Source organism: Chenopodium album, chromosome 17 (genome assembly GCF_948465745.1).
Source record: "Chenopodium album chromosome 17, dcCheAlbu1.1, whole genome shotgun sequence".
NCBI classification, from domain to species: Eukaryota; Viridiplantae; Streptophyta; class Magnoliopsida; order Caryophyllales; family Amaranthaceae; genus Chenopodium; species Chenopodium album.
Genome location: NC_137850.1, coordinates 12,449,111 through 12,521,199, shown reverse-complemented (window position 1 = coordinate 12,521,199; position 72,089 = coordinate 12,449,111). Strand labels below are relative to the sequence as shown.

Below are 72,089 nucleotides of genomic sequence, written 5' to 3'. Positions count from 1 at the left end.
ATCTTCATACCTTGAGGATGAGAATCCTGTGGAAGCCTTGAGAAGGAGAGAAAAGGATAAAGAATTAGCAGAAGAGAATAAGGAAGAAGATGACGCTATTAAGCGCATGAAGGAGGTTAATGCAAATGTTTCTATCTAGAAGTTGTTGACCCATTCACAACCCCATCGGGCTGCCATTCTGAGACATCTCAATGAGGTTTCGATCGTCCCATCCATAACACCACATCAAATGGTGGGACTTATTCATGGGGTCGATCGTACTTTAATGTTCACCGACAATGATCTCTTAGAGTGTATCAACCATAATAACTCTTTGCACATAACCGTAAAATTCCATGGATGGACAATACCTCGGGTACTTATTGACAATGGTTCTGCCATCAATGTATGTCCATATCGAGTTATGACAAAGCTCGGTTATTAAAAAGGAAGACTTGACACCTTCAAGCCAGGTTGTTAAGGCTTACGATAATGCCAAAAGAGATGTTTTGGGGTCAATTGAATTACTTTTGGAATATGGACCAGTGGCTAGAAATGTTGAATTTGTTGTAATTGGCATTGAAACGTGCTTTAATCTTCTACTGGGTAGACCATGACTTCATGAGAACAAGGCGGTGGCCTCTACTTTACACCAAAAGGTGAAATTTCTCACGAATCACGATGCACTAACACTTGTGGGTAACCCAAAAGTTATGAGTGTCTCTAGTATTGGGAAATCTGTGCTCTACTTAGATGAAGAGGAGGGTAATCGAGTGGACAGGTTCATTGTCCATAAAATTGGATTTGATTCAATTGACTCGTGGAAAGAAGAAGAAGAAGTAACCGAAGAGGACTTGGAGGAGGATGAAGAAACTGATGAAGATCTGGAAGAGGAAGAAACTGAGGAAGATCCAGAAGAAAAGCTTCAAGAAGGTGACAATGACTCTGAGGTTAATTCCCAAGAAGCTAGGGGTGGAACAAACTGGTCTAATGAAGATAAGGCAGAAAAAGAGCCAAAAACTCCAAAAGACGACGACCCTTGTTTTAGAGGAGAATCTTGGAAAAGTAATTCTTTTAGACAAGGTCATGATGAGGGATCTCGGAAAAGATCTAGGGCCGAGAACTTTGATTTGGATTTCGATATTCTGTGATAGAAGGTCAGTGTACCCGGAGGAGTTGGTCCTTTTCCCTAACTACATGCATGAAGATTGTTACCATAATCTTCCCCAGCTTGAGAAGTTCAATGGTTTGGGAAATCCCATCCTCCATTTATACAACTTCGTGAACGCCTTATATCCCTTAAATGTTCCAGAAGAGCATTCCCATGTTATTCAACAGAAGTCTGGAGGGACCGGCGTTATCCTGGTATTATACTTCAGGGCCAACAAGTAGAAGTTCTTGGGGGAAATTGCTCAAGCATTCAGTGATTGGGCATTTGAATTTCGGCAGATCGACGATAAAAAACGGAAGGTAGTAAATATGGAGCAAATGACCGGGAATCATTTTCACATCTCTTTTCAAGGTGCTCTTACATTCGGGCTCAACTTCGCTTTCCTATTACTGATCGGGAGTTCATGTTGATATTACTGAGGAAGCTAAATGAATTTTATTATCGCCACATGGTCTCCATCAAATACACTGATCGCTCTCACTTGGAGAGACACGATTACGAAATTGATGCCTATCGGCTACAAGAAAGAAGGCCTAAAGTGCACCCTCAATGTGCAATGGCTAACAGGAGGATATTCACTCGAATCGACGAACCATTTAGTGTGGTGTTCGACGAACCATTGAGTGTGGTGTACGATCGTTTGAGCAAAAAGGGTATTCTTCGGGCAAAGAGCTATGTGTATTCATTACCACCACATGAAACCGATATGAGACAATATTGTAGTTATTGTCATCAGTATGGGCATAGAACAGATACTTGTTATGACCTTAAGTGTGCTATCCAGGATCTCATCGATCGTGGAATCATCACTCCAGCCCATCCCAAGTCTAACATACCTGAAACAAACTCGGCACAACCACAAGACTCTCAAGCTGATATGTTTCGTAAACTGCTCGAACAAAGTCGCATCAAACCACTACCTCGCCGAGCAGGAGCTGATCCTATTGGGATAAATCTCAAGAAATATTGTCACTATCATCAGTTACATGGTCACGATATTAATGTGTGTCACGCCCTCTGTTGGTGCATAAAGCGCACAATTGGAATTTCCTGCCCGAATCAGAAAGTGTCCATAAATGCCCTTTCCATTTCGACACGTGAAGACGATCCCACTCTTTTGATTGCTCGTCACTATTCGGAGAAGACATCCCAACAAGACTATGAGAAAGGATGTTGTAGGACTGTCGGAAACCCTAAAGCCTAAGAAATGTGTCTACCTGGAAAAGGAAGCATCAACAATCTATCACTACAACGGCACTGTGATCTCTACCTTACCCTCCATTAAGAAGGATAAATGAGAGGGGTAGTATGGACTTTGTAAACCAGGCATTTTTTTATGTTTTCCTTTTGGTACAAAGAACTACGTACAGCTTGATCCCCCAAAGCACTATTTCATAATCATACACAATTGTACTCGCACGCACATTGTTACAGAGGTACGTAGGCAACTCTGTTTGAGTGTAGTTGTTTCAAAAAAAAATAAAATCTTCTACTATTATGAACTACGACGGGTCTGATTCTCCAAAAAAAAAAGAAAAAGCGAATACAAAAATTTGTTTGGAGATACGTAGGCAGCCTTATGGCACGACCCATAATCAATTTTTTTTAAGGAATGAACACCCCGCTAACTTATTTAACTTAACAGGCGTCTTTTAAACGTTTATCGTGTTATAAAATCTTTTTCCCCGCATGAATTTTTTTTTCATTTATCATTTACTTTTTTTTTTGAAAAAAAGGAGAGGAAATCCTAATCTCAAGTATATAATGATAGGTATCCTTTTCCAACCAATGACCAACCAAACTTGAAAATCTACTCTACCCCCGGATTCCGTTCAAGAGATCCAAGATCCAATACCACAGACACTTAACAGAGGACTTTAATTGATGTTGAAAATGGGTTATGTGCCAGGAACTGGTTTAGGTCGGGATGGTGAAGGCATGAGGCACCCAATTTCGATAATTGACAAGCGAAATCATTATGGCTTGGGTTTTGATGATAAAATTAGTTCTAATGTGTTGAAGAGGAAATCTCACGTTGAACGGGAAATTTGTGTTACAAAACGACATTGAGCCATTTTACGAGTTTCCTGAACCTTGGTATGACTTGGACAAAGAACAAATCCTTCCTGGGTTAGAAATTTTCTTTACAGAGGCAAGGAATGAGGAATTTATTAAGAAAAGGTTCGATAGGAAACTGGTATTTGAGGAAGATGTTGACTGGGCTGACCATTTGAAGCAAAGAGTTCTAAGACGTTTGTTTTCACCGATTTCTGATTATAAAGTCCAATTTGATCCCTCTACTCTTATCACTCCAATAGAAACGATAGTTGAAAGCAATAGCAATATCTAACCTGAAACTCAAGAACAAATCCTTCCTTTCCCTAAACTATATCCTTTTCAATCCTCTACCTCGGACGGATATGAAACCGATAGCTCATCATCCAGCTAATCATCTATCCTTACACTTCCTGATATCTCATATCATGAAGATATCGAAAAAGTTATTTGTAAACATGTTAGTGTACATGACATTGATCTTGATCATGATGCATTTTCTAATAATGAATTTTTCAATGAACCTAAGTCATGCATGACACCCATGGAAGAGTCTACAACTGTAAACATAGGTATGGAAAATGATGTGAAAGAGGTCAAGATAGGATCTTCACTTTCTCTTGATGAACAAAATGCATTTGTTATTTTACTTAAAGAATATGTTGATGTATTTGCATGGTATTATGCTGATATGCCCGGTGTCGACCGTAATATTGCTGAACATCATATACCACTCTACCCCGATAGCAAGCCAAAACAACAAAAGCTTCGTAGAATGAAACCAGAAGTTAGTCTCAAAGTTAAAGAAGAAATTCAAAAGCAACTTGATGCCAACTTCATCAAACCAATCAAGCATCCGGAATGGTTGGCGAATGTGGTGGTAGTACCCAAAAAAGATGGAAGGGTCAGAGTGTGCATTGATTTTAGGGATTTAAATTTAGCATCACCAAAGGACTATTTTCCATTTCCCCACATTGATGTTGTGGTTGATAACATTGCCGGACACGCAATGTTCTCATTCATGGACGAATTTTCAAGATACAATCAGATACTCATGTCTGAGGAGGATATGTCGAAAACTTCTTTTATTACCCCATGGGGAACCTTTTGTTATAGAGCGATGCCCTTCAGATTAAAGAATGCGGGGGACACCTATCAACGGGCTGCAACGACAATTTTGCATGATCTCATCTATGATATTGTAGAGGTCTATGTTGATGACATGATTGTCAAAAGTCATGATCGTGAGACACACATTGATGCTCTAAAGTCATTCTTTGATAGAATTAGAAAGTACAATCTAAGGCTGAATCCTCAAAAATGCGTGTTTGGAGTAACTTAGGGAAAGCTTCTAGGCTTTGTTGTGAGTCAATATGGAATTAAAGTCGACTCCGACAAGGTCAAGGCCATACAAGAGCTTCCTCCGCCAAGAACAGAAAAGGAGATTCGGGGATTTCTTGGTATAATCCAATATATTAGTAGGTTCATATCTCAATTAACAACCTGGTGTGAACCTATATTCAAGCTATTTAAGAAAAAAGCTCCTACAAAATGGAATGAGAATGTCAGGCTTCATTCGATTCAATGAAAGAATACCTCTCCAACCCTCCAGTTTTAATGCCACTAAAACCGGGGCAACCCTTGATATTATATCTTACTATCACGGAAACAGCTATGGGAGCTCTTTTGGCACAACACCAAGAGGGTACAAGGAGGGAAATAGCTATCTACTAGCTCAGCAAAAAGTTCCTTGAGTATGAAACTAGATACACTCCTTTGGAAAGAGCTTGCATTGCCCTTATTTATGCCACGAAGAAGCTTCAACATTATCTGCAAGCACATACTACTTATCTAGTTTCGAGGTTAGATCCAATCAAGTACATTTTTGAGAAGCCAATCTTGAGTGAAAGAATATCAAGATGCGATATTGTCAAAATTTGACATTCAGTGTGTGAATCAAAAGTCTGTCAAAGGAAGGGCTATATCTGAGGCTTTGGCTGATGGGCCTATATCATGTGATGAATTTAATGATGATTTTCCAGCTGAACATATTTTCTGTGTTAATACGTCACAATGGAATATGTACTTTGACGGAGCCTCTAATAGGAGAGGCAATGGTGTAGGAGTATTATTAATTGATCCTTATGGAGTGCATATTCCATTTGTTGTGAAACTTAGTTTCCCAACAACGAATAACACGGCTGAATATGAAGCTTGCATCTATGGAATCAAGCAGTATTAGCAGCTGGTGCAAAAAATCTCACGGTATACGGTGATTCTTATCTTATAATTTCCCAGATTATTGGAGCCTGGAAAGTTCAGGATGAAAGGTAGCAAATGTACACGGAGTATCTTCAGCAATTTATTCCTTACTTTGAAGAAATAGATTTCAAGCATCTTCCCCGAGAATAAAATAGTTTCACCGATGCTTTGGCAAATCTTGCGGTAAATTTGACTTGGGATGATGATGTAAAGGTACAATCGGTAACGATTGTAGAAAAAGAAATTCCAGTGGTTAATTGTGAGCCAACGATTGCTTTATTAACCCAAGAAAATAATGAGGATGCTTGGTATACTGATGTTAAGAAGTATCTAATCGATGGTGAATATCCTGAAGGAAGTCACAAGAAGGACCAGTTAGCTATTCGAAGGCTAGCTTCTCATTTCACGATATTAAAAGGTTTGCTATATCATAAAAGTTTCGATGAAAACTTATAATTATGCATCGATGGGAAACAGACACAAAGGATCATGGAAGAAGTACATGGGGGAGAATGTGGGCCTCATATGAATGGATAGATGCTTGCTCGGAAGATTCTTTGAGTAGGGTATTACTGGACCACCTTGGAAAGTGATTGCAACCATTTCGTACGAACATGCAAAAAATGTCAGCTATTTGCAAATCTTAATCATATGACTCCTGTTAGCCTGAATAATTTTACTTCGCCATGGCCTTTTTCTATTTGGGGCATAGACATCATTGGACAAATACACCCCAAAGCTTTGAATGGACATCAATATATTTTGGTTGCTGTTGACTATTTTTCGAAATGGGTGGAGGCATCATCATATTGAAAACTAGGGGCAAAACAAGTTTCAAAATTTGTGATCAATAACATTATATGTCGGTATGGGGTGCCTTTTGAAATTATCTCCGACAATGGTTCACAATTTGAAGGTCATCTCAAAGAAACCCTTGAGAAGTACAAAATCAGGCATCACCAATCATCGCCATATCGTCCTCAAACCAACGGAGCTGTTGAAGCAGCTAACAAAACCATCAAGATGATAATCGCCAAGATGACAGATAAGGCTAGAGAATGGCCTGATAAACTTCCCTATGCACTTTGGGGGTATAGAATTTCCATTCGAACACCAACCAGGACTACTCCATATTCTTTGGTATATGGAATGGATCCACTTCTTCCAATCGAAACAGAGATTCAATCGCTTCGCGTGATGAATGAAAGTGAGATATCTGAAGAACAATGGTTTAAAGAACGATATGATGAAATTTCTTTAGCAAGTGAACGAAGGTTACAAGCCCTTCACAACATTCAACTTTATCAAAGACGCATCGCTCGGGCTTTTAATAAAAAGGTTAGGGAAAGGAATATTCAAGAAGGGGATTTGGTACTTAAAGAAAATCGAGCACCAATTCACGATCCACATGGAAAAGTTAAAGCCAAACTGGTCCGGTCCATTTCTGGTCAAACATCTTACACCTGCAGGAGCAGTGAAATTGATGAATCTCGATGGAAATGAGTTTGTTCATTTCACCAACCTTGATCAGTTAAAGAAGTATTATGCTTGGTTGATACAATGTTATAGTTGCGAAATTCGCAAAAAAAAAAAAAAAAAAAAAAACAAAGAGCGTGAATCTCCTACTAAGTATTGGATAAGCATATGTGTATCGTGATTAGAGTTCATTTGTGTTTGCATTGCAGGCCTTAGAGTCATGTAGAAATATTCATTATTATTAAAAGATCATGATCAAGTCGATATCTAACACAATATGATTACAACAAACGAACAAACTTTTCTTTTATTCAAACATAACACAAACTCCCTTGCTTTTTTTACGAGATTACAATTTTTGTTTTGTTTTGTTATTTTTTAAACCATGAAAGTAACAACCACATACACCACACAAAGACCAATGCCTTCCGATATGGTTTCTTCTTTGGAATTAAAACACACGCAAGAGAGATATGAGTACAAGAATTAAAATATAATAAGAGAACCCTTGTAAGGATTAATTCAAGCATCATCCTCGAGGTCCTCCAACAACCATGCTGTGTAAGACGCGGTTGGAACATCATCTTTAAGAACTGGAAATGCTAGGAGCATTCGTGCAAATTTCCATACACGAGATGATTCCTTAAGAGCTTCCACATTACCATTTTCATAGGTGGTACAAGGTACCACTGGGAGCTCATGGAGTTTAAGGAGTTGTTGAAGCTGGCTTGCTTGTCTCAAGCATCTCCAAGGAAGATAGAAAGTGACGCGACACAATCCTGGAAGCTGAACACCTCTGCGCCTGCTAGTGCTAATTGTTATGGAATCTATGTTGAGAAACGAAATGATCCATTCCACATCAGCTTCGGAAAAGAGGTCTGTCCATGCACCATGGGTACAACATTGACAAAATATTGGGAAAAAACCTCTCTCCTGAATATGTCGGGTTTGGTAAGGAATTCGAATAGGTGGTCTAGACAGCTTGAATTTCTCACATAACTAGAGTTGAAGCACAATTGGACACCCTTTGACAAAACCCCCTGGGTTTTGTTTCAGATGGTCAAGCCCCATCATAAGTTCCCCTAGGATAAGAGGCCCTAAATGGTTCCCTGACTCAATCTGTGACAACAAAGAAAGGCAGCGAAAATGACAGGAAAATAATGATTCCTTGAGTAAGACAAGGCCAAGAAATAAAAGGATGCAAGCTCTTTCTTGGCACTTTTGGAAATTTTCATTGCTGGGAAATCCCCAATGAGATAAAAAGAAAGTTTCAAGGAAGTTCTCTAATATTAAAATATCGAGCAGGCGATAATTACCTTCCATATTCAATGGTATACCTAATAAATCCCTTATGACTGCATCAGTTGCCCTCGGGTCAGCAGGAGTAATCACACGGCCTCGTTTATGAAGACCTAATAAACCCTCCACTTCTTCCAGAAAAGGAGTCATTTTTGCCTCTCCAAAGCGAAAAACATGGCGTTCTTCATCCCAAAATTCAACGGCAGCATGAATCATATCATACCGAGGTTGAATAGTTAGGAGAGGAGTGATGCTTCTGGTAAAGACACTGGTATAAGGGGAAAGGCGAGGTGGAGAAATACTTTCTACCACCCCTTTTAGTTGGAGCTTTCCACTAATCTCATTGATTTGTTGATGCATCGCATTCATTTTTTTTTTCTTTTTTTTTAGGGAAAGGTAAGGAAAAAAGAAGTAAGAATTCAAGGGAGAAGGAAGGAAATGGTGTGGAAATGAAGGAAAACTACCTCCCTTTATATAGGGGTGGTGGTGGTAATGGTGCCAAGAAGATAAGGCCGAAGGAATTTGTCTTTCCGCAAACTCAATATAAACACCTAATGTTTTTGCATCCGAAATTCATAAATTATGTGTTTCAAGAATAATCGTCTTTGTTCCTCAAATTCATGCAACATGGAATTTTGATCTTTGACCTAGAGGATCCAATAAACATCCGTCTAAATTTGATCGGTGCAAGGTTGAGCCGGTGTTTTTCAACTACACCCGAGCCAACATTAGTGTTGCAATTGAGAAAAAAATTCATTCTTTTTCAAGCCAGTTTTTCAACTGCACCCAAGCCAACATTAGTGTTGCAAGTGAATAAGAAGTTCATTCTTTTTTTGAGCCAGTTTTTCAACTGCACCCAAGCCAACATTAGTGTTGCAATTGAGAAAAGATTCATTTAAGCCAGTTTTTCAACTGCACCCAAACCAACATTAGTGTTGCAAGTGAATAAGAATTTCAGTTTCTTTTAAGCCAGTTTCTCAACTGCACCTAGGCCAACATTTGTGTTGCAAATGAGTTCGCTCTCTTTTTAAGTCAGTTTTTCAACTTCACCTAAACCAATGTTTAAGTGACCATTTAATTGAAAATCAATTAGGATTTTCTTTCATTGATCAAAATTTTGTGTCTTTTCTCAAACATTGATTATCGTTTTACTTAAACTCAATCAATGTTGGGCAATCTGTAGACACCAAATTTTGATCTTATTGTTGTGGTTTATTATTATTATTATTATTATTATTATTATTATTATTATTATTATTATTATTATTATTATTGTTAGTATTATTAGTATTATTATTTATAATACCATTAATATTATTCTTTATAATTTTTTTCGTTATAATTGTTATTTTTGCAACAATTATCATTATTTTTCTTCCTGATTACGTGGTAAGTATATGCTAAAATATTTTTTATAACTTAATAACATATTTTTTTTAAAAAAAAAGGAAAAAAAAAGAGTAATAATAATGATTTTATTTCATAATTTTCAAAATACATGTTACAATTTGTACTTCTAAACTACTAAATTGCAAAACTTTGAAGTACAGCTAACACCACGTGTATTTTTACCCTGCTACTCCGAAGTAATTTCGGGCTTCACTTGTGGATTAGCAAGTAAATTAATGCAGCCATTAGGAGGACCACTAACCCCACAATGTACATAAAGTACACCCGTATCATCCTCATGTCTTCCTCGAAGGAGAAGATCGGCTGATCTTCCTAGTTGTTTTGGAACATGGTGGCCGACATTAATGGTGGTTTTGTTTGGTTTTTTCGGGTAAGGAGGGAGATAGAAGAAGATAAGAAATAAGTGGTGAATTGAGATTTGGATAAGGGTAATCTTCTTTTTATAGTAAAAAGTGGGTATTTTTATACCATACTTTATTGTATACATACAACAATCGTATAGTATAAAAGTACGATATTTTTTGTCTTATCAAGGAAATATGTCATTTTTGTTATAAACAAGTATTATTTAACCCTTTTAAAGTATAATAATTATATTGGTATGCTCACTTAGAGTATTAGAGTATTTTTTTTTAAATCTAGTGATTTTTACGATTTGTTCAATACCCTATTATTTGGTCCACTTACCTATAAAAAGCCCACTAGTCCAAAGACTCGTGCCTAACCTAGGTAGGGAAAGGAAAAACATTCATTTTCCTACAATAAAGTTTGTCACACATAAAAAACTATTACTATCTTAGTATTAAAGAGAGCTCCTTTTATATACACTTGTTTTACCGCAAACTAAAATAACATTGTCTTTTTGTCCCACAGTTAATACTTGATCCGATAAGTACAAGTTCGGATCAAAAACATTGATATTTATTTAAGGATAGTTGAGTATTATATGGAAGAGGGTAAAAGAAAAATACTTGTGGGATGTATGAATACGACGCGTAGAAGAATAAGTAAATGGGAATAGTAAAATCAGCGTAAAAATTGGATCTTACCTACGCCTGATCCTCTACATTTCGGTAAAGAGAAATTATTGCTCTGACATGATTCTTTTGTGATTATTACGTTTTTTAGTGTGTTTGTTTTCATTTTACTTTACTTTTTTTTTCTTTTTTATTTATCTTATTTACTTTTTAGACTTGCTTATTTCGATCTAGTTTTTGTATCCTTTTGTCAATTTTGATGAATAATTGTCAATAGTGAAATAATGTTACCTTTTTTTTATCTCCCACGGTTAATATTGTATCCAATAAATTTCAAATTGGACCAATTGTATAAAAAAATTATCTGACGGTAATTGGGACAGCTGGATTTCTTACTATTTGACACTATTCAAACACTATTTGACACTATTCAAATGAGCATTTTCACTATTACGTTTGTTGCCGACGTGAATTTAGGCTACTGTTTTATTCGTTTTCCTGTTGTTTTGATCTAGTTTTGTATTTTTTTTTTACGACTGTGGTACATATAAATTTGTGTTTTAGTAGACTAAGACGAGATAAGAGTTCACTTTTTTTTTTTGGAAAGTTGTTCGGTTAAGGGAATAAATTTTACTCTTGACTACGTTAAATTTATGTCGTATGAATTAACATAATTTTTTTTTCTTTTTACTCTCAACCATGTCAACCTTTTTGTTGTATGATTTTACATGGTATATTTTCACTTTGACCCATCAATCTTATGACTTTATATGAGTTATCTTACTTCATACTTTGTAGTAAGGGGTCATTGTTTTTAATGTTCGTGCGTATAAGATTTTGCGTATGGTTAGATGTTATTTGGTAAATTTATATGTGTTGTCTAATAAGGGCAAGGGTTAATTTTTATTTTTATATATAAGCTCTGAAAATATTTTGTCTGACCCTACGAGTACTGTAACCTTATGTCTTTGAGTAACTTTCAGAGCTGATATTTTAGGGAGTTATTTATTTTATCAGTGTTGTTTTAGTACCTTGGTGAGTATAATAATCACTTAGTAGGTTTAGATACTCTGTCATACATATACCACGTGAGTATTTTTGAGTTTTGTCATTATATATATATATGTCATGACATTTTAGAACCTTTTTAATATCATTATAAGAGCCTGATTTAGTCACGATTTTCTTTATTTTATCAGTTTAAGTGTTATAAAACTGATTAATTAGTTTGTTACATAAAAAACAAAAGAATTTAATATCAAGATCTTCATTATTACCAAAATCTTGATATTTACCATTTAAATCCTTGAAGTACCTTTTATTTATCTACAAATTAACCCCTTTATTTTCCTATAAATACCTCTCCTAATTTTCTCATTTTAAGACACCAACAAATTTCCTACTAATTTCCTCTCTAAAAATTCTCTCTAAAAAAATTCTCCTCTAATATTTTGTTTTAGTTAAAATCTCTCTAATTTAGCTTTATTTTTAAGTTATTAGCTTATAAAAAGCATCATCTAGTTAAGTTGTTATTTTTACTAAGTATTGTTATTATCTCTAATTCCTATAAAAAAACAAAAAAAAATAAGTTCAAATACTGTTGTCATTTCTTATCTTTGTTAAAAAAAATTAGTTTAATTGCTTAAGTGTTCCTAGTCTATATTAAAACTAAAAAAAAAAAAAAGTTTATTCTTGAAGATCTAGTCTCATTTTATTAATTCAAGTTTATTTTCTTTAAACAAAAATAAAAAAGGGGTCCATTAGCTTCATTTTGCACTAATTTCTTTTAATATCTCAAAAATTCCAAAAAATATCACCTAGTCTCTCTTATTTCACTTTAATTTAGGAGTTATCATCTTTTAATCCTTGATAAGCAAAAGGGGTTATCCATAAAATAGCTACATCTAGCTCAAGGTATTATCCTTATTCCTTTCTTAATTTCCTTAGTTATTATTATTATGCTAACTAATGTGTTAGTTCCCATGTGATGTTATCAATAGGTGTAATGATGATATTAGGTGCTAAATTAGCCCTAAATCTTTAATTACTCCATATTAGAAAGCCAAGCCTACTGGTGAGGTGATAGGTTATAAAAAAGGGGGGAATTAATTGCATTTTGCATTTCATTTTTTTTTCTAATGCATTAAAAATATAAGGTATTAATGCATTCATATGTTTGTCTAAGATATATATTAAGAATAATTTTCTTTTTAAGTGAGTTTATAGACCTAAGGAAGTAAGAGTTTATGTAAAGGATGTTCAAGGATAAAGTGTAACTTACCACATCGTAAAGATGGTCTATGAAATAGTCCTTATGCGTAGAAACCGTTCCATTTCTTTAGCTCAAGTGATAGAATTTTTCAAGAGCTTTCCAACCATATCTCACAATAATTTTTTCGATTTTTCTATGATTTATAATGATTTTTTTCATTCAAGATATCTAAAATGAGGAAAATGCACGTTTTTTTCTTAATTACTTTCTTTTAAAAAAAATTGAATCAATTTGTTTTTTTAAGAAACTAATGGTATGAAACCTATATTAAACTATGGTATGTAATTTTAACTTATGAAACTTTTATTATTAGGATGTCTTTTAATTTTATCTAAATATGACTTGCGAAATAAAAGAGTTTTAAGGAACTTTAATCTAGAGATGACTTTAGAAATAAGAGTTTAATAAACTTTAATTTTTGTTCTTAAATGATTATTTTTGAGGAAACTTAATCTTATATTAAGATGACATTGGAAATAAATGATATTTTAAGAAACTTTAAATTTATTTTAAACGATTTTATAAATAATAACTTTTATAATTTTGTGAATTTTTTTTTATCTCAAACCCTTTTCATAACACAAGAATGAATCATAACTTTGCATGCTTGTTTTTAATAATTAATGATAGTGAATATAAGGTTATGGCCTCATTTCCAAACCTGAGGCTAAGATTAATTATTTAGTTGTATAAGGTTGTAACAATTATCCATCTCCATAAAAATAAGCTCATATCCCATTATAATTACCCGATGGATTAATTGACAATCGGATACGATTAAATATTTTATTGTTTCCTTTCATTTGGAAGTAAGGCCTTGACAGGTGTTGTGTTTTATTTGGCCAATTCCATTAAGCCTAAACACATAAACCTTAAAACCTTATAAATATTACCCTTGAGTGATTTTTAAATCTAAAGTGAGATTACATAGTGAACCCTTACAGTTTCATTCTAAAAAATACCTTGAGCCACTAAAAAGTCGTCAATTGGGACGCATTTGTTGAATTGTCTTGTTCAAAAGACATTTTTGGTGATCACTAATCGGGGTGATTTTCCTCAACCAAGGTGGTTCATTTTACTTTTATGAGTGAATATGTCAAAGAGCACTAAAATCGTACTGAAAAAAAATGATGTTTATGTCAACTGCCCAAATAAAGAACCCAATGGAATTGGTTATTTAAAACACGGCATTTGTCCGAACTACGAAGGTTTTGATTCGTGAGTGAATTCAAAATCCCACTATGATCGGTACGTAATGAAACTTTGGTGCTCGAACCTACCTTATATTAATTTTTATATCATTTTATGTGACTAACATGACTTAAAACTTGACCTTAAACAACACATTAGTAAGAACCCGTTCTTTAGAACGGAAGAGAAGACGAGTTCTAGACGTTCAATTCTCTTAACCTAAATCTCGAACCCAAGACTATGCCTTAAAATTTTCTTTTTATGGAGTTAGCAGTTAGTTTTTAGTATTATTTCTTAAAAATTGACTGTTTTATAATCCGTCCTTATTCGGGTAAAAATAAGGTGGCAACCCTACGCTTTTAATTAAAAGTCTTATCATACACTTAAGTGGAACCTCTTAAGACTAATTTGTCCACTAAAACCAGGTACCATAGTGGCACCTGCGTTTTTCAACCCGAATAGCATCATCGTGTAACAGTATGTGCCCCAAGGTGTTATAAAGGTAGGCTTTTCCATTTCTTTTTCAGCCATGAGAATCTGGTTATATCCTGCGTACCCATCCATAAACAAGAGAAGTGCTTGATTTGCTGTATTGTCTACTAGAATATTGATGTGTGGTAAAGGGAATTCGTCCTTTGGACTTGCCTTATTCAGATCTCTGTAGTCGACACACATTCTTACCCTACCATCCTTCTTAGGAACTGGTACCACATTTGCGACCCATTCGGGGTATTTGGATACCTTGATAAAACTTGTAGTTATTTATTTTTGCACTTCTTCTTTTATCTTAGAGCTACATCGGGTTTCATTCGACGTAACTTTTGTTTTACAGGTTTTATTCCTGGGATTAAGGGTATAGTGTGTTGAGCAATTTCTCTATTTATCCCTGGCATATCTTCATATGACCAAGCGAAAACATCGATAAAATCTTTTAGTAGATTTATTAAATCAGTTCTTTCCTCTTGATTAAGGATTAAACCAATTTTAATTTCTCTTTTAATAGTTGGATCTTTTGAGATGTTAACTGTTTCGGTGTTGTAGGGAATATTTCAAGCATCCCAAACTTGAGCCCCACTGTGATCATACACTTAAGCATGGTGGCGTCCAAAGGGAAGGAAGCTAGAGCAATAGAGTCGCCAAGAAGTTTTAGGAACTTGTAAACCGTTCACAGGGTGAAGGTTACACCCCTTCACGATCCATGAGATCGCTAACTCCATAGTGGTCTGGAACCATGACCGGATATTCAGGGATGAAGGTACAAATCCAACCTAAAAGAGATTGAACCTGCCCTAAATAGGCCTCTACTTTATTCTTCTCGTGTTCATGTGCGCTTTCTGACTAACATACAGTCAATAGATTAACCCTAAACCTGTTTAATCTATGTTGGTTGAATATTAATGCACAAACAAAACTATTATTGGAGATCACTTGAATTATAATCATATTAGCCTAAACAAGATTATTAATTATCTTATTAAGCGTGATTACAAGTACAAATTCCCTTTAAACATGCATAAAAGGCGTGATCAAGCAATAACAACAATAAATATTAAGCAACATAATATTATAACAACAATCATCATCATCTCAATCATAATCTCAATAAAGCTTAATAATAATAGTAAGATCCTAGGCATGATACAAACAAGATTAATAACAAGAACTTGTGAATGTGGAATTTTGTGAGAGGGAAGGTTTAGAAAAAGAATAGATAGAAGAAGCTTCTAGCTTAAAGAGAGAGAGGGAATTAGAATTAGATCGTTGTGAATGATTGTTGATGATTGTTAATGAATGAAAACGGGGAGATACGACCCCTATTTATAGAAAAATAGTCCGAAACCGATAAAAAATACTTCAAGTTCTATACGGAATAAAACTGGCATATGTCGCCAGGTGACAGACATCAGCGCCAGGCGACAGGATTAGCGCCAGGCGATAGACATTAGCGCCTGGCGACAAACATTAGCGCCAGGCGACAGGCTTTGTCATCTGGTGACAAAATCTGTCGTTTGGCGCTAACTAAAAGATAAAACACGCTTTGTACGGAATCCTTTTCCTAATATAATTAAGTAATTAGAATCCGCGTTAAACAGTTTTAAGATCAAATTTATCATAAAACACTTATTTTATCCCAAATAAAACTCTTTTAAAATATAATTATCAATCCTAATGCTATTAGAATTTAAAAGGACCTTCTAGATATTCTAGAAAATTAAAATCAATCCTAATAACCTTAGGAATAATAATTAATGGGCCCTCCTCTAGATCATTGGGCCGCATATAAAATTCATTTCGGGCCCCATTTAGTATTTAGGCCATAACTTCCTCATTTACTCATCGGAATTGGGCTTATAATATATCGTTGGAAAGCTCTTTTCGAGCTCAACCCAACTACACTATTATTGGACCCTCATCATGGACCAAACTAAATTGGACTGGCTACTTTCATAAATAGAGTAAGAAAAGAAATGTTTTCAAAAACAGAAAGAGAGATATTTTAATAAAAACATCCACATTACTAGACTTTCCACACTTTCACTTCGTTCGATAATCAAATGACATGAAAGATATTCATCACTGGGTTTGGTTTTTGGGGAGACACGTTTGGGTGTCTACAAGTTTCTTCAATTATTAGTGTTTTATTTTCAAGTGTTTCCATTGCTTTAATTATTTTTTTATCGTTTTCATTGTTAGCAAAACAATGCTCATCATCTTGGGTGAGAGAATGACACGAGAAGTAAGCGGAAGAAGAAAAATTATTAAATTCTGAAACCATTACATTAAAAAGTGATAAGTCCGTTGGGACTTGACCACTGACTATCCTAGTAGTAGGTTCTAAACTAGGAAGGATATAAGGAGACACAACTATGGAAGATTTAGGAGACTCGACTACAGAAGACTTGAATTCAGACTCAGACGACTCAGACTCATCGAACATTGATCCTTGTCCTGTGGTGATGGAGATTCTTCTTCCACTTGACATAGTCACCTTCACAGTCTTTCTCCATCCCTAAACTAATCCTTCTACCGGAGTAATGAGCTTTGTAGGGTCAAAACTTTCACTTTGTAACACCATTTGGATAAGCGTGGAATTGTCATCGACACGCTTAGGGTCATTTTTCTTGTACCCAAAGAGGAGACCCATAACATTGAAGTCGAAGCATGGAGATGCTTGCTCCTTGTATATGGGAGTTGGGATCTCATCTAAGAAGTTACAGTCCAAGAATATTTCAAACCCTGGTTGTCTTATCCCATCTTTGAAAAACGGTTCAGGGAATTCGTGGCATGATAATCCTCACCCTCTTTTATGAATTGTCCATTTAGAGTGAGGGGATAGTGATCCATTAGGATAGCTTTATTCTGGGTACGAGCATTTCTCCGTGCGTTGAACTTTTCCCAGGCTCGCTTATAGTCTTCCGGAGTCAGTTTGAAACCAAGTCCAAAAGTATCTTACTTAGGGAGGCTAGGTAGTCCCATTTGCTTCGCTATTCCTTTCTTCTTTCCTAGAGTCATTCTGGGAAAGTGTCCTTGTTTTCTAAGGATAGCGTTGACTGTCATTTTTGTATGGAGGTCGTAGCGAAGAGGGGTATTTTCATCTTCCTCAATAAAAGAGACCTCTTCAGCATTAAAGCTCCATAAGTCTTCATCGTTTTCATCGTGCTCCGCATTTATGATTGGCTTATCAATTGCTTTGATTCTCATAGGGGAAGCATCGATGGTGATTGGAATTCCTCCAACTATAGCCTTGACTTGTTGGTGGAGGGATAAAGGGACGACCTTAAGGTCATGAAGGCAAGGGCATCCCAACAATAGATTGAAGGAGGCTTTAAATATCCACTACTTGAAAAGTAGTAGTATGCTCGATGACTCCCGTTGTGACATTCATGGTAATGGTCCCAAGAGCTTGACGACGAGTGTTATCGTAAGATCTTATGCCTTGTGTTGATGGAGACAAATCTTCATCTTTTATCCCTAACATTTCTTGCAGTTCGGAGTGGGCAAACAGTAATTGTTGATCCATTATCTACAAGTGTCATTGGAACGTTCATCCTTTTGCAAACAACCGTGAGGTTCAAGGCTTTATTGTGCTTATCACCTTCAGGAGGTAAATCCTTGTTGGAAAAAGTGATCAAGTTGATGGGACTGGGAAGATCACTAGTGAGGAAGTTAGCTAAACCTTCAAGTGAGGTTTCTGAATCCATCCCTACTTTGGCCAAGGCATCCATTACTGTGAGCCTATGCTCATGGGATGTGGCTAGTAGTTTCCATACGTTCATCTCAACCTTAGTCTTTTTCAATTGTTTGACAACATCGTTGTCTTCTGTAATTGGTATTGGGACTTGTTGACTGGTAGGAATGGGTTGATTTGTGATAGGAGGTTGCATTCTTCTTGATCTTGTGAGGACGTCTATAGAGGAATCTTCTTCATCCCAAATGTCGTCAATCGGATAGATTGTGGAGAGTGGGGTTTCTTCTACGTCTTTGAGATATACATCCTCATCATCGCTTTCCCAAACTCCATTGATGCTAACATCCTTTTCTGGCAGAATTTAAACCAACTTTTTACTATCAATCAATCCTTGGACTAGGTCCTTGAATTTGAAACAGTGTTCTATGGTATGTCCTCCAGATTGATGGTATGGACAATAGAATCTATCTGTCCTTTTCAATGATTTAAATGGTCTTGGCTCAAGAGGTTTGATCTTTCCATTCTCGAAGAGAATTTTGAACATGTTTGCATAGGAAATCCCAATAGGTGTATATGCTTTATTATTCTTTTTGGGTGGTTCGATTACTTTGAGAGAAAATAGTTTTATTTCAGTAGCTTTAGTGGGCATTGTCTTTTTAGCGATGCGTCTTTTTCCAATCATCCTTGCTTCCTGGATGGAATAATCAAGTTGGGTCATTGCTGCCCTCATTGTGTCTATGAGAACCCATACATCTTCTTTGGAGGCAGGTACTTCAATTGGAGGAAAATCATTCATGGCATCGAAAAAGGTTTCCTCCTCTTCTTCGCTGGCATGAGTTTCTTCAACTGGTTTGATGAGGAGTGATGGGTCAACGTGATCTTCCTCATTAGAAATTGTCAAGGCATCTGAAAGTGGAGCACTATTGATACTTGGCTTCTTACTAGCAGGAGGCAATGGAAATTTATTACTATCAATTAAATCTTGAATGGCTTCTTTCAACTTCCAGCAAGTCTCAGTGAGATGGCCCCTGCCTTGGTGGTACTTTCTGTGTGCGTTAGGGTTCCAGCTAGCCATCCTCCTTTCGACTGGTGGATCTCCAAATGGTCCGATAAGAGTTGTGAGTCCTTTAGCGTGAAGTCGGTCGAGCGCTATGTCATTACTCATGCCAATAGGTGTGAAATTTCTCCTAAATGGCTTTTTTTGTCCTTGATTATTCATAGTAAGGACCTCATTTAAGTTAAAGGTGCTAACATTGTCTGAGTAGGTGGTTTTGGAAGAAGAAGGATTGTCGTTCTTCTTACCTTTCTAGCCACTATTGCTGTTGTTAGCAGCTTTTTGTTTTGCAAGGTCGTCTTCAATGTCAATACCTATGTCATAGACGGCTTTGAAAGTATTCAAATTGTTTTGGTACTTTAAATGAATACTTTTCTTGGAGGTTCTTGATGAACATCCTTACAGATTCATTTTCAGTAGAAACTTATACCATCTTAGCAGAATTTTCCCTCTACTTGTTGAAGAAGGAAGTAAATCCTTCGTTTTCTTTTTGCTTCAACATCTCAAGCTCCCTATGGTTAGTTTCAACTTAGATGTTACACTTGTACTTATCAATGAAAGCGTTTGTGATAAACTCCTAGGAGGAGGTCTTTTCCTTTTCTAGGGATAAAAACCATTGTTGCCAAACCGTTTCAAGAGATAGTGAGAATAGTGAAGGGAAGACCTTCCTGTCAATTGCCTTAATACTCATTATAGTCTCGAAAGCTCTTAAATGAAAATAAGGGTTGTCGGTAGGCTTGAACTTAGGGATGTCATTGGCATTGAACTTCTGCAAAAGAAGTTCCTTGTCCACTAAGACCCCTTGTGAACTAATTCCCTGAAACTTGTAGTCGTTGGAAATTTTGCTGAGGCTTTCTTCCATACGCTCAAGTTGTTGTTGCTTAGCAGGATCGTTAACTTGAAGAACGATAGTCTTCAACATCTCAGTCAGGTTGTTCATGTTTTGCCTTATCTCATCAACTTCTTGTTGGGTAGCCATTAGTACGAACTTTTTCCGGTGTCTGATGGGTTTGTCGAAAAGTAGAACTTGAATTAATCGTCCTTCTCTTCTTGACCAAGCGCTGTAATATTAAACCATTTGATTTTAATGACTTGACTCAAATTGACTTTGACTTTTACAGGTTTTAAAAAGCAAAAAGCTAAAATATGGGGTGTATTTTTGGGAATTAAGTTTATGGTTTAAACAACATGGTTATGTTGGGAGGATTAATATCCGACTTACCCCCTTAAAAAAAACTACGGAAAACACGAGCAAACAAGACTCTCTATACATGGTCATAGTGAAACATACATAAAGTGTGTGCTTTTAAATAGTGAGTGAAAGTGGCATGCTTGTGAAGGAATTATGTCTTCGATAAGTGCAATTACTAGATATATTAAGGATCACTACTATTATGGAGATAATAAGTTCATTCTTTTGGGTCGTCATTGTCTGTTGCTAGATATGATAAATGATCTTTGGGCTAGTCAAATAGTCAAAAGCCTAATAGAATGGATCCTATGAGGTCACACAACAAGGGTATTGGGTTAAAAAAGTAAGAGGACCATTAATGGGCCTCATGAGATCATGACAAACCATAAGGAGTGTTGGGCTAGATTAGTTTGATTAGGATTAGGAGTTTGGGCTTGACATGGACTCTTATTTAGAGAAATGATCTATAAATAAGATCCAAGTCTTAGATTGACACAACAATTGACAAGTCAATTAATTGTAACTCAAGAAACCAAGTCCCAAGACCCTAATCCCCCCTCTCTCACTCACGGCTTTCTCTCTCCTCCCTTCGTCCGTATGGCCGGCCACCTAGATGGTTCGTGGTTAGTTCGTCTTTCTCTCTTCTCCGTAGAAGGTCAATTGAAAGGGTTCAATTGTAACTAACTAGCATTAATGGAGGTTTAATCTGTGCCCATGGACCAAGTAGAGGAATCACGTTTGGGGTTCTTTGTCTCCCGTTTGTTCTTGCTCGATTGCTAGTGGATTCACGCTTCAAATGTATTATTAATTGTTCTTTATGTGTTATGCATTAATCTTGGTGTTTAGATGCTTATGAATATGATACAATCAATTCTGCTTATAGTATCTAAAATCCTATAGCTTGACACTTGTGTAAGACCATGGGACTATGTGACTAGACTCAATTAAGGACTAAATATGACTTCAATTATTAATAAGTCGATTAATCAAACTTAGCGTGAAGACTCGAGCAAAACACTAGACTATCGCGTAAACAATGGCATTATCGCGTCGCGATGGACACTTGCGTGTCGCGCCACAGGCCAAACCTTCGCGTCATTACTGAAACGTCAGTCTGAACCTGTTTCCAGTGTTCTACCGTAAAAGGGACAAGCCTATGGTCATGCTAAGTCATGTTTAGTCAATTTTATTAAACTCTAATTACTCACTAATTAATTAATAATTAAGCAAAGTCCTTTAGTCATTAGCCAATTTATTTAAACTCAAACACAAGTAAACAAATGGTTAGTGTAAACACATACAAGCTATGAAAAAGCAAGAGGTGCACAAGTAGTCAAATAAGCACAGTATGATGCAATGAGTTTGCAACCTAACCATGGCTCTAGTTCTCTAAATTCAAGGATTATGGTAGTCAAAGAGGGTCTATGGTTATGAGTCCGGATGTATCGTGTGGAAGCCTTACCTTTGGAAGGGTTGGTGCGTATGGATGGGACCCCGCAAACTAAACTTGCTTCCATGGTTTGGTGGATTCACAAACTCAGATGTACCCTTCGTTGCAATGGCGTTCGATTGGGTAGATGGAGCGTGAATTCCCAGAGGGTTATGGCCATATGTAAAACACATATGGGTTTCAGATAAGAGGGAAAAACTCAATCAGGAAGCAAAATTGGCCAAACAGTACTAGAACCGGTCAAAGCAAGAGGATAGACTTCTGGCTCGGTATTGGAAGAACTTAGCGTGAGAAAACAGGGACCATTACGAGAAGATGGCCCTGCCGCGCCGCAATATTGCTATCGCATCGCGATAGAGCCATTGCACTGCGATGGGCTCTATTCTCTCAACGACAACTCCTACATGCCTCAGCATCTTTCTATGTTATTAGAATTTTCCGATTTTCGCAGATTTTTTTTCGATTCTAGTTGTGAAAGATATTTCCCAAATTTCCTACGTGTAAAAATCCTATGTTTTTGACGCATTACGGATGGTCTTTCCAATGCGGACCTTTTTATGCTTATGCCATTAATGTCAATCAAAATTACGCACATGAATATTTAGAACGTTTCAAGTCTCATCCACTCATTCTAAATTATTGCCAAAATAAATTTTAGGAAGTAAAATAGAAATCCTCCCCTGTGGAGTCGCCAAAAACTGTAGGGAATATTTCAAGCATCCCACACTTTAGCCCCACTGTGATCATACACTTAAGCATGGTGGCGTCCAAAGGGAAAGAAGCTAGAACAAAAGAGTCGCCAACAAGTTTTAGGAACTTGTAAACCATCCACAGGGTGAAGGTTACACCCCTTCACGATCCATGAGATCGCTAACTCTAGAGATTGAACCTGCCCTAAATAGGCCTCTACTTTATTCTTATCGTATTAATGTGCGCTTTCTGACTAACATACAATCAATAGATTAACCCTAAACCTGTTTAATCTATGTTGGTTGAATATTAATGCACAAACAAAACTATTATTGGCGATCACTTGAATTATAATCATATTAGCCTAAGCAAGATTATTAATTATCTTATTAAGCATGATTTCAAGTACAAATTCCCTTTAATCCTGCAAGAGAGGCCGTGATCAAGCAATAACAATAATATATCAAGCAACATAATAATATTGATACAACAAATCATCATCATCATCATCATCATAATAATCTCAATCTCATCAAAGCATAATATTAATAGCAAGATCTTAGGCATGATAGTAACATGATTAATAACAAATCCTAGTATGTCACTAAACAATAAAAATTAAAGCTTTAGCCCGAGCATGATACTAACATGATAGAAGAAAATAGGAAGCAACCTAAACATGATACTAGAAAGCAATAAATAACATCCTAATATGATACTAGGAATTAATATAATCTAAGCATGCTTTCTAAAGATATATAACAATAAAAATACTCACTTTATTGCATCGTATCTCTTTCTATCAAAACAATACAGACGTTAGTAACTTCAATGAAAGTATTAAATCAAACAATTTAATTTAAATAATTGAAATAGGGATTTGGGACCAAACCCTCAGAAATTATCAACCTTTCACGTCTAGGGCGAAGGCAACTTCGAGCTTGGCTAGGTGTGTCTAAGTCTCGTGATGGAGGAATATTGTATGAAAAGGCAAGGCTTAGAAAGAGGTAAAAAGAACAAGCTTCTAGATTTGAGAGAGAGAATAAAATAGATGATTGTTGATGATTGAAAACGGCGAAATACGACCCTAACTATAGAGAAAAACATTCGAAAACAATCAGAAAAGATCGAATTTTAATCAGAGTAAAACTTCTCTCATCGCGGCGCGACAGGGCTATTGCGACGCGATGGAGCTATCGTGATGCGATAGGCCTATCGTGACGCGATGGACCTGTCGCAGTGTGATGGTACTACATGATAAAAATTGTTGTACGAAATCCTTTTTCCAATATACTTGTATAATTAGAGTCCGTACTTTATCATTAAAATCAGATTAAATCTTTTTAAAACACTTTTTTTTTATTTAAAATCCTTTATCTTTTCTAAATCAAATAAAAATATAATTATTAATCCTAATCCGTTTAGAACTTAAAATAACCTTCTAGATTATCCTAGAAAATAAAAGTAAATCCTAATGACTTAAGGAATAATAATTAATGGACCCTCCACTTGATCATTGGGTTGCTAAAAAAACTCATTTAAGATCCAATTTAGTATTTGGGTCATAACTTCCTCTTTATTCATCGGAATTGGGCTTATAATAAATCGTTGGAAATCCCTTTTCGAGCCCCATCCAACTACACAATTATTGGACCCATATCATGGACCAAACTAAATTTGATTGGACATTTTTCATAAATAAGGTACGAAAAGAAATATTTTCGAAAACAGAAAGAGCTATTTTATTAAAACAGAGGGATCACGAGACTTTTCCATATTTTACTTCATTCGATAATTAATGACGTGAAAGTACTCATCACTGGGTTTGGTTTTTGGGGAGACACAATTTGGTGTCTACACCGTGCAAATGATTTATGACAATCATGTCCTTGTAGCACAAGAAGCGGTGCTATAAACCATACTACACACTAATCTCAAGTGGTCATTAATCGTCCAACACTTAAATGACCTTGATTAGATTAGGGATAATTTTCGATTATAATATTCGATGTTAACTTAATAGGTGTTTCTTTATCCAAGACATTGTCTTAATACCCTATTTTGAATATTCTTAAAATCGAATGGACTTATTATTTAATTCTAAACCACAATTAGATAGAAATGGAGTGATAAAATTTGCATAAAATTTAAATTACTCCAAAAACCGAATGGTTCAACATAGTGTTTTACATTAAAATATCCAAAATTAACTAAAACACATGACTATGGAAATCAAAGCCAATCTCCAACGTCCCTGATTCTCATTGCCTCAATAAAAGCTTGTTGTGTTTCACTTGAGGCAAAGGTTTAGTGAGTGGATCAAGCTACATTGTCGTCCGTTCCAATCTTACAAATTCTAATTTCACCCTCCAACTTCCATTCCCTTATCATGTGAAATCGCCTCCTGACATGTTTGACAGTTCCCTTAGCTCCCTGGCCTGAGCAATAGCTCCATTGTTGTCACAATAAAGATTTATTGGACCCTTAATGGAAGGTACAACATGAAGTTCACTAACAAACTTGCGAATCCAAACTGCCAATTACTCACGTTCCGCGTTTTCTCGAATTGCTACATCATGAATAAACTGTTAGTAACTTCAATAAATATATAAATCAAATTGAAACAACAAAATTAAATAAAAAGTAGAGTTGATTTGATCCAAACCTTCACCTTTCACGCCTTGGTTTAAGGATGGAACCTCGAGTTAAGTATGGACTCCATGGAGTGCTTAGGGGAAGTACTATGAGAGAATAGGGTGGCTAGTATTTAGGCTAAAGAGAGAGAAGAGAATGATTTTTGGTGTAAGGAGAAAGAGATTTATTGTTGGTGCCCCGAAATTGAGGAAATCAGCCTCGTATTTATAGGGAAAATATGAAGGGTGAAGCACGGAACCCTAAAAGTTAAAAGGTGTCGCGGAAAAACCCTAAGAAAACATTACGTCACAGTGTGTGCGCCGGGACACAGCGCGGGATACTGTGACACGGTGCAGCATACCATGATACGGTGTGTATGCCGTGACACGGTATTCTGGTTTTCCTGAAAACCGTCCAAATTCATCTTTATCTTTACTTAAAAACTAAGAACGTGATATTTTAGGTGCCGGTTCAGCTATTCCGGAATAGTTTCAGGCTTAGGATTTTTATTATTTATTAATCGGGCTTAGTTAGTAAATAACACGAAATGAATTAAAAAGGGTTTGGGCTAGGATACGAGTTTGACTGAGTTTGAATAAAAGGTTTAACTGATTTTTTGACTGAATATGTTTGACTATGTTTGACTGAAATAGGATTTTAAGTACTTTTGAGATTAAATACTTGACCCGACCAATAATGGTGGTGAAAGGTTGCTCATCATCGGGTTTGGTTTTGGGGATACATTTTTAGGTGTCTACAAAAGCCTCTATTTTGACTGAGTTTGTAGAAACATCAATTTCAAAAACGATAGTCAAAGTAGTCGATTGGGATGGAGAATGATTTAAGACGTTCTGCAATCCTAAATCACTCTTTATACGCCGATACCTGCAGAAAAATGTTAACTCCACAGATAAAAGAGTAAAGGGATAGAATGCTTATCTGACACTAGTATATCGGCGACAAATATGTTTGGTAGTTTTCTACGCCTCTAGAAATCCACCGAACGAAGACTGTTGTGATATTTTTCCCCGCCTCGGGAATGATGATTCCATGCCTCTGGAACGCTATTAGATGATGATTTTGGGGAGACATTTTTAGGTGTCTACTGTAATACCTTGAAAATTCCCTTATTTTAAAATAGTCTTTTTACTCTAATTAAAACTATTTTAAGGAAATATCCAAAATATTACCGCCACCGTGATAATGGCTAAGGCTATTTTTCAAAGTCACACAGCGGAAGCCTAAAAATAAAAACCAACTTTTAAAATAAAACTTGTGTAATACCTCGTATTTTTATACGTATTTTATTTAAAATAAGTATTTTGAGAAGTATTTAATTGAATTTAAATGTTTTATTTAGAGTATTTTATTTATTTATTTTAATAAATTGGAAATATTTTATAAAAGGAAAGTTTATTTAATTAATTATTTTAATTAAGTTGGGGTTTAATTTAGGAAAGTTTATTTTAGTAAAGTTTTATTAGGGATGATATTAGGAAAATTAAAAAGGGAAAGTTTAGGGAGAAGGGTTTTAGAGAAGGGGTATAAATATCCCACATATGAGGCTAATCAAACTTTGCCCAGAGTGGAGAAAACCCAAGTTAAACTTCTCTCTCCTTTTTCCTTATTTTCTTTTTTTTTCTTTTCCTTCTCCCCTTCCCCTTCTTTTTTTCGACCACCCCCCCACCACCACTGCCACCCGCCGGCAGCAGGTGGCTACCGCCGCCAGCAGCACCAGCCGCCGGTAGCAGGCGGCCACCGGCGCCGGCAGCCGGCATGGTGGTGGCTGCCACCTTCTTTCTCTCTCCTTTTTCGAATACAAAAAAAAAATTATTAATTTTGTTTTAAAAATCAATTTAATCCTAGATCTAAATATTAATTATGGGTTTTGTGATTTGATTTTTGATGTTTGATTGAAAGTATTATGTTAATTAATTTTCAGATTATGTTTTAATTAAAAAGCCTCAATTTTTGAAACCCTAGGTTCTTGATTTATAAATTATTGAAGGATTATGATATATAATGGTGTAAACCTTTGATTAAAGTGTTTTAAGACTAAATTACAGCAAGATTTAACTAAAATAAAGTGCTAGAATTTTTGGTAAAGCATTAGAAATCAAGTTTCTTTAAGGAATTTTAATTACCCATTAATTGAGATTTAATTATGAGGTTTTAAATTAATTTCAGCTTATTTTAAATAAATTATGAGGGGTTCTATAATAGTATATATTGCTGGAAATTTGTGTAGAGTGGGTTTTAATATCCTTTTATGATTTTAAATTGTAGGAGACTTTGAAGTGAGTGATTTCTATTAATTGTGGCGATATTAAGATCGTATTCAAGGTACGTTCGCGTACTTAGCATAATTATGTTGATGTAATAGCATGCCAAATGTGTTTGATTGATTACAAGTAGTATCATGCTAGGTTTGGATTGGAAATTATGATTTGAATGTTATTGATGATTGGATTATGAGGCATGATTTATTTGTGATGGATTATTGGATGGAAAATAATAGTTTGGAATATTATTTATGAACCACATATTTATTTATGGCATGATAGAGAGCATGTTTAATTAAACTAAATGTTTAATTTGGTTTGGAATATTTAAAAGGAATTTTATTATGGTTCATATAATTTTTATTGATGCTTTAAGCATGAGGAAGGAGCTATATAAGTGTCTTTGTACACGAGGAATAAATTGTATGTTGGTGCCTTAGTGCACTTAAGGTGTTTTTAACACCGAGGGATAGGATTTGTGGCGCTTTGTGCGTTTAAGGTGTCATTGGCACCGAGGTAGAATTAAAAAGGGTTCAACATTAAATATTATGTGATCACTAATTATTCAAGAATTAAATTGATGTATTTGATTGTTTGAATAATTATTGTTGATTGAATGATTATGGTTTGAGAGTCATCACCAAGTTTAATAATCGGTAAATAACGTAAAGTGAAAGAGATTACGCACCAAAACTCTTGGAACGTATATACCTTGAGTATTAACATATGGGGGGAGTTATGGGGTTTTATATTTAACCATAACTTCTAATGGAGTACAGGACGCTGTATATTCCTTTTTATTATTATGCGCAGGAATTCCGCCACCTATGTGTGGTTTTTGATGCTGGCACGGTTAGCTCCCGTATCAGTAACCTCAATTTATTGGGGGAGGCTAGGGGGAAACCCGTTCGATGCGTAATCAATGCTAAATAAATTATTTAGTGTCTAGTGAAAATTGTTATTGAGTGTTGTATGCTTGGAAAACAGGTGCAACAAGGTAAGTAGTGTGTTGATAGAGAATTGTATGCTAGTTTGTTAATTACGCTATGTACTCAGTTTTGCTGATTGTGTGTGTTTGTATGTTTGTTGGCCTTGTCTTTATCTTGGCCCTATGATGACCCATTTATAATGGAGAGTAGTGGAAATAGGTAGAGATAAGCTTTTCAGGTGTTGAAGCATATTCATGAATGAGCATGAGTGAAGAGCGTATCATGCTAGTTTCCATAAGTTTATGATGTGTTTATCGCTTTAATTATTTATGATAATATTATTATGCGCGACTAACGAAAAGGTTTTGAATTTGGTTTGGTTTTAATAAGGGCCTATAATGGTTCCAAGTTGTAGGTTGATTTTATTTTACTTCGTTTGACTTTGGTTTGACTTTATTTTCGTTGATTTACTTTTTAAGTTGACTTGTTTTGAAAGGGTTTGAAATTAGTCTTCCGCTGTGTGTCTTTGATAGTTGTCTTAGCTGTTATCACGGTGGCGGTAATGTCTTAGATATTCCTAATTAAAGTTTTAACAGGTATTTTTAAAGAAAGGAATTTCTAGGGTGTTACAGCTTGAGTTCACAACCTCAAAAAAAACAAATAAAAATAATTAAATCACAAGTTGGAACCAATCCAAACATGACCTTTTTAAAAATCTAACTTTAAATAAACACATCAAGGTTAGTCCATAATAAACAACTAAAATATAAAACTAGGAAAGCATAACAAGTAACTCTCGGCACTCATTCCCATCATGCTCTTCATGTTTCAAGTACATTTCACTTTCCCTTTATTTCAACCCTCTACTCACCACATAAATGGGTCATAGTAGGGCCAACCGAAGGAAAGCCAAACACAAATACAAAAGTACGAATCAACAAAAGCTGAGTACATATGCACCACACTAACATGAATATCCTATCAAAGAAAGTACAGTGTCCTATACCCCTGTAGAAGCTATGCTCAAATATAAAGTCACATAACTCCCTTCATATGTTCATACTCAAGGTATATACGTTCCAAGAGTGTTAGTGCGTATCCTCTTACACTTTACGTGATTTATCAATTTAACATGTGAAGACTCCAACCAATCAATCAAGAATGAACATAATAATAATCAACACATTTTTCCAATTAATTCTTGAATTAATTAGTGAGCACATACTATTTATTTTAATTAAGGTTTTGTGCACAAAATTGTACAATTACTACCTTGGTACATAGAATGCACTAATAAACTCCTTGACTCGATCTCAACTTACTTGAGTGAGCAATTAAATAAACTAACTTCCTTGATTCAACACCAATAAATAATGGGTGAGAGTAAAATTCATGAATCATGTTCAATAATTCTAATTATAGCTCTTTTAATCATATATAAGCTTTAATTTTCTTATTAACTTCATGTTTCTTTGATACTCAAAAATAAAACATACTTCCATGATTCACATATATTCAACTTGTATCATGCTTCAAATATCATATTCACATGCTTGCATAATAATTCATGTTCAACCAACATCAATTCCAAGCATATAATCAACCAAACATGCTATTTATTCATCACTTCAATCACAATTTACAATCTTAGCATGATACTACGCATACACAAATATTCTCGTGCACATATGTACCTTGAATAACGCCTTAACTCGGCCACACTTGCTAGAAATCACCTAACTCGAAACTTTCTACAATTAAAAATACATAACTATAATTAATCCACTATTCTCACAAATTTCCAGCAACTATAATACTATTTAAATCATACTAATCAATCCCTTTTAATAGCAATAAAGCCATAAAACTTTTTCTTTAAGTAGGTACTTTAAATCCTTTCAACAAGACTTGATTTTTATGACTTAAATAAAATTCCAGCATACTTATTTAGTATAAAACATCACTTTTAGACTAAGAAATCATATATAAATCACTAAATCCTTTTCCCTTTTATGGGTAATCAAACCCTAACTCCATAATTAAGAAGTAGTGTGTAAATAAATTCCAACATTAAATTGAAGGCTTTAAATTCATCAAAAATATGATTAGATCATGAATTAATCAACAACAACAACCTAGCCTCAATCCCTAACCAATTATACAAAATCCCCAATTTCTAGGGGTTTATATTTGGGGTTTTTAATTAAATAAAAATCTGAAATTTATGTTAATAAATTAGCAACATCAAAATCCCAAAATCAATACCAGAACATAATTAAAAAATCATGCCTTTAAAACAGTTAATCAATAGAATTAATTTTAGGATTAAAAGAAGTTTTTTTTATACACACAAACTGAAAAGAGGAGAGAGAAGGAGGAAAGGGGTGCCGGTCGGAGGTGGTGGTGGTGGCGTCGGTGAGCTGGCCGCGCAAGAGGAGGAAGAAGGAGAGAGGAGAGGCGTGGGATTTAGGGGGGAAAAAAGAAGAAAAGGAAAAGAAAAATAAAGGAAAAAGAAGAGAGAGAAAATAAAGAGAAAATCTTTGAATTTTTGTGAAATCTGACAATTATGAACTTGTGTGGAAAAATCTTGAGGTTTTAAAGTATTTATACTCTCTTTTTAAAAATAAAATCCATATTTACAATTTTGTCATTACTAATTCCTACTCCCTTACAAATTCTCCTTTTGGGCCAACTTATAAATTGGTTCACTCATTTAAGTAGGATTGACCCAATTAAAAATACTTTTGTTGCCCCAATTCATGATCCATTTTATTTATACACACTTATAATTTATTTAAATACATAATTTCTTTTTAAAATCAAATAAACCATTTTAATAAATAAAATAAATAAAATAATTAATTTATATATATATATATAGTAACATTTAGAAAAACGTCCACATTTGATAAGTGTTACACTTAAAAAAAAAAACAAAACTAGTAGTATTTATTAGGGGTGTTCAAAAGTATTTGATCCTAAAATAAGATGATTTGACCGAAATTTCAGATATCGGATCTGATTTTATGGTTTCAGATATATTAGATCAAATATCCAAAAAATAATTCGGGTTTTCGAATCGAATACGAATCAGAATTTTTTCGAAAATGTCAACTACCCAGTCCAAAAATTCGGAAATCTAATCCGAAAATCCGGATATGCAAAATTTTGAATTGTATTTGGATCGCAATTTCTCCAATCCAAAAATTCAAATATCCAAAATTTTCAAATCAGATCGGATCTCATGTCTAAATTGAACAATGTTAGTTTTTATAGGAATGCTCAAATCTGCAAATTTTTGAACCGGATGGATCGGACCATCGAATCGGGTCCTTGTTGATCACCTCTAATAAGACCCAAACATAATTTTTTTAAAATCTCTTTTTTTTATAGACGGTCAAGATTTAGTGTTAAAAAAGGAAACCAGCGATCCACATGATTTGTTAAGCTTGGATCACGAAAATAGTGTTAAAAACTTAAATTAAAGTAAATTTAAACCCAAAAACAAAGTTTTGTTGCAGGAATGTCAGACAGTAGAGTAGTGGGCACACAACCACCACAACTCCCTCTCCAAAATCCTTTCTTCCAATTTCTTTTCAATTATTTAACGACTAAATCTCCCCATTTTTTGTTGCCATTTTTTTACACTTATTTCTTTGATTTTGTCTTCTGAATTACAGTTAATACTTAGCCCAATTTAACAACCCCACCTTCCATGTGCTTATCTTATTGTCATCCCCTGCAAAATTTCGTCCTGTGACTTTGCGAACTTTTGCCATTTTTGTATCTATTTTTTCATTTGGGTACAATTAATTATTGATTTTAAATAAGAATTTTCAGTGATTTGAAGTGGGTTTTGGACTTGTGTATCTGGGTGATGGATAGTTTTTGTGATCTTGAAGTTGATGTCAATGGTGAAGCTGTTTTCATGGTAGATAAGGTAAATATTCTTTTGCTCATTTACTTGCTTTTTTCCTAACTTTTTGGGTTAAATTCATAATTTTCTGTACTTAAATTATAGATTCGCTTTATATTTGATTCATATGTTTTTATAGTCTTGTTCATATGAGCCAATTTCTCAGTTCTTTTATTTGCTCTTCTAATTAAACAATCACTTCAAAATTGTAGAATGTTTGATACATGTCCAAGTGTTCGGCTCAGCTATTATGCGAAAGATATTCCATGATTTTGATATCAATATTTGATCTATACTTAGCAATTGATAAGAAATTATAACTATTCTAGTACAAATTATCAACACTATGCTTAAAAGTCTAGAAAGATTATACCCTGTTGCGAGTAGTAGATTTCGATGCTGCTATACATTTCCCTTTCAAAAATGGAGTATAGGCTGTCCATCATTTAATATGCAACCAAAATTGCAGTGTGGTGGGGTCCAATTGTCATCCGTATTATTCCCTCTTCTGTACGGTAGTTTTCGCATATATCATGAGCAAAAGTAAAAGAGGTTATGATTTTGGACTTTGGGTTCTGCTTTGCTATAATATCCTCTTTCTGGTTGGAGTGCCTTTGTCTGTTTCTTTTACTGCTCTTGAAAGGGACTATTGGTTATGCTCAGAGCATTCATTTTGCCTCCCCCCTTATGGCCCTACGCTTCCTCGAGTTATGTTACTCGGACATGGGTTTGTGACCAAGTGCTAGACTCGGTTACTTTGTGAAAAGGTTTAATTATTTTAAATTTGAGTGTTGAGTTTCCATAACGTTGTGAGAGTGTTGAAGATCTGTTAAGGGTACTTGAGGAGTTGAGGTAAGATAAAGAAGAATATGAATTAGCTTAGGTATGTGCCTAAGTGACTTTTGTTAGTAATCACAAGATTTATGAGGGTATAACTGACTGTCAGCAGTCTTATGCTGTCTCCTATAACACCCTAGTAGAGAAGTATGCCTTTATTTCTTGAAATGCTTTTGAGTATTTGTAACACTAGTTTCTCATCAATCTTTTCTTGTTTTAAGTAGTACTCTGATTTTTAAAAGTTTGATTATCACATTTCATCAATACTTTGGCGTTGCAGAAACGTATATCTTCTTTCTCAGGTAGATTAAGCCATTTATTTGGTAAATCTGCAAGCACTGGGAGTAGTTTCAAAGTAATATTTCATGACTTCCCTGGCGGAGCTGAGACATTCGAGCTGGTTGCAAGGTTTTGTTACAATAATGGCAGCATTGAAATAAGTCCGACTAATTTAAGCTTCCTTCATTCTGCGGCTTATTTCATGGAAATGAGCAGATCGGTGTCCGGGACAGAGAATCTAATTGAGCTGACTGAAAAGTCACTTGAAGAGATAAGCTACTGGACTTGGCCTGGTCTTTTGTTGGCTTTAAAGCAAAACCAAAATTTGCCCGAAGATGTCAAAACTGCCGGTGTAGTTCAGAAGTGTTTGGATACTCTTGTTGGAAGGTTGGCAGTGGCTGCTGAAACTAGCCCATGTCCATCTACTTCTTCACCTGAGAGCTTTGGTTTTCGGATTTCATGTGATTCTCGGAGTACTGAGAGCTTAAAAACAAGCTGCTCTCGAGCAAATTGGTGGTTTGAAGATCTATCAGTACTAAATCAGAATCTGATTGAACTGGCTGTCAAATCTATGGTTTCTCGGAAGCTTGATCATGGGATGATAGGTAGGTTCCTCCTCCATTACCAGAAATTGAAATTCATTTCTGCCCAATCTGATGAGAAGTATAGAATAATTGAGATGGTCGTCAACAATATATGTTCCCTTGATCACTGGTCTGTTTCTTTCAAGAATTTGATGGGGCTTTTGAGAATTTTGCTAAACCTTAATGTAAGTAAATGCACTAGAAGTAGATTAGAAGGTATAATTGGCTTGAGAATGGATGAAGCAACATTGGATAACCTCCTCGTTCCTTCTCCACAAGGAATGAACTATTTATATGATGTGAACCTTGTTTTGAGGTTACTGAAATCATTCCTTGGTGGCGGTCTGCCTAAGGTTTCAAATGATAGAATCATCAGAGTATCCCACTTGTTGGATTCGTATTTGGCAGAAGTAGCCCCAGATCCAAGTTTAAGACCTTCTAAATTCATTGCACTTGCAACTGCATTACCAGACTCGTCAAGAGACTCTTATGATGAAATGTACCATGCCATGGATATGTACTTGGAGGTAATTTGCATTTGATTCTTTATTATGTTATTATCTGGAAATTTATATTGTACAGTTAGTTTGTTATGGCGGTTTCTTCTCATCTTGAAATAACCGGACAAAAAATTTGTTGTTGTGTAGGTACATACTGATTTAACCGAAGAAGAAACGTTCAACATTTGTTCTGCCTTGAACTATGAGAAGCTCTCAGCAGAAGCCTGTGTTCACCTCTCAAAAAACGCAAAGTTCCCATCAAGTTCTACAGTGCAAGCTCTTCTCTCTCAGCAAACAAAGCTTAAAAGTTTGCTCCACGATGCAAATTACCCAAAATCATGCTTCTCTTCCCCTGGTACTGGAGGTGGAGCCAGAAGCCGAAAGGATGAATCGAGTCAACAGATTGTGCTGTATGCAGGAAAATTCGATGTCATGACAGAGAACGAAAACATCAGAGCACATTTACAAGGAATGCAATGCAGGGTGACAGAATTGGAGAAAGTGTGTCAGAAAATGCAAACTCAGGTAGCAAAGATGATGAGATCAAAATCATCCAACAATATGAATCCCAGATCATTACCTAGATTCTGCTCATAAGTTTACTTATGGCCCTGATATCTTGTACTTACAATTTTCGCAATTGCCAGCATTTTATGTACAGCATAGGTTACTCATCAGTCATAATCAGTATGTATTTAAATATTTTTTCCCTCTTCGCTAGGTTGTCACTCCCATCCTTCTTTGTGCTACCGATTGTGAAATGAAGTTACACAATAAAGAAATCCAGGTTGCAATGTCAATTCTGGTTGTGGGTCAATATTGTGTCTAGTTAAACAGTTTGGATATTTGGCTCCCTGGTTAAAAACGGATTGGGTATTATATGTACCGGGTTGTGATATTTTTTAAATATAAAAATACGTACTACTGTAAGTGATTTTTTTTAATATACATGTTTTTATTTATTTATTTATTTATTTATTTATACTAGTATATGCTAATTATGTTTGTTGCCTTCATAAAGCTAATATGTAACTTGTTAAAATGTTTGACTGTAACATATTTATCGTGTCTAATCTTTCATGGAATGTTACGATTATAACAAGTTAACAACGCATTTAGTGTGTCTAATCTTTCATGGTTATATGCTTCTTTTTAACTTTGACTGCTAAAAAGTAAAATTGTTGTGCCATTATTTGTTGGTCAATTTCAACATACATCCTTTGGTTACCATTGCCATATAATCTGTATTTAAAAACTTAAGTTTTCTCGGTTTTCAAGATGTCTATTGACCTTATGCTCCATTGGCATATGATGCAATCATGCAAATGAAATTCCTTTGACTTATATATAATTTCATACAAAAATAATTGGATTTTTTGATTAAAAAAATGATTTGAAAAAGTTTCAGTTGTGCACATCAATGAAGGTTGTACTCCATGAACCTGTAGGTTGTAGATATATGGTTGTTGACTTGTCGTTGAATCAAGCTCTTAAGGTGATGTGCTTGGCAACCAATATCATGAAGAAACTGGTCCTCTGCTGAAGATTCTTTGCCCTGGTGCGAGTATTGATAGAGGGTCGAAGGTTGATTTCCTCTTAGCAAAAACTTTCCATCGATTCCCAAAATGGTCTTTCCATTCATCTTGAGTTTCATAATACGGAAGATATTGCTTTACCCCAAGCTTGGCCGTCTCACAGAAATCTAGTATTCTTTTATTGATTGTTAAAATGTTATCAAGTCCATCTGGTCCCGAAGAAGATGAGGGTGCAGATGTTAGAAATGCTGCTAGGTAGATAATATCTTCGGCTGGTGTTACCATAGATGTGTTGTGCTTCCAACTGTTATGTATAATACATACATTTACTTTAGTTCTTGTGTTTGAGATGGGATTTTAGGGAAGAAAAAGTTAGATAAGTAAATACCTTGATTGGTTGAATGGATAGATAAGGATTGGATTATAACTTGTGTTGGCGAGGATATTACCAAAAACTTCTTTTGCAAAGCTCTGTATGTTACTCTTGGGAACGAGAACAGTCAACCAAGGTTGTGTTACATTCGCTAAATCTTTCTCTTTGAGTTTTAAATCTGACAGGTGAACTCGGTCGAGGAAATCCACATATGGTACATCCGTTAGAAAAATTGTGTGGGGGATGTAGTTTAATGATGACAAAATATTTTCTGTAAACTGCATTTAAAACAAAACAGATTCAGTTTCAATGAATTATTTGCATATTGCATATGTATCATCATATGAAATGTGTTGCTTTTGGAGATACTAACCTGGTTTGTTGTGTTTGCATCCTCAGGATTGAAGTACTTCGCTACTTCTAGACAGTAGAGAATTTTGCCTTCAGATCTTGAAGGAGGACCAGCCTGCAGAGGTTTTGTACGACCAAGGGTTGAACTCAAACCTGTCATGACGAATCCTTGAATATAATCAAATGTATTATTCAACGATATTAGTTGCTCTTGATCCTTGGTGAATATTTTGAAATTCGAGTAGAGCACTCTAATCCATTTTACCTGTGAGAGTGTAAGAGAGTCCTGAGACAATTCTCAATAGAATGATGAATCGGATAAGTTATAGGATGCTTACCAATTTAGGAGCCGGTTCAAGTGATATTCTAGCCTTAGTGATGATACCAAGCTGTCCTAGTCCCCCAAGAACACCATAAAAGAGATCGGCGTTCTCTTTCTCAGAACAATTCACTATATCTCCCTTTCCTGCACCCGTTAAAAAAAACACAAATAATTTTATAATCTCCTAACATGCTTACATGCACATGATATTTTTATTCTCCATTAGATTGCATGATGTTAATGAATCTAATATTCTTATACGTAGTACTTGAATAATAAGTTGTTTAAACTTTAAACTTAACTATTCGATATTCTAGTATTTAAGTCCTTGAATATGTTCGAAGAGTTTATAAGTCTAACCTGTGACAACTTCCAATTGATAGACATTATTTATTTGAGGTCCATATCTGAATGCTTGACCACTAATCCCAGCATTTGAAAGGGTTCCTCCGACAGATAAATAAAGGTAGTCGGTCCATGACTTAGGAGTTAATCCCTGTTTAACCGTCTCATGTATAATATTTATCCATAATTCACCACCCGAAACAACAACATAGGGTGAATCCCCTGTTTGAATGTTAATCTTTTGATCTTCTAGTGATTCCATGCTGATCACTATGCCACCATTATTTTGTGATTGACCTTGAAGTGAATGACCGTGGCCTCTTGCTGTAATAGTGAGCTCTGAGTTACTGGCTAAGCCGAAAACATATTTGATTGTCGTGGATATATCAGTGACGGTTTTTGGTGATAGAACTGCCAAGGGTAGGAAATGAAATCTATTACCAAAGTCATATGCTACAACGCTAGTGTTACTGAAATCGAACGAACCATTTAGTTTGAGTCCCTTCAACGGTGATGCTAGATCATGTGAGCTTGAGTTTGCGGAATATGGATTTGCGTGAGAAAAATACGAACAAAGGTTCATGTTTAATAAGAGAACTAAGAAAATGTTTAGCAACGGCTTAAAACTATGTGCCACCATTTTCGCAATGTGCTTTTATAAGTGTTTTTATGTTGTTTAAGCTATACAATTTGTAGAAGAAAAAGTTGAGGAATTGTAATTTGTAGAAATGTTGGTTTTATATTTGCGAAACAACGCAAAAGAAGAGGTTGAGAAGAAAAGAGTGATGGTGGAAATTTATAGGGAAGGTATTGAGCTACGTATGTTACTAAGTTGAGTTGATGAGTTAAAGTTTAATAACATAATTTACATTTCCAAAAAATTATAGGTCAAGTTGAATTAATATTGTAACCTACGTCATTAGTACTTCGTAATTGTTACATAAAGTAAACAAAAATTGATTTTAAGAAAAAGTTATACTTTAGTACAATGACGTTACCGCGTTAATGCAAACAATAGACATAGCAATTTGGTAATTGTAAGGTCATTTCTCTTTATTATTGACTTGAAGTGGATTTTATCAACTTGTTTTTGTCAAAAAAAAAAAAAAAAAATATTAACTTGTTACTTCGTATTAGATTGGCCCGAAAAGAAAATGGAAAAAAAAATATTTCATTTGCGAGCAATTCCATAAGATTAAATTTTGTAGTCAAACTAGTTCTAGCTCGGGTGATGCTCTAGATGGTGGAGTACGTCATTTTACAATTGTTAAATCTCTAGTGTTAATTGTTATGATTATGATGGGTTCAAATGTGAAATACTATTCCTAAAACTCGATTAAGGCAATTTGTACCACATATCTCCAACAACTATGATAGAAATATTTATCATGAGTGATTCCATAAGATTTAGTAGTCAAACTACTTAGTTGTTGATCCGAGCGATGCTTCACATTATTATAAATTGGATCTTGCTAACGAGCGCCCCGGCGTTAGATAAGAATAGTTATATTGGTTGAAATGGTATTAAGTTAGGAATGCATGATAAAATCACGCGTCGTTCGGTGTAATTAATGTTAATTTTACTCTAATATTTGCACTTTAATTCTCTTATCTAACGCCCCGGGGGCGCTCATTAGCTTTTGCCTTATAAATTTAAAGTTTTAGTATGCATGTAATTTCTTTTGACAGAGGTATGAGTTAGAGAAACAAATGAATTGAATAAGATTAATAATTGGTAAATTTTATTCATTTTACGCTACAAAATTAAATAATTAATGATGTAATATTATTGCTTGATGCTTATTGGGGGTATGTTCTCTTCAACTTAATTTCAGTTCAGTTCAGTTCATAATTTATTCTCTCGTAAACAATTCATTTCAGCTCTATTTAATTTAGTTCAATTCAGCCCAGTTCAGTAAATCAGAACAGACCTTGAATCTAGAATATTAATATCCAAGAAATTACGTACCATTGGTGTGCTTAATTTCTTGCTTATTAGATTGTACAACGTATTTTATTGTGCAATAACTAAGAGTTAAGAACAAAAAAGTTAAATAAGGAGGTTATATAAACATAAAGAATTTTTCCATTAGATAGAGAGGTTACACATATAATAAAAAAAAAAAAAAACTTTTTCAATTAAGAAGGTTAAAAAATATTATTATCCTCCATGTCATGCCTTAGTATTAATGAGAAAGTTTTATGTAACGCCATGTCAAGCCAACATTAGGATCGATGCCACATGTCATCATATAAAATGCAATGCGTTGAATTTAAATACTACCTCCAATTTTTTTTAGTTGTAACTTTGGGGTATTATTTGAGAGATATAAACTATTTTAAAATTGCAACTAAAAAATATCGGAGGAAATAATACTAGTTTTGTGCCCGAGCGATACCTAGATGGTTGATAAAATTTTAGTATAAAGTCTTTGGCTTGAATGTTAAATACAATTTTATAATCCTTTTTTATAATGCAGAATATTTAGACATACGATATTATATCGCTTATTTATATAATAGTGTATTTTTTAAAAAAAAATTATTTAATATATCAAAAAGGATTATTCAAATGGTATAAAATAGGATATATATATATGTTATTATTGACTTGAAATTATTTTCATTGAACTTAAATTATTTTACTCAACTGAAAGTGCTTTTACCAAATTAAAATCATTTTTACCAATTAAAACTTATTTTTTTTTACTAAGTCTCTATTAATTTTCTAAATAAATTAAATATATTATAAAGGAAAAAATTAACATAAATAATCCCAACTATTAACCACCTTCTCATTTTAATCCCAACAACACTTTAACTCAAAATAATCCTAACTATTGACTAACCCCTCTCATATTAGTCTCCATGTTTAGCTAACCTATTAAACCGGTTAAAAACATGATATGTCACTTTAAGATTGGTTAGCTTAAAAAATAATAACCTTCTTCCCTAACCTCTATCCCTTCCCTATTTTCCTACTCACCATACTTCCATAGTCCATAATATACTCTGCAAAACTGCCTTTACACCAACAATAATCGTTCACCTCCTTGAATTAACAGCAAAACACTAATCCCCTTAAAAAAAAAAAAAAGGGTCAAGCTGCGGAGTTGGAGATAGCAATGTCATGGTGAAGTTGTGATAAATTGAATAAATGTAAAGGCTTAATTCTCATTGATGGCTTCAACCCCAATCTATAAATACAAGTTAACCCTAATATGATAGGATTAGGAAACTAGGAAAATAAGGAAAAAATATCAAAAGATATTAACTAGCCCCAAAAGATACTAACAAAATATTTCCTAAAATATATCCTCAATACCCCCCTCAAGTTGGAGCATGGGGATCGAAAATGCCCAACTTGGAAAGAAGGGTATCAAACTGAGTCTTCCCAAGCGCCTTAGTAAAAACATCCGCTAATTGCTCCTTGGTGGAAACATAGAATGGATCAATTAACCCCTCTGTAATAGCATCACGAATAATATGACAATCAATCTCAATGTGCTTTGTTCGTTCATGAAAAACTAGATTTCTGGCTATGTGTAGGGCAGATTAACTATCACAGAACAACTTGATCGCCTTAGGGTGTTGAACCCCCAAACTCAATAGTAAAGCTTTTAACCATTTCAACTCATTTGTGATTGATGCCATGGATCGATACTCGGCCTTAGTAGAAGATGTAGATACTGTAGGTTGTTTCTTGGTTTTCCAAGAAATAGGAGAATGAACAAGAAACACAAGCCAACTTATCAACGAATGACGAGTAACAGGACACGCTGCCCAATCTGAATCACACCAACCCTGCAAAGTCAGGTCACTATCTGCACTCAACAAAATACCCAGTCTCGGGGTTCCCTTCAAATAACGAACTACCCTCAGAGCCGCCTCCTAGTTCTCAATGATCGGCTCTTGCATATATTGTGAGAGAATATGAACATAATACGCCAAATATGGTCTAGTAACCAAGAGAGAAATTAACTGTCCTACCAGTCTACGATAAGACTCAAGATTTGCAAGTAACTCACCACTAGCAAGGCTAAGCTTGTGATTTTGCTCAATCGGAAAACTGCTTGGTTTTGCCCCTAATAACCCTTCCTATGAAATAATATCCAAGGTGTGTTTGCGTTGACACAAAAACAAACAGGATTTACTACAAGCTACCTCAATGCCTAAAAATACTTCAAAGGACTAAAATCCTTCATCTTGAAACAATCACAAAGATAAGCCTTGAATACAGTTATTACAACGGAATCATTCCCAGAAATAATAAGATCATCAACATAAACTAAGACATTAAGTTGAACATTGCCATTAGTATATGTGAAAAGAGAATAATCAGAGTAAGATTGAATAAAATTGTACCCTTTCAAAGCCGCAGTTAGTTTTGCAAACCAACACCTTGGAGCTTGTTTCAACCCATACAAAGACTTTCTCAAACGACACACCAAACTCGGATCCAAGCTCTCAAAACCTGGAGGTAATTTCATGTACACCTCCTCATCTAAATCACCATGTAAAAAGGCATTATGAACATCCATCTGATGAAGCTCCCAATTTTTAGAAGTGGTGTTAGCGAGAAAAGCCCGAACTATAGTAGTTTTTGCAACCGGAGCGAAAGTCTCACTATAATATATACCTTCTTGCTGATGATTACCAAAAATAACCAAGTGAGACTTGAGACGTTCAACATCACCATTGGGTAAAAATTTTGTCTTGTACACCCATTGACTGCCTAGAGCCTTCTTGCCGGGAGAAAGGTGCTCTAATGTCCAATTCCCATTGTCTTCTAATGTCCGTATCTCCTCTTTCATACAAAGGCGCTGTAGACACCTAAAAATGTCTCCCCAAAACCAAACCCGGTGATGAACAACCTTTCACCGTAATTATTGGCCGGGTTGAGTATTTAATCTTGGAGTGCTTAAATCCATATTCAATCCCAATACATTTCATAAACCAAGCCAATTCCTAGCCCATTTCCCCAAACCATAACTTATTTTCCTCTTTTCGTGCCTTTAAACCCAAAATAATTCATTTCGAAAATCATTCATTTCGTGTCCTTTTTATAAAAACGTTTAGACCAGTTTATTTTGGTCCATAATCAGGGTCCAATGATTGAATATTTGGATAGGGTTTGAAAAGATCTTTCCAACGGTATATTATAAGCCCAAATCCGATTTATAACGAATAAGTTATGGTCAAAATACTAAACTGAGCCTAAACTAAACCTAAGCCCACCTTACCTACGACCCAATGATCATGTGGAGGGTCCAAAGGATTTAATCCCATTCCTAAAAAAATTAGTTTTAATTAGAAGATTTTATAAGTTTCTAAAAGATCTTAATAATCCTTTATGAAAAGATAAGATTAAAGAGTTTGAAATTGAATGAAACTCCTCTTTTCGAAAAGTCCTAATTCTATTCGAATTGAAAGACGTTCAAAGATAGTTAGATATGATTTTGTGCCTCATATTTTTTATCTAAATCTTTGAGGGTTGGATTGACCTTGAAATTATCTTTTCAATGATATATTATAATATTAATTTCGAGTTATAACAAAAAAGATATAAAAGAAATACGAAACTCTATCCAAAACCGACACCGTCCCACTATTTCGGCCATATCTTTTATTCTACAAATTATTTTAATTCGATTCCAATCGGGTTAGAAATTATACTTAAAGATATTTCCAACAACATATTATTTAACTTATTCCGATTTCTAGATCAAAAGATAAGATAAAAACAAAAACCGCAATAAATGCTGCCTATCGCAAGAGTTTTATTCCGATTCGAATTCGGATTTTATCTTAATTCTTCGACCCTTATTTTTTCTTTATATAAAAATAATTCATATCACCCCTTTTTCAATAATCAACAAGCTTGATCACAAAATCATTCTCTTCTCCCTCTTTAGCCTAAACACTAGCCTCCCTATTCTTCCATAATACTTCCCCTAAGCATTCAAAGGAGTCCATACAATACCCGAAATTCTATACTTAAACCAAGGCGTGAAAGGTATAATTAACTGAGGGTTTGGACCAAATCAACTCTACTTTTTATTTAACTTAATTGTTTCAATTTGATTTATATATTTATTGAAGTTACTAACATTTTATTCATGATGTAGCAATTCAAGGAAACGCGAAAAGTGAGTAATTAATCACTTAATTACTCTTATTTTATTATTTATTGCTAGTATCATGATTAGGTTTATTATTTGATTTGACTAAAAATATTATTGTTAAATTGCTTCTAATATTAATGTTGATTTTATTGTTATTATGATCACCATATTGCATGTTAAAGGGAATATGTAATTGAAAATCACGCCTAATAAGATAATTTGGACGACTGGTTTAGGTTTCTTTTTAATCTTGTTGTTTAATCAAGAGATCACTAATGTTTTAGAATTATGTGTTGCATTAATATTCAACCAATTTAGCATAATTATAGTTTGGAGAAAATTGAATATTTGTTTGTATACCTTTGAGATCGCAAGAAATACTTTTCACTATAAGAATTGAGTAGAGGCCAATACGAGTGAATGTGACTCCATGACTCACTTCGTACAATCATCCCCGATCCTCCTTTCGTGGTTCCGAACCATATGGAGTTAGTAATCTCATGGATTATGAATGGGGTGTAACCTTCACGGGTCAATTGTTGTTGCCTATCGTTGTCCCTTTATTCGTGGTTACCTTTTATGATCCGTGAACGGTTTACAAGTTCCTTAAAAACTTGTTGGCGGCTCCCTACTTTCCTTGTCCCTAATCGTATATGTCAATTCCTACTTCCTATGAGTGCTAAGCATATTCACACATGCTTAACGTAGGCGCGCTTTAAACGACGTCTACAGGCGCCAACCTTCAAATTTCATGGCTTCTTTAAAGGATTTTGGATCCTTTTCCTGAACAACAGCTGCAAGGAATTTTCGATAATTCACAGAAAACATGCCACAATTTATATAGTGTGCCAAAGGATAAGGCATACCTGAAAGAGAATTGGAAAACAAAGTGGACGGGGACGGATTGTTAGCAAAAACTGAGTGAGTCACATAATCTTGAAGCTTGACCGACGGAATTTTATCACGAAGACCACGACCCAAGGGCGGCTAGGCCATGGATTGCTGCTATTGTGCCGGGCTGCTAGTCTTGGAATTCCTAGCCAGCTGGTCCTGCTGTGTTGCTGGGCTGCTAGGCATGCCAGCATCCACTGGTTTTCCATCAAGTTGACCAGTGGCGTGGCTGAGCCAGCGCTCGCAAAGTCCCCACTAGTGGGCTGGTGAGTAGGGACCTGCTGCGTGGGCTCTGTGTGAGTAGGGGTGGCTTGCACATTTTCATTATTGTCCCTCGTATTATTGCCCAACAAAGAATCATCATTGCCATCACTATTGTCCCACAAATTATACTCAACAAAATCATCATGAATATTATAAGGTGACTCTAATACGGGTGACTCAATATTAACATCTTCCGGAGTACCAAACGGAAACACATCTTCCACAAACTTAACATCTCGAGACATAAAGAAAACCTTAGAATCAAAATCATACAATATCCACCCTTTCTTACCAAACGGATAACCCACAAAAACACACTTCCGACTCCTACTTGCAAATTTGTCTCCATTTGTTTTCTGATTATGAGCGAAACATAAACACCCAAAAGTGCGAATAGCATCAAATAAAGGTGGTTTATCTAAAAGATTTCAAAGGGGGTTTTGTTGTGAAGCAAATGAGTAGAGGTTTGGTTAATTAAATGAGCTGCAGCAAGAATACACTCACCCTAAAAATAAATCGGCAGCTTAGCTAAAAATCTCAAAGCTCTCCCTACTTCGAAAATGTGTTTATGTTTTCTCTCAACCCTCTCGTTTTTTTGCGGTGTACCCACACCAGAGGTTTGAAAAATAATCTCAGTTGCAGCAAAAAAATCAAGTAAACAATGAAACTCGGTACCATTATTAGTTTGCACAACTTTAATTATTTGGGAAAATTGTCTGTCTACCATAGCAACAAATGAAAAAAACATACGAAACACCTCAATTCTATCAATCAACAAATATATCCACACTGCTCTAGAATAATCATCAACAATGGTCAAAAAATAACGAGCTCCGCACAACAAAACATGACGATATGGACCCCATAAATCACAATGAACTTTCTCAAATATTCTAGACGCTTTATTATCACTCAAAGGAAAACTATGTTTAGGATGTTTAGCACGCATACATACTTCACACCCCTTATTTAGACTATCTTTGCAATTAATAGTAGGAAGTAACTTAACTACTTTCTCGGAAGGATGACCCATACAAAGATGCCATAGCTCCAAATTAGACTTTGCGTCGATAGCACCCACATGATGCACCGAATCTGATTTGCTAAAATAGTATAATCTGTCCCTCCTAGCTCCCGTTCCAATCAACTCCTTTGTTTGATCCTGTATAACACACATATAAGAGTTAAATTAGACAGTACAATTAAGCTAATCATTAAGCTGTGAAACAGAAAGTAAATTACAACTCAAATCGGAACATAAAGCACCCCAATTAGAGTAATTTTGTCCAATAAACGAACGGAACCAACAAGAGAAGTCAACACTGTTTCACCGTTTGGTAACCCTACGGGACATGCAAGACTCTTTGTGTTAAAAAGCAAAGATTTTTCTCCTATAACGTGGTGTGTAGCTCTGGTGTCAATAATCCAAGATGTACCATCAAATTTATTATTCACACGATTCTCGACAATTGTGGTATTGCCCACCAAACCTGTAATATCTTTTGATTTGTCATTGTAGATACGGAAATTTTATGAGTGTTGTACATTAAATTAAATAAATTAATTTGGGTGAAATCATGTTAATGATCCATTTTAATTATTTTTTGGCCCAGCCAAATAATTAATCCGAATTAATCAAATATAATTCGGGTTATAAAATAAATCAAATGGACCGGGTTAAAAGAATTCTAAGTCATTAAATGGGCCAAGCCCAAACCTACTAAGTCCACTCAAGGGGTTTCATCTCCTATAAATACACCATTCCTAAATCAGTTGAAGGGATCCAGAAATCATTATTCCAAGAGCATATAAAACTCAAACGAAATTCTCTCTAAAGTAAGTCAACAAGCACATTAAACACGTGCCGACTTATTTAGATACATTCAAACACATTTGAATAAGATTAAACTTCATAGTCCCTCGTTCAGGTGTATTCAAACAAAACCCTTGAATACAGGTTGACATCATCAAACGTCACCCTGAGTTCAACTCAAGTCGACGTCATCAAACGTCAACCTACAGGTGTCACACACGTGTCATCATCAAACCATGGAACATAATTAGGGGATTTAGTTTATTTTATTATAAACTTTTATACAGAGATAGTACCCAAAAATCAAATATTAATATAAATTCAATTGTTACATTATTTCCCGTCTTTATATATTTAGACTCGAAATTTGTGTAAACAAATTTTGGCACGCTCGGTGGGACCATCTCTGCCTCTCATCTCTGTTTCCATACGTTAAAAAAAACACTTGAAATGGCCTCAAAGAACATTGTCGCCGAAAGGACCTCTGCTACAGCTCAACAAAGGGCTGCTGAGTTGGCTGAAATGCTTAATAGCCAACTGACGAGGGCATCGTTACTAGAGGGATGAAGAAAACTACTGTTGACTCCGCCGTAGCAAGCTTGCGTGCCGCGTCAGTCCCAACCAAAGCACGAAAAAGTCGCACTCGTCTTGCTGCTTATGTGAGGTCTGTCACGTCCTCCACTCACGAACCACATGAGAGTCTTGTGTTTGGTTCGTTCAAGCTTGTCATCCACACAAACTCATCCTTCAATCACTTTGATGAAGGACATGACAATGAGTTTAGTGTGAGCTCACCTGCGCCTACTTTTGTTGCTGTTATGATGACGCATACTAAGACGGTCGAAGAACAACTGACTGAAATGAGCAGTATCCTTGAACAGCTGAAGAAAGATGGGGAGGAAAAAAATGTTCAAATCAAACAGCAAAATGAACAAATTGCTGCTTTAACAAAGAGGCTTGAGAAACGACCGATTGAGACTAAAAGTGATGACAGTTCAGATGGTAGTAGTAAATCGATGGAATTAAAGCCAAATGGGCCACGCAATCCAATCACTGTTGAACAAGTTCAAGCTATGATAACTAATGCTGTCAAGAGCCAACTTGGAGGGGGAGATTCGTACAATAGCCGACGTTATGTAAAGCCTTACACTAGGAGAATAGATGAGCTAAAAATTTCGTTTGGATACCAACCTCCAAAATTTAAACTCTTTGATGGAAAGGGTAACCCAAAACAACATGCTGCACACTTCATAAAGACGTACAACAATGGTGCCAAGGGTGAGTTGCTTGTTAAGCAATTCGTTCGTTCTCTTAAGGGAACCGCTTTTGACTGGTACACCAACTTAGAGGCTGAGTCCATTGACAGTTGGGATCAAATGGAAATGGAGTTTTTGGGTCGATTCTTCAGCACTGAGCGTATCGTTAGCATGACTGAGCTAACTCAAACCGCACAACGGGAGGAAGAGCCAGTCATTGATTACATCAACCGCTGGCGGGCTCTAAGTTTGGAATGTAAAGATCACCTCACTGAAACCTCTGCCATCGAGATGTGTATTAATGGGATGAGTTGGGAGCTACACTATATCCTAAAGGGCATCAAGCCAGGATCTTTTCAAGAGTTGGCGACGAGAGCTCATGACATGGAACTCTCGATCGCCTACAACAACAAGAAGAAGGGGCTTTCTTCGAAAGCTAAGAAAGAAAAGAAGGAGTATTACAAAAACGACAAGTCCTCCAAAAGTTCAACTAAGGATACGTTGTCTGTGACTACCTCCTTTGCACCCATCAAGATTTCAGGGAAGAAGAAAGAAGAAATTAAGGGTTCATCTTCAAGATTTGTCAAGAAAAAAAACCCACTTTAAAAGAGCTTCAAGCTAAGAAGTAACCTTTCCAGGACTCTGACTTGTCTGGAATTTTAGACAAATTGCTTGAAAACAAAATCATTGAGTTGCCTGATTCAAAGCGCCCTGAACAAATGAACAAGACATCTGATCCCAATTATTGTCCATATCATAGGTTGATCAGTCATCCTATTGAAAAGTGTATAACACTTAAGGAGAAAATTATGCAATTGGCGAAGGATGGGACAATAGAGTTAGATGTTGATGAGCCGATGACATCAAATCATGCCTCAGTAGCTATTGAACCATCATTTTAGGCTCAAACTTTGCAATTTGGAAGTTTGGAGCCAGTGATCATACTTATGGAGAGTCAACCCATTCGACATGAAATCTCATTCCAGGTTGAACACCTTACACATGTTAACTCCTAAGATGAAAACGATGACGAAGGGTGGACATTGGTGACAACGAGAAGGCCGAGGAAACAAGTGCATAATCCTAAACCACAATCTTTGCATCGCAGAAGAAATCAAAAAAAGAAGAGGAAATCCAAGCATTCAAAGGGTGAAAAGAAAGCAAAAGAGGCCAGCAAACAAAAGGTCCTTCCTATTGATTTGCTTGAGCAAGAGCCGTTGCCTCCTGTAACATTGGAGGAATATTTCCCCGAAGACTAATTTACTATGGTTACGGCGAATACGATTTCCTTTTTGGAGAGTGAAGAGGAACAAGTTGATGATTAAATCAACTTACAACTGAAGGATTTATGTCTTCGTCAAGTGTAATTACTAGATATATAACGGATCAAATTGTGGAGATAATTAAGTTCGTTCTTTTGGGTCGTCATTATCTGTTGCTAGACGTGATCAATGATCTTTGGGCTAGTCAAATAGTCCAAAGCCAATAGAATGGATCCTATAAGGTTACACACAAAGGTGATGTATTGAACAAAAGAAAGAAGCCCATTATTGGGCCTCATGGAGTGGCCGGCCATATGGGATTGAAGAGGGAATAGTTTGAGCTTGGTTTGAACTCTAATTATACATATGATGTATAAATAGAGGCCTTGCCTAGGGTTTGATATAACACACTTAACCAGTCAATTGAGAATTGACTAGTAAGCAACCAAACCTTAGCCTCACGCAATTTCTCTCCTCACTCCCTTCCTCACGTCTGTACAACTGTACGACCCCCTAGTGCAAGATGGCGTACGGTGGTGGTGTGGTGGTGTTCGTGGTCAGTTTCCTCCTCCCCTCTCCTTAGAAGGTGGTTCGAAGTGTTCGTGCCCAACTACTTAGCAGTAGTGGAGGTTCAATCCTATCCCGTGGACTAAGTAGAGGAGCAATGCTTGGGGCTCTATTATCTCCCTAATTGATAGTTAATCGCTTGTGGAAATCAAATGTCAAAGGTATGTATTATGTGATTCTTTATGTGTTATGCTTGTAGATCCCGTTTAGGTGCGAACGAATATGATTCGTGAAATTCCGCTTGGAGTACCTAAAACCCTACAGTAGTATCAGTTAGCCTCTTGCATTTACACATATTGATCATAAATCTTTGATGTTCACAAATTTTATTTCAATTAAGAGGGAGAATAATTTAATTATGGTTCAATCTTTATATTAAAGAGAGATTTAATTTTTGGAATTTGATTAAATGTGATTTAATTATGCTCAAAATATCCTAGAATGGACCGAATTTTTCCCTATTATGCTCGAAAATTTCGAAAAACCCTAACCCTAGATTCGAATTTTTTGAAACCCTAAACCCTAAAATTTTTATTTTTGTGTTTTGGTTTTTGAATAATTTCGATTGTTTATGCTTCATGATTTTAATCTAGTTGATTTCATGTATAAATTGTGAATTTTGCATGATCAATGATTTAATTTAAAAGTTAAATTGAATTGGGGGTTATTTTTCATGAAGAACCCTAGATTTTAAAATTAGATAGTGAATTTAATTTTAATTGGATGAATTAGCATAAAAGTTATGTTTTAATTTATCATGGATCACATTAATTTTATTTAACAAAAGTTGTTAATTAAAATTGAAATTCAAAAAAAAAAAATAAATAAAAAAATTGATGGAAGATTTCGGGCGGCAACCGCGGCTGGGTGGCACAGCCACGGTGGCTTCTGCCGGTGGTGGTCCAAGAGGGAGGGTAGGGGCGGGGCAGTAGAGGTCCGAGAGAAAAAGAGCAGCAGCAACACCGTACAAAGTGTTGCGCGGCACTGCTACCGCTGCTGCTGCACCGCTGTTTCGGCAGCGTACACCATCAGGCGTACGGCCATGACACGGGGAAAACCAGGTCGTTGACTAATCCTCCCTAAGCCAAACAAAATTTATAAACACTTAAAAAACCTAAATACAAGTATAGATGTAAGTCAAGGGTCGAACCCAAAGGAACGGTTATGTTCAAGTACTTTCAATTTGGGCGCTCAAGCTAGGTCGAAGCCAAAGGTAAAGAGGTAACACTAATAACTAACAAAACAAACAACTAAACAAATAAAGCACTAGGGAATGGGGATCAACAAGTATTCATGACAATTGCAACAACTTGGGAAGAACATGCCAATCAATGGTTGTGAAGACTAATGATAAGAGCTATCAATTGGAATCAAAGAGCTATCTCCTAATCGTTAAGCTAGTGGCCTCTACGAATAACAAACTAGGAGAATCACAATCCAAACCAATCAATAATTGCAATTCCTAAATCAATGGGTCGTATCATTAGAAACCACAATGCAATCTAGCATAATTCTCAAGGCCTAATCAAATTACACACATGCAAATTTACATTAATCACTTTAATCTCAACAATCAATCAACATAATTCCCAAACTAATCACAATCAATCAATCATACAAGTTTCACCCAATCCCTAGCAAAACAACTACTCAAGAATCATTATCTAATCAACAAGCTACTAAAGAAACCAAGAATCAACAAAAGATGAAGAACAATTACACTAATCAAGATCAGTCATCAAAACCAAATCAAACAAACAAGAACTTAAACCAAGCAATAAAATGAGATAGAGTTAGAAATGCTCATTGGTAATAGAGAACATCTTCAACACAATTGTCACCTTTGTATCAACAATCTCTGAAATCACCATTGGAATCTCTCACTTTCTCTCTCTAAATCTACTTCTAAACTAACCTAAAACTAGAGAGAGAAACTCTCAACTAAGCTAAAATTATGATAAAAAATTATGTCTAAAACTTCCTTATAAAAATCGGGTTAAATAGGTATTTATAAGAGGCGTGGAAAACGAAATCGAGCCAAGCCAGAAATAGGGAGGAGCGCCCACGCGGGCAGAGGCGCGCGCCAGTGCATGGGGCCTGCACGCCCGCGTAAGGGCTGTGCGCGCCCGCTCTCGTGGGTTGCGCGCTCATGCTCTTCTGGGTTTTTTCGATTTATTCGCCGCTGCGTACGCTCGCAAATGGGTCTCGTGAGCTCCACTTGATACATGTTGGGCGTGGCAGTTTTCAGGGGCCTCCACGGTGGGTTCAACACCATCTTTTATGAGAGCACGGCTTGATAGCGCAAGAGCTAGAACTTGAAGCATCCACTTCCTTGCATCTTGAGCTTTCCCAATGCTATGAGCTTACTCCAAAAGCATCTTCCAACTTAGAAAACCACCAATATCGATACCCAAACTTTGTACAATTCCTACAACCACGAAAAGAGGAGAAATAAAGGAGAAAACACAAGAAAACATAAAAACACAAAACAAGAGAGAAAAGGGAAATAAAGAGAAAATGCATAAAACTAACCATTTATTAAGAAATAAAGCTTATGAAAATAAGGTAAAAACAACCTAAACACTCATCAAATGAGTGCCATAAATGGCACTCATTAGGCCACCGTGGCTAGTGCATGATTTTTCAAAAAAAAAAAAATTATTTTGTTTTAAAATATTTTCAAAATAAAATCTGATTTTGTTTTAGGGATAAAATCAAATTTCAAAAGTTGGTATTTTGATAATTATCCATAATTAAAGTTGTTAATTTTGGATAGGATTTGTTAGGATATTTTGAGCATATTCCAAAAAGATAAAATTGATTTAAAAATTTTGTGATTGGCTAGCAATTAGGATAGAATCTCCTATTTTTGTTAGGATCATCTTTGAGGATAAATATGATTTATCTTTTAAGATTAAAATAAGATTTGATTCTATCTCATCGCTAATATAAAATATATGATATTTTATTGATGGTTGACGTGGGGAAAACTAGGTCGTTGAACTAATCCTCCCTACGGTCAAACAAATTTATAATCACTCAACTACCTAAATACAAGTATAGAGGTAAGTCAAGGGTCGAACCACTAGGAACGGTTATGTTCAAGTATTTCTACTTAACGCCTAAGGTAGGTCGAAGTCTAAAGTGAAAGGTAACATTATTCTACTTCCTAAATCAAGAACCAAACAAATGAAACACTAGGGAGTGGGGATCAACATGCATTCATGATAATCAAGCTAATTAGGGAGTCAAGCAATCCAAGCAATGCAAAGACAAATAGTAGGAGCAATTAGGGGCATTCAACTAATCATCCTCACACTCTCTAACATAGATTTTTCTAGTGCTAAACAATATGAAGAAACATAATCAAATACTCAACTAATTATGATCAAACCGATATCAAGTGGTCATGTCAATCAATTCAATCATGCAATCAATGTTAGCAATCATGGTTAGCTACTCCAATCAAACTTATGCAACTTGCAAACTTCTATGAATCAATTTAATCACAACACAAGAACTACTCAAATTCCCAAATCAACCTCAATCCATCAACCACACATGTTTACCCACACCCTAGCAAGTAAACTACTCAAGAAATATCATCATCAAATCTACTATCAACTATAGAGAACAAGAATCAACAAAATATCAAGAACAATTACTCTAATCAAACATCAAATATCAAAATCAAACCAAACAAACATCAAATTAAACAAAGCAATTGAATGAGATAGAGTTTAGAAATGCTCATTGATAATTAGGAAGATCTCCAACACAATTGTCACACTTGCATATTCAATCTCTCAATCACCATTGAAATTCTTCACTTTCTCTCTCTAAAACTACTCCTAAGCTAGTCTAATCTAGAGAGAGAAGCTCTTAACCTAAGAGAGAGAAAACTATCCTAAAACTAAAGAATTACATGAATCAAGAAAAAAGGAAACCAAAAACTATATAAACAAAAGGAGAAAAGAAGCTTAAAAATCGTAAAAGACCCGGAAACCCGCGCCCGCGGAGAACTCGGCCGCGCCCGCGGAGGAAGACGGAAACCCCAATAGCCGCGCCCGCGGCCCAAGCCCGCGCCCGCGGGGCCAAGGCCCGTGCCCTCGGGACAACCGCGGGTGCTTACTGCCCAAAAACGGCAGGTTTGGAGCTGCAGCAACCCCGCGCCCGCGGGTACTGTAGCCCGCGCCCGCGGCAGAATTTCAGGGATAACTTCGGAAGGCTGTAACTCTGAATCTATAAATTGTATGAGGGCGTGCGACCTATCATTGGAAAGCTCTTCAAGTCTAGTTTCCAACCCAACTTGAATCACCCTAATCCGATCTGTAAAACTTGAGATATGACTAAAACAATGCACAAAGATCCTATTTGATACTTTGCAATCCTTCATTTTCCTTTGTTTCAAACTCAAATTCAATTCCGAAAAGTGCATATTGATCCTAGTGGGTGCTATTTTCAATTCACATGCATATAGCCCATGACGTACCTACAAAACAAGACAAAGAAACGGAGAAGTAAGAGAAATAGCCGAGAAATGAATAAAATGATAAGAAAACAATTAAAAGCATGCATTTCTCTAAACTAACACAAAAACACGCAAATCGAACATTATTCTCTAAAAACACGAAATAAATGACTACAAAGGAGCATAGAAATATAAAGAAAACATAGCCTAAAGGTGCCATAAATGGCACGGATCAAATTCCCCCAAGCTAAACTTTTGCTCGTCCTCGAGCAAAACAAAATCCAACCCAAGGGAAAATGATGACATTATTCAAGCAAAGAAAGAAACGAGAAAACTAGAGAAGATGGGAATATACACTAACTCACTTTCGTAGGAATCACGGTCAATTTTAGCAACTAAAGACAAGCCATTTAAACCCCTAGATCGCCCTAGAGGACGAGTGATGCTCTCGTAAGGGTATCCTAAGAGTTTACCCATAACTCTCATAATAATACAAACAAGGAAAAGCATGAAAAAGAAAATAAAATACAAGAAAAGCAAACAAATGTTCATGAAAGGATTTTTGCAAATGTAAAAGCACAAGTGAATGCAAATCTTTCTAAACAAGTAAGGGAGTGCACGCTATAAGATACCTAAGGTTGATTGAAACATAAATATGCTAAGCATAGGAACTAGTTATCACACTCCACTTTCATCCCAAACGGTCTTACCGCGTTCCCCCTACTAATCTCATATCTCCCCTTAGTGAGCATCTCATAGATTCCGCGAAGGAACCGGAAAAAGATCAAATTTTTGGGCTACTCGACATCTTGACTTCGCATCTCCTTTCCTTAGGCAATGACCCATGATTCCCTCCCCCAAATAGTGACTCAACTTTCTAGGTCGAAAAGTCTTTCCCCAAGGTTGTAACGTAAGGCATAAAGGGTGAAGGTAGGCTAAAATTTTTAAAATTTGGCGGTTTTCCTAAAAAGTGAAGCAAAAGGGTGATCAATCCTTAACAACACAATCAAGAAATAACCAAACAAAAGCAACACCCCCAAGCTTATTTGAAGCTATACTCACAAGAAATATATACAAAAAGCGTAAACGCTTCTCCCCCAAGCTTAAATGAAGCATTGTCCTCAATGCTTAGAAGGAGAAAAGAATACATCAAAATATTTTTGAATTTTCACTTTTTCAATCAATTTTTTTTTTCTTTTGTTTTTTTTACTTAAACTTGCAATGTCCTCGCCTTTTGCTAAATTCGGACGGCTTTTTCTATAATGCAATTTATTAGTCCATGCGTTTTATGATTAAGGACGGCTTTTACTCAAACACTTGCCATTATTCACAAAGAAGATTTAATTACAAACTAGCACTCATAAAAACCAAATTTCCAACTTATCCACCACAAACTCCATCATACATGATCAATTTGCTTCACAAAAAACCAAGAATAGAAAGAAAATTAAACAAAAGGCCAAAGAACTAAAGATGTGGCTTGAAAAGAAGGAAATAGGCTCAAATGGTTGCAAGAAGGCAAATGGAAACCCAAAAACAAATATGAAATAAACTAACCTAAAAATGAAAAATACCACCCCGAAAAAGGTGCCTTTGTCCTCCCTAGATAGCTCGGTCTCGGGTTTAAGAATCATACATCAAGCTTTATAGATTAGGCTTGCAAAGTCAAGGATCCATGCCGCTCATGCAAGAATATGATGAAAGCTTGAACAAATATAAATCTCACATGGTTGTAGCAAAAACTCACTAAGGTTGTCAAATCGAATAAAGGGAGCAACTACCAAACATGCCACAAACAAGTAGAATCCGGCTTCATGATCCCCCTAGTTCTAGACAACTACCTTAGCATGCTTTATCCTAGAATCAACCAAACGTAATCTCAAACCGTGCACACCACTACCATTTAGGAAGAAAAGCATTCAATTATACAAGTCCAAATGTTATTATGTCCAAAGCAAGAACAAAACAAAACACATTGCAAATTTGCCTTGATAGAAACAAAAATCTTTTTGGAGTTTTCAAAATATAAGAACATGGAAAAGCATATACAAAGGTGCATAGCATATATGAATCAACATCCCACCAAACATGATAGAATACCCTCCCCCAAGCTTGAATGAGACATTACACTCAAACATAAATCAAACAATTCAAGGGAGGGGAAAACAAGGAGATCAATCCAAACAAACCAACATATGTCGAACAAGTCATCATCCACTAGAGAAAGATCAAGGAAGGATATTACCGGATATAAGGTGGGTGTAAATACCCGCAAACGACCCAATTTTACACTTTCAAGGCTAACAACCTCTAGTATTGAACTTGCCTTCCTTATGCTAGCAAAAATAAGAGTCAACCTTCCTTGATTCTTGATCCATATTGAAGTACCAAAGTATATCAAGTCATGTACCTAGCAAAAGGCACACAAACATTTCCATGAGATAAAATCTAATCTAAAAAGAAAATAAAATGAAAGAAATAAAACACGGGTTACTTCCCGAGAAAGGCTTGCTTAAGGTCCAAGCATGACCGCTCTAGAAAATAATAATTCAACGCACGCAAGAGCTTGTCAAATGTACTACTACACATTTCATATGATAGGAGGTAGGCAAATGACGGGATAAGGACGTGCAACAAGATCGTTGCACGCAAGTGAGAAGAGAGATGCCAAAAGAAAGAAGAAGAGGGATCAAAAGGAAAAACAAGAAAATAAGAAGAAGAAGAAGGGGGAATAAAAGAATGGAAAGAAAAAGAAAAAGGCAAATCCTCCTCACTAAAATATTTTTGGGTGATAATATCACCCCTTTCCTCAATCGGGGATAAATGAGCCACATAAAAACCATCATAGACAAGAGGGTCCCCAATAGGCTCATTAACAAAGGAAGGGAGGGACATAGGAGTGTAGGGGATATGGTTGAAATTCCTTGAAAAAGGGACATGTGAGGAGGGAATAGGAGCTATGGTCTCGCAAATGAACTCTTCCTCACCACCATGCCTCAAATCACCAATTAGAGCATGAAAATCAATCATAGAATCCTCAAAAGAAGAACACTCATGATCAACATCTCCCTCAAACATCCAACTTCCAAGAGGAACTACATAATCCCCTCCATCACAACCATGAACAACAACTCCCTCAACTTCCTTAAAGCCTAAAGTCTCAAAGCCATGCATGAATGGATGTAAATTCATTTCAAACTCATCTCTCTCACATGAAGCATTCTTAATAAACTCACTCAAAAGGCTATGGGTTTTCATTTGACACTCAAAAAACATATTAGACATAACCTCAAGTGAATCCAAATACTCATGGATAGAAGAATCACAATCATGCACTAGAGACTCGTCAAGATGGGAAAGAGGGATAGGATTTTCAAAATCAATACTCTCTTCATTCTCAACTCCTTCACCATCACTCAAATGCTCACAAATGGGATCCTCACACTCTCTTGGTCGCTCAAAATCATCATCATCATCCTCAACACACACATTAAATTGGGATTTTTCACAAATAAGCATCAAGGATGACAATTGGCCTTCTAACTCTTCTTTTCTTCTCTTTCCCTCCTCAAGACGCTCCTCACTTTTTTTCATTATCTCTAATTGACCTCTCATAGAATTAAGAATCATCTCCTTACTAGGCCCAAACTCATTATCAAGCTCAATGTGCCTAATTTGAGATTCAAATACATCAACAAGAGATTCAAAAGATGTAGAAGGTTGAGGTTCAACAAGAGGAGAAGAAATACAACCAAGATTGGAAGAATCAACATTAAGATCATGAGCATATACATCACATTGGGGAGTGGGGGCAAAATCAAGAACATGAGATTCATCATTAAGGGAATGAAGCACATCACAAGAAGGCATGGTAAATAATGAAGAATATTGAAACACACCGTTAGCATCAACTTGAGCATGTACTTCATCATCATGAACAAAAGGGGAAATAGAGTTGAAATCATGTATTCTAGGTTCACCAATAGGATCATGTGACAAATCATGGGAATTCATGCTAATATTAGAAGAATCAACACATTGCATATCAATATTAGGATCATGATTACCCCTACTATAGACATTCCTAGCAAATCAAACATAAAAATCCCAAGCATCATCAATAGACAATGCTCTAAATTCACCATTATGCATGCATTCAACTTCATCCCTAGTTTTCTCATTCAAACCAAAATAACAAATCTCACAAGCCTCCCAAATATTACAACAACTACAATCAAGAAATCCCTCTAGTCTATTAAAATATTCACAAAAAGGCTCATTGTCAAATTGAGGAAATGAGAGACATGCCATTTTATATAAAGCAAACAAAAGAAATCAAATAAAAGAAAAGTCTAAACAAAGACCTAGACTCAAGCAATCAAAAACACTCAAACATAGACACCGTTCCCCGGCAACGGCGCCATTTTGACGTGGGGAAAACTAGGTCGTTGAACTAATCCTCCCTACGGTCAAACAAATTTATAATCACTCAACTACCTAAATACAAGTATAGAGGTAAGTCAAGGGTCGAACCACTAGGAACGGTTATGTTCAAGTATTTCTAATTAACGCCTAAGGTAGGTCGAAGTCTAAAGTGAAAGGTAACATTATTCTACTTCCTAAATCAAGAACCAAACAAATGAAACACTAGGGAGTGGGGATCAACATGCATTCATGATAATCAAGCTAATTAGGGAGTTAAGCAATCCAAGCAATGCAAAGATAAATAGTAGGAGCAATTAGGGGCATTCAACTAATCATCCTCACACTCTCTAACATAGATTTTCTAGTGCTAAACAATATGAAGAAACATAATCAAATACTCAACTAATTATGATCAAACCGATATCAAGTGGTCATGTCAATCAATTCAATCATGCAATCAATGTTAGAAATCATGGTTAGCTACTCCAATCAAACTTATGCAACTTGCAAACCTCTATGAATCAATTTAATCACAACACAAGAACTACTCAAACTCCCAAATCAACCTCAATCCATCAACCACACATGTTTACCCACACCCTAGCAAGTAAACTACTCAAGAAATATCATCATCAAATCTACTATCAACTATAGAGAACAAGAATCAACAAAATATCAAGAACAATTACTCTAATCAAACATTAAATATCAAAATCAAACCAAACAAACATCAAATTAAACAAAGCAATTGAATGAGATAGAGTTTAGAAATGCTCATTGATAATTAGGAAGATCTCCAACACAATTGTCACACTTGCATCTTCAATCTCTCAATCACCATTGAAATTCTTCACTTTCTCTCTCTAAAACTACTCCTAAGCTAGTCTAATCTAGAGAGAGAAGCTCTCAACCTAAGAGAGAGAAAACTATCCTAAAACTAAAGAATTACATGAATCAAGAAAAAAGGAAACCAAAAACTATATAAACAAAAGGAGAAAAGAAGCTTAAAAATCGTAAAAGACCCGGAAACCCGCGCCCGCGGAGAACTCGGCCGCGCCCGCGGAGGAAGACGGAAACCCCAATAGCCACGCCTGCGGCCCAAGCCCGCACCCGCGGGGCCAAGGCCCGCGCCCTCGGGGAGCCCTCGGGACAACCGCGGGTGCTTACTGCCCAAAAACGGCAGTTTTGGAGCTGCAGCAACCCCGCGCCCGCGAGTACTGTTGCCCGCGCCCGCGGCAGAATTTCAGGGCTAACTTCGGAAAGCTGTAACTCTGAATCTATGAATTGTATGAGGGCGTGCGACCTATCATTGGAAAGCTCTTCAAGTCTAGTTTCCAACCCAACTTGAATCACCCTAATCCGATCTGTAGAACTTGAGATATGACTAAAACAATGCACAGAGGTCCTATTTGATACTTTGCAATCCTTCGTTTTCCTTTGTTTCAAACTCAAATTCAATTCCGAAAAGTGCATATTGATCCTAGTGGGTGCTATTTTCAATTCCCATGCATATAGCCCGTGACGTACCTACAAAACAATAAAAAGAAACGGAGAAGCAATAGAAATAGCCGAGAAATGAATAAAATGATAAGAAAACAATTAAAAGCATGCATTTCTCTAAACTAACACAAAAACACGCAAATCAAACATTATTCTCTAAAAACACGAAATAAATGACTACAAAGGAGCATAGAAATATAAAGAAAACATAGCCTAAAGGTGCCATAAATGGCACGGATCAATGGTCATGAATAATATATGATATTATCTAATTGCAGTAATTAAAATATGAGATATTTAGCTTCCTTGTTTCCTTAATTATGAATATTCGATGTTGTAGTTTAGGAAAGCATGATGAGTGATTTATTATATGGAAATTTTATAATATATAATATTATGTTGCTATATAATGACTAGTATGGCCTAGTAGATTGCTAAATACGATCTGCGTATCGTGATGTATTTTTGTAATCTAAAGTACGATCTATGTATCGATAAAGTATTTTTGTAATTTTATTTATTTTATTTAAGTAGTAAATAGAATAGAGTAGAATTACAGGTTGCAGTTAATCCAAGAAGCTCATAAAGTTAAGGCCCAAAGGAGCGAGGTGGATGAGATTCATGAAAACTCAAGTGGGAGCATTTACTTTATTAGCTTTCTTAGGATTAGGGGCCATGCTATGTCTTGTTTATGCCTTCAGTATTTTAGCACGTTAGATTTTATTGATGTTAATGATGATGCACCAGAGTTCATTAAAATTAATCTTAACATAATAAATCTAAGTCCCGATAATATTGAGATTGCTTTTCCAATTAGATACCCGACAATCCTTCGATCGTGAGTGATGGGTCGGCCTCAGCACAGTGTCACTTGTGAACTTGGGTAATTTGGGGTAGATCACGTTCTACACATTTAATTAGTTGTGCTCAACAAGGTTACTTAAAGAGCTTAGAACCTTGAAGCAAAGGGTAATAATTAAACATGAAATGGTTAATTATTCAACCAAGAGTTGCAGGAATCGCAATCAGTAAAGAATTTACTCACCTTGGAAATGTAACGCTTGATGGTAGGGCCTCAGTCCGGTCAACTATTACACGAATAAAGGATCTTGGAATCACTTAATTCAATTGGGATACATATTATGAATAAAGTGTTGAAGTAACCCATAATTTTAATTTAGGTGCTTCAAAGATAAACATAATTGAATTTTGCATTTATTTACAAGTGTTTATTTTGTTCTAATTTTATTATTATATATAATTTCCTCGATTGAAAGTAAAGTCGAGCAGCGTTCTCAAAAGTTTAAAAGATAATCCATAAATCTATATTCCAATTTTGCTAAGATGGTTCTAAAACGCAAGTTTTAGAAACCCATGTCACATGTCTAAGGTTGGTTTTTATTCAAAATGTTTGAGTAAAATGCCAACACCATCATCATTTTAAAAAGTGTTTCAAAGGTTATAATGAGATGGGAGGTATAAAACCTCTAAAACGACAAGTATAGAAGTCCAATAAAATCTCTTATATTCAATTTGATTGAATATAAGAAAGTGATTGGAAATCCTTATGATCAAAAGTTGATCAAATGACATTATTCTTCATCCATTTCATAAAGAGTTAAATAGTCGATTAAACTCAAATATGAATAATGAATGAATATACTTAGCAAAATCATGAAAAGTGCTTAAAAGTTAAGCAAAGCATCATTTTGAACCTAAGAGAAATGTTCTAAGTGGCTTAAATGGAAAGGTGTTAAGAATATATGAGGATTGCATTAAGAAATTATAGGCCAAGAAATGCAAACAAATTGCTACTTCTCAAACCTAGAACTACTTACATGCTAAAAGTTGTTATGAACAACAAATGTTTCAAATTAAATGGACCAACTCCAATTGACTAGAAACTACCTCATACAGTTGGAAGGTAAAATAATGGAAATGTTCCAATTAAAGATGTATATTATAGAAATTGATTTAGCACATTACTACTTCTTGGACATGCGATGTCATGTTTAGTTCACTCTCATTGAGAATGTGGTTGAACTAAATGAAGAAGTTGGCTAAGGGAGAAATGAATCTACAAGTTTAGAAACAAATATTGCTACTTCACAAGTAGAATCTACAAGTTTAGAAGCAAAAGTTGCAACTTTACAAGTAGAAGCTTATTTTCACCTTTCCTAGTTATTGGCTAGAATTAAATAAATGTTATTTATTCTTTCCATTGTCAAAACATACACCATTCAATGTTAGTAATGATTAAGCATTGAAGATTCAAAAACATTGAGTAAATGTTATTCTATGTTTTATTGAGTCAAGATGTGTTTTGATAGCTAAATAGGTTTTAAAACTCTATATGGTAGATATAGATAAACCAGTTATATATATATATATATATACATATATATATATATATATACGTATATATATATATATATACGTATATATATATATATACGTATATATATATATATACGTATATATATATATATATGTATATATACATATATATATATATACATATATATATATACGTATATATATATATATATGTATATATATATAATCATCTCTAAATGTCAAATGATTCGAATGAAAAATGAACATTGCATGCGGAAGATCCAAAACGGTGGACTTTCAATATCATTAGATTATGAATTTATTGATATATGTAAACATCATTCTAATTTAAAAATTTTGACAAAGTCATCATTTAGAGAAATGATGATATGAACTCAAGGTTTAATACATATCGATGTAAGAAAACCTAAGGTTCATAGGCTAGAGATGGACAATGAAACTTCATTTGTGATATGATTACCAGTACTTAGTTGAAGCATAAGTGTGAAAATTTTAAAAAGTTCAAAAGTCCAATATGAAGTTCAGTATCAACTTGACAAGATAATGATTAAACTACAATATGATTGTAATGGTGAAAGTTTGAGTCAAGATATTTACTTGACAATATATATTCAATTTATTGCGATATGATCGTGACAATGAAAATTCAAGCCAGGCCAAGACCTTGATACACATCCAAGAGTTGTGAAATCGTTTTACAACAAACTCCGAAAGAAAACCTTATGAAGTGTTTATAAAGGAACTATCAATGTATATAAGATATATTTTGATAATGGATGAAAATTACCTATCTTCCAACCATTATTCAAGGGATACACTTTTAAGATAAGCTACAAAACTAAACAAAAGTAAATACGTCAAATCAAAATGTAGCAAAGGCTTCATATGTGATATGGATAAGAAAAGTTCTTATAAAGTCTTTCTACAAAGAAAGGAATGAAAGTTGTATTAAATCGTTTACTACACGTTCAAGTCCTATATAGATGACGTGGGGAAAACTAGGTCGTTAAACTAATCATCCCTACGGTCAAACAAATTTATAATCACTCAACTACCTAAATACAAGTATAGAGGTAAGTCAAGGGTCGAACCACTAGGAACGGTTATGTTCAAGTATTTCTAATTTACGCCTAAGCTAGGTCGAAGTCTAAGGTGAAAGGTAGTGCTATTCTACTTCCTAAACCAAGCAAACAAATGAAACACTATGGAGTAGGGATCAACATGCATTCATGATAATCAAGCTAATTAGGGAGTCAAGCAATCCAAGCAATGCAAAGACAAATAGTAGGAGCAATTAGGGGCATTCAACTAATCATCCTCACACTCTCTAACATAGATTTTTCTAGTGCTAAACAAAATGAAGAAACATAATCAAATACTCAACTAATTATGATCAAACCGATATCAAGTGGTCATGTCAATCAATTCAATCATGCAATCAATGTTAGCAATCATGGTTAGCTACTCCAATCAAACTTATGCAACTTGCAAACCTCTATGAATCAATTTAATCACAACACAAGAACTACTCAAATTCCCAAATCAACCTCAATCCATCAACCACACATGTTTACCCACACCCTAGCAAGTAAACTACTCAAGAAATATCATCATCAAATCTACTATCAACTATAGAGAACAAGAATTAACAAAATATCAAGAACAATTACTCTAATCAAACATCAAATATCAAAATCAAACCAAACAAACATCAAATTAAACAAAGCAATTGAATGAGATAGAGTTCAGAAATGCTCATTGATAATTAAGAAGATCTCCAACACAATTGTCACACTTGCATCTTCAATCTCTCAATCACCATTGAAATTCTTCACTTTCTCTCTCTAAAACTACTCCTAAACTAGCCTAATCTAGAGAGAGAAGCTCTCAACCTAAGAGAGAGAAAACTATTCTAAAACTAAAGAATTACATGAATGAAGAATAAAGGAAACCAAAAACTATATAAACAAAAGGAGAAAAGAAGCTTAAAAATCGTAAAAGACCCGGAAACCCGCGCTCGCGGAAAAATCGGCCGCGCCCGCGGAGGGGAACGGACACCCCGATAGCCGCGCCTGCGGCCCAAGCCCACGCCCGCGGGGCCAAGGCCCGCGCCCTCGGGGAGCCCTCGGGACAACCGCGGGTGCTTAGTGTCCAAAAACGGCAGTTTTGGAGCTGCAGCAACCCCGCGCCCGCGACAGTTTTCCTGGGCCAACTTCAGAAGGCTGTAACTTCCGATCTAAGAATCGTATGAAGGCGTTCGACATATCATTGGAAAGCTCTTCAAGTCTAGTTTCCAACCCATTTTGAATCACTCTAATCCGATCTGTATAACTTGAGATATCACTAAAACAATGCACAAAGGTCCTATTTGATACTTTGCAATCCTTCGTTTTCCTTTGTTTCAAACTCAAATTCAATTCCGAAAAGTGCATATTGATCCTAGTGGGTGCTATTTTCAATTCCCATGCATATAGCCCGCGACGTACCTACAAAACAAGACAAAGAAACGGAGAAGCAAGAGAAATAGCCGAGAAATGAATAAAATGATAAGAAAACCATTAAAAGCATGCATTTCTCTAAACTAACACAAAACCACGCGAATCGAACATTATTCTCTAAAAACACGACATAAACGACTACAAAGGAGCATAGAAATATAAAGAAAACATAGACTAAAGGTGCCATAAATGGCACGGATCAATAGAGCACGGGGTACTACTACACAAGTCATACTTAGCACAAAATGTTTGTTGCAAGTAGGTGCCCTTATGGAAAATATGTCAATTCCAAAAGGTTAAGTGGGAGTAGTGTAAATCTCGAAAGAGTTCGAGAAAAGCAACAAATAAACATGGTTCAAACCATGGTTAGTTCACCCTATGCTAAATGTGCCTCTTCAAAAGGCAAGTGGTAGTACATGAACCTTGAAATAGTTCAAGAAAAGTAAGTTCGAAAATCTTGAAGAAATTCGAGAAATAATCGAATAAAAGCAACAATGTGAGCATGATTCGCCTCATGTTAAAAATGAAAACACGTGGTCTCATTAAGTGTAATGGGTTTAATAACCATGTGTCGAAGGTAGTACATTTCAAGTGCACATCCTCTATTGTTGTTTGTCATTGAAGACTAACCAAAGTTGTTGTATGAGTTTCAATTGTTGCATCAAAACCCATTATGATGACTAACATGTGTAAAACTTAGCCAAAAAAATATGATTTCATATTGACTAAGAGTTCTAAAATATTTATTTTGGAACATTATGATCATGTAAGTAATAAAGATGATTTGACAAGTTATAACTCCAAGTGGTTTAAAAACCATGGAAATCTCTATAAGCAAGTGTATGACACTTGATTAATTTGCCTAATTGGGTGAGACTCATTATAAGCAAAACAGACAAGAAAGAAAAATGTTTTCTAAACAAAACAAAGACTTGTTAAAGGATTCAATTAATTCATAGTATGACTATGACTACAATGAAACCTTTACATTAGTCATGTTGCTAAGATCTAATAAAGATATTTTAGTGATTTCTACCTTATGAGATTTGATGGATTTCAAAAACACTTTCTTGAAATGGTTCATGAAAGAAGACTTGTATATGATACAATCAAAATAGTTTTGATAATCCAATAATCCTAAGGATGTATAAGAGGTTCATTTATGGATCAAAGAGAGCATCATGGAGTTAGTATTCTTAATTTTGTGAGTTAATCAAAGTTGTTTAATGTTCTCAAAAAATGAAGATGTTATGTATACAAGATGTTTAGTGGGAGCTATGAAGTCTTCTTGGTCTAGTACAAAGAGCAATTATTCATTTCTTGAAAGGTCAAGTGATGGCTAATGCATTTTGTATGAAAAACCTAGAAGAGGAAGATGAGTACAGTTGGGAGTCAAGATCTATTGACATAGGTCTCGAATGATGTTTTATTTTGGTTAAGAAGCTTATATTGATAAGATTCTTATGAAATTCGGCATTATATTGAAAAGAGTTTCAATCCCATATAACATGGCACATTGCTTAAAGATTTAATGCTTTGAGAAAGGTTGATGAAATTAAGATTTTGAGTGATGCTCCTTATGCATTTTGCAAAGGATGCATCATGCATGTCATGGCCTATACTCGTCTACTTGATTCACGTGTTTTAAGAACAAGTGATGATAGATTTAAATCGAAATCCAATGTAACGTTGGAATACAATTAGAAATTTCTAACTCCTAGTAAAAGGATGAAAGAAAGTTCTTGGAGTATGGAGATGAATATTATTATTAAAATTTAGAAGTTGCAAAATTCATATTTATGAGAATGTCTCATGAATTATACTTACCAAACCCCTTCCATAACCAAGGTATGAGAGTCACACTAAGGTTCTTGGATTGAAGCAAGTTATGTAATTTAAGTTGTATATGTTTTGAGAAAAACATATTACATAAGTGTAGATACCTGATTGTGTCTCCCCAAAACCGAACCCAGTGATGAGTATCTTTCACGTCATTGATTATCGAACAAGGTGAAATGTGAAAAGTCTTGTGATGCGGTCGTTTTAATAAAATAATTCATTTTGTTTTCGAAAATCATTCATTTCGTATCCTATTTATGAATAATGTCCAGTCCAGTTTAGTTTGGTCCATGATAAGGGTCCAATAATGGAATAGTTGGATAGGGCTTGAAAAGAGCTTTCCAACGATATAAAAAATTATAAGCCCGATTCCGATGAATAATGAGGAAGTTATGGCAAAAATACTAAATTGGGCCCGAAGTGAGTTTTATATACGGCCTAATGATCAAGTGGAGGGCCTATTAGTTATTATTCCTTAAATCATTAGGATTAACTTTAATCTACTAGAATAATCTAAAAGGTTCTTTTAAATTCTAGTAGAGTTAGGATTAATAATTATATTTTTTAGAAAATAAAGAATTTTATTTGGAATAAAACAAGTGTTTTAAAAGATTAAATCTGGTTTTAATTATGATAAAAAAGGAGTCTAATTACTTAATTATATTAGGAAAAGGACTCCGTACAGCGTTTTATCTTTTCAGCACCATCGCCAAACGACAACTTCATCGCGCCGCGATGGAGCCATCACGCCGCGATGGACACTGTCGCGCCGCGATGGAAGTAGTTTTACTCCGAATCGAAGTCGATCTTTTCTGATCGTTTCGAGACTATTTTCTCTATAAATAGGGTCGATATTCCCCGTTTTTAATCATCATCTCTTCTCTCTCTAAAAGCTAGAAGCTTATTCTTCCTTTCTCTCTCTTAACTTTCTAAACCTTCCCTTTTACAAACACAATAACGCATTCACAAGTTCTAGACACACCTAGCCGAGTTCGAAGTTTCCTTCGCCCTGACATGAAAGGTTGATAATTTCTGAGGGTTTGGTCCCAAATCCCTATTTCAATTATTTAAATTAATTGTTTGATTTAATATTTTCATTGAAGTTACTAACGTGTGTATTATTTTGATAGAAAGAGATACGAGGCAACAAAGTGAGTAGTTTTATTGCTTTATTTCTTTAGAAAATCATGCTTATATTATATTAATTCCTAGTATCATGTTAGGATGTTATTTAATGCTTTCTAGTATCATATTTAGGTTGCTTCCTATTTCTTCTATCATGTTAGTATCATGTTAGGGTTAAAGCTTTGATCTTTGTTAGGTGACATGCTAGGATTTGTTATTAATCTTGTTAGTATCATGCCTAGGATCTTGCTAATATTATTATGCTTTGATGAGGTTATTGTGATGATGATTGTTGTTATATTTATATGTTGCTTGATATATATTACTGTTATTGCTTTGTCATGCCCTCTCTTGTAGGTTTAAAGGGAACTTGAAATCACGCTTAATAAGATAATTAATAATTTTATTTAGGCTAATGTGATTTTAATTCAAGTGATCGCCAATAATAGTTTTGTTTGTGCATTAATATTCAACCAACATAGATAAACAGGTTTAGGATTAATAAAGCAGAGGCCTATATTTAGGGCAGGTTCAATCTCTTTTAGGTTAGATTTGTACCTTCATCCCCGAATATCCAGTCATGGTTCCAGACCACTATGGAGTTAGCGATCTCATGGATCGTGAAGGGGTATAACCTTCACCCTGTGAACGGTTTACATGCTCCTAAAACTTGTTGGCGACTCTTTTGCTCTAGCTTCCTTCCCTTTGGAAGCCACCATGCTTAAGTGTATGATCACAATGGGGCTCAAGTGTGGGATGCTTGAAATATTCCCTACAGTTTTTTGGCGACTCCACTGGGGAGGATTTCTATTTTAATTCCTAAAATTTATTTTGGCAATAATTTAGAATGAGTGGATGAGACTCGAAACGTTCTAAGTATTCATGTGCGTAATTTTGATTGACATTATTGGCATAAGAATAAAAAGGTCCGCATTGGATAGACTATCCGTAATGTGCCAAAAACAAAGGATTTTTACACGTAGGAAATTTGGGAAATATCTTTCACAACTAGAATTGAAAAAATGCTGCGAAAACTGGAAAATTCTAAGAACAAAGAGAGCTATTGAGGCATGTAGAAACTGACGCGGAGAAAACAGTGCCCATCGCAGTGCGATAGCTCTGTCGCGACGCGATAGCAATATCGCGGCGCGACAGGGCTATCGTCTCGCGATGGTCCCTGTTGTCTCACGCCAAGTTTTTCCAATACCGAGCCAGAAATCTGCGTTCTTGCTTTGACCAATTCTAGTATTGTTTGCTTGGTTTTACATTCTGATTGAGTTTTTCTCACTTTTCTGAACCCATAGGTGTTCTACATATGGCCATAACCCTCTGGGAATTCACACTCCATCTACCCAATCGAACGCTCATTGCAACGACGGGTACATCCGAGTTTGTGAATACACCAAACCATTGAAGCAAGTTTAACTTGTGGGGTCCTATCCATACGCGCCATCCCTTCCAAAGGTAAGGCTTCCGCGCGATGCATCCGGACTTATACCATGGATCCTCTTTGACTAACCTTTATCCTTGAACATTAGAGAACTAGAGCCATGGTTAGGTTGCAAACTCATTGCATCATGTTGTGCTTACTTGACTACTTGAGCATCCTTTGTTTGTGCATATTTACACTAATCGTTTGTTTGACTTGTGCATAAGTCTAAATAAACTAACTAATGACTAAAGGACTTTGCTTAATTAATTAATAAACTAATTAATATGAATAATTAAAGTCTAATGAATTGATTAAACTGACTTAGTACGACTATAGGCTTGTCCTTTTAAAGTAGAACGTTGGAAACAGGCTCAGACCAACGCTTCAGTAATGACACGAAGGTTTGACCTATAGCGCGACACGCAAGTGTCCATCGCGACGCGATAGCAATATCACATCGCGATGATGCTGGCGAATCACAATAGTCCTATTGCTTGCGCGATGGTCCAGTTTTCTGCTTGAGTCTTCACACTGATTCTAATTAACCAATTTGTTAATAGAAGAAGTTGTTTTTAGTCATTATTTGAGTCTAGTCACATAGTCTAGTCCCATGGTCATGACACAAGTCTTGAACATATCACTTACACTCACAAGTATTCACACACTTTGTACATACTTTTTTCAGCATGACCATGTCTTAGGTTCATGCATGAATCTATCATTCGGTCATTTGAGTTGGGGGTCCACTCTATTCCTAATTTTTCCATATCTCTTCATCTACATCATCTTTCCACTCTCTACATGCTTTCTCCATGCATACCACTCCCACATTCTTCCATGATCTAGCTCTTCCCATCTACGCATGTTGAATTGAGTTTGAGTCAAATAATTAATAATAAACATCCACGACTTCCCTTTTCACAGCACTTGGTCAAGGAGAGAAGGGAGCTTAATCAAAGATAACACCTTTGTTCAAGTACTACTCTTCGACAAACCCATCAGACACTGGAAAAAGTTCGTACTAATGGCTTCCCAACAAGAAGTTGATGATTTGAAGAAAAACATGAATAACCTAACTGAGATGATGAAAGCCCTCATTCTTCAAGTTAACGATCCTAGCAAGCAACGACAGCTTGAACGCATGGAATAAAGCCTTAAGAAAGTTTCCAACGATTATAAGTATCAAGGAATTAGGTCACAAGGGGTCTCGGTGGACAAGGAACTTCTTTCGCAGAAGTTCAATGCCAATGACATCCCTAAGTTCAAGCCAACAGATAACCCTTACTTCCATTTAAGAGCTTTTGAAACTATAATGAATATTAAGGAAATTGATAGGAAAGCTTTCCACTCGTTGTTTTCACTATCTCTAGAAACCGTTTGTCAACAATGGTTCTTTTCCCTAGACAAAGAGAATATCTCTTCTTGGGACTCTATAACTAACGCTTTCATTGATAGATACAAGTGCAACATCCAAGTTGAAACTGATCATAGGGAGCTTGAGATGTTAAAACAAAAAGAAAACGAAGGATTCACTTCCTTTTTCAACAAGTGAAGGGAAACTTCTGATAGGATGGTAGAAGTTCATACTGAAAAGGAACCTGTGAGGATGTTCATTAAGAACCTCCAAGATAAGTACCAAAAGCACTTGAAATATCAATGCAATTTAAACACTTTCAAAGCTGTCTATGACATAGGTATTGATATTGAAGACAATCTTGCAAAACAGAAAACTAGTAACCATAGTAACAACAGTGACTGGAAAGGGAAAGAGAACGATAATCCTTCTTCTTCCGAAAACACCTACTCTAGTAACAATGTTAGTACCTTTGACCTTAACGAAGTCTTAGCCATGGATAACCAAAGACCTAAGAAGCAACTAAGGAAAGAGTTCACCCCTATTGGGATGAACTACGATACCGCTTTCGATCGACTCCATGCCAAAGGACTCATCACTCCTATTGGACCTCTTCAAGATCCAGCACCCGAAAACAGGTCACCTAACTGGGATTCTAACGCTCATTGAAAGTACCATCAAGGTAGAGGGCATACTATCGAGAGTTGTTGGAAGCCAAAGGAGGCCATCCAATATTTGATCGATAATAACAAGCTTCCCATACCTCCAGCTGGCAAGAAAGCCGAATGATGATATAGCACAAGACACGAGGCGAGCTTCAACGACAAGATTTCGTGACCTCTTTTTCTATTTTATTCCTCCTTTCCCTAATAAGTCTATCATAGGCATTCCTTATCTCCCTCATTAGATTTATTAAAAGTTTGTTGTTTATCCTTTTCCATTTTAATAAAATGAGCATTTATTTCTTTGCATATGATCATTACATTACATCATTAAAAAAAAATCATTCTCGGACTAAGCACAAGGTATACCAATGATTTGAGGCACCTCTTGTAGCCACATCATATCAACCACCTTCACCTTTTTAATTCCTTTTTTGATAAACCACTTTGAGCCTCGTCTAACGATAGAACTTTCTTTTTTCAACCCACATCTACCTAACCCTGGGATGGGATGATGTACAACTTATACAATTGGCAAATACAAAGCTTGAGTGATGTTATAAAGATTAAAATAGCAAAAGAGCAAGTGTTCCAATGTCATTGATATAAACATGTCTTTGATAAGAACACGTCTGAGATTACGTCTCTTATCGAGTGCTCGGTACCGTGCCTGAGAAACATGAATGTCAAGTG

General features: G+C 35.5%; 3 protein-coding genes across 3 annotated transcripts; 2 read left to right on the top strand and 1 right to left on the bottom strand.

Annotated features, from left to right (window-relative positions):
• Positions 1–3,043: 3,043 nt before the first annotated feature.
• On the top strand, positions 3,044–6,970 carry LOC145588672 (uncharacterized). Its single transcript, XM_081645286.1, has 6 exons — positions 3,044–3,200; positions 3,640–4,538; positions 5,154–5,440; positions 5,504–5,535; positions 5,703–5,885; positions 6,384–6,970. The coding sequence occupies exons 1-6, from the start codon at positions 3,044–3,046 to the stop codon at positions 6,968–6,970; spliced, it is 2,145 nt and encodes a 714-aa protein (XP_081501412.1).
• A 25,058-nt stretch (positions 6,971–32,028) lies between these two features.
• Positions 32,029–35,428, top strand: LOC145587614 (Phototropic-responsive NPH3 family protein). The gene is made up of 3 exons (XM_081644346.1): positions 32,029–32,452; positions 33,546–34,655; positions 34,776–35,428. The coding sequence occupies exons 1-3, from the start codon at positions 32,390–32,392 to the stop codon at positions 35,223–35,225; spliced, it is 1,623 nt and encodes a 540-aa protein (XP_081500472.1). The 5' UTR covers positions 32,029–32,389; the 3' UTR covers positions 35,226–35,428.
• A 717-nt stretch (positions 35,429–36,145) lies between these two features.
• Positions 36,146–38,194, bottom strand: LOC145588671 (cytokinin dehydrogenase 1-like). Its single transcript, XM_081645285.1, has 5 exons — positions 37,570–38,194; positions 37,226–37,353; positions 36,910–37,152; positions 36,552–36,814; positions 36,146–36,467 (listed from the first exon to the last, which is right to left on the bottom strand). Exons 1-5 carry the CDS (start codon positions 38,192–38,194, stop codon positions 36,146–36,148), a joined length of 1,581 nt encoding a protein of 526 aa, XP_081501411.1.
• Positions 38,195–72,089: the final 33,895 nt, after the last annotated feature.

Bases quoted from the DNA above. Each gene is read 5' to 3' on its own strand.
- LOC145588672 (XM_081645286.1), top strand. From the start codon at position 3,044: ATGGGTTATGTGCCAGGAACTGGTTTAGGTCGGGATGGTGAAGGCATG. The intron at 4,539-5,153 runs GTAACTTAGGGA...TTTGACATTCAG, and splicing joins CTCAAAAATGCGTGTTTGGA to TGTGTGAATCAAAAGTCTGT. The intron at 5,441-5,503 runs GTATTAGCAGCT...ATAATTTCCCAG, and splicing joins TGCATCTATGGAATCAAGCA to ATTATTGGAGCCTGGAAAGT.
- LOC145587614 (XM_081644346.1), top strand. From the start codon at position 32,390: ATGGATAGTTTTTGTGATCTTGAAGTTGATGTCAATGGTGAAGCTGTT. The intron at 32,453-33,545 runs GTAAATATTCTT...TTGGCGTTGCAG, and splicing joins CTGTTTTCATGGTAGATAAG to AAACGTATATCTTCTTTCTC. The intron at 34,656-34,775 runs GTAATTTGCATT...GTTGTTGTGTAG, and splicing joins CCATGGATATGTACTTGGAG to GTACATACTGATTTAACCGA.
- LOC145588671 (XM_081645285.1), bottom strand. From the start codon at position 38,194: ATGGTGGCACATAGTTTTAAGCCGTTGCTAAACATTTTCTTAGTTCTC. The intron at 37,153-37,225 runs GTAAGCATCCTA...ACACTCTCACAG, and splicing joins TTGAACCGGCTCCTAAATTG to GTAAAATGGATTAGAGTGCT. The intron at 36,815-36,909 runs GTTAGTATCTCC...TTTTAAATGCAG, and splicing joins ATGCAAACACAACAAACCAG to TTTACAGAAAATATTTTGTC.